Source organism: Nannobrachium achirus (assembly GCF_963921795.1).
Source record: "Nannobrachium achirus genome assembly, chromosome: 17".
Lineage (NCBI taxonomy): Eukaryota > Metazoa > Chordata > Actinopteri > Myctophiformes > Myctophidae > Nannobrachium > Nannobrachium achirus.
Window position 1 is genome coordinate 32,869,881 of NC_137824.1, and position 57,111 is coordinate 32,926,991.

Consider the following 57,111-nt stretch of genomic DNA (forward strand, 5'->3'; position numbering starts at 1 on the left):
GCATTGTCAATGACAATGGACATTTAAAGGAGAGAAAAATCAAACCATCTATGACAATTGCTCAGATGCAAAGCTGCCAATGATGGGAATTGATCCCATGACCTTTTGGTGATGAGTCAAGAGCTTTTCCAACTAAGCCACCCAAACACACATACCACAGGTGCCCAGTGCATTTTCACAGACATTTTAAGTTACTCATGCATTAGCCTCGGAAACCCAGACTTTTATTTTTACTCATGCATCTCTTTACAAAGAACATTCCATCATCAAACTACAGGTAGACTTGGGTTTGAATATGGAACCTCTCTGCTGAAAGTCAGATCATTAGACCACTCAGGGACGGATTAACCCCCGCAGTCTCAGTCGGTATGTGTGCACACACGTATTTGTTCAGTGCACGCACACGCACAAGCATTTGTTGAGTGTGTGTATGTTGTTAGACTGGTGAGTCGTGAAGGAGGCGGTCGCGAGCCATGGCCAAGTCTTTCTGGGGGGGCACCAGCCAAAAAGGTTGAGAACCACTGCCTTAGATCATGACACAACTCTGCATATAGAGGCGAGGCCACAAGATTTTCCGCTATGTAGTGTTTCCTTCAAAACACTGATTTTGTCTAAAACTCACAAGTTATCTCTGGGGTCATTCATTTTGATCAAGATGTATCACGTCCTGGCAGATGCTTTTCTAGTTCACAATATGAAATCAGATACAGTATATTTTAAAGTATAAAAGTTAACACGCACAACATGAGGAAAAACTGTTTATTTTTAAAATAAAAACACAAATTAGAACGTTTCCTTTTCAAGCGTAAAATGACAGGTAGTGCATTATAACCCGAATGTCTTTAAAGCAATGAAAAAATAGATTTCACTAAGAAGTGCTACATTATGTATGGAGATGTTTTTTCTTTTATCAGGAATGTATGCTGAAAATGATATTTTCATGAGGTAATTCTTATTTTTCTTGTAGAAACATTCCAGAAAGACAGACTATGAAAGGAATGAAGGACAGGTCAGGGTTGAGGAGGATGGCACAAGAAACCAACACATTATATTCATCAGATGCATAGAATACTTTTTAAATCATTTACATAAATACCTACATTTAAAGGAAGAAAGATTTGAAACTACCGCGTGTAGACGTCAGAGAGGCAAGTTTCAGGGCTTTTAGATTTTCTCTCAAAACAAACAAGAAGTGTCTCTTCAATGTCCTACAAACAGCATTGTCTGTCCTACAGAGACATACCGTCTGTATCAACTGTCCCACTTAATTTTCAATTTAAGCTGCAATCTGGAGGTTTTCTGTCCTACCCGAGACTCAAAATCCAGGTCTCCCGTGTGGAAGACCAAACATATACCGCACAATCCTCACTTGACTAAAGGAGATATTGCGTTCATGGGTTTCAGGCAGTTCTACTCGTCAACCAGTAGGTGTCCTACCCAACATCAGGGTCTATTGCTCAAGGGAAGAGTAGGGAGACCACCTCCAACTACTGCAGATGGACTAGTTATAATTTACTGTATAACAATGACCATTTATTCATTCAATTAAGTCCCAGAGTTCAGCTTAAACCCTCATTATATCTGTAATTTAAGTGTTTGCTGCTGTTTGTCTCTGTAAGATGACCAATGAATTCCAGCTCAAATCAAACAATGCAGGTTTCATCTCATTTCCACATTCTTATAAAACAAACCGTTTCTGATTTCGATCACAAAACGCAGCAGGCACTCCATGAACGTCCCTTTGCTCCGTTGAGCAAAGGAAAAGGTTGTTAGCTACCCGTGTCTCTAAGAGTTTCCAGTGTATCAACAGTGTGATTTGTAGAACCGTTTCAACAACAGCCTCTGAAAGTCCATCCATCATGTCAAAAAATTTAGTGGAAGTTGGAAAAGCTCTGTTCAGCCACCAGTCAGTCACTTCCACTCACAGACCATCGTTTCCTCCAAACGTGTCTTCAGTCTTTTTGTTTGTCATGATTTCATGTGCTTTTATATTACTGATGTCCTGCTGCTTCTCTACTTTCCCTGATAAACATCTGTTAAACCTGCACGCGTGCGTGCGTGCGTGCGTGCGTGTGTGTGTGTGTGTGTGTTACTGTTAGAGCCCTCACTATTAGATTGTTTGCCTTGGCGAAAATGTTCAATAGTTTTCAAACTAATAAAGAAATTGTCCATCTAAAATCTCACAACATGTTGCAACGCAGTGCGTTGTGAGCTTTTTGAATATAGTGCTTAAATAAATTCTAGTTACATGTTCTCAAATAGAAACTTTAAGCAAGTTTTTAAATCAACAATCAGTCGTGTGTGCCGTGCGTGCGTGCGTGCGTGCGCGTGTGTGTGTGTGTCTAGTCTTCAGACAGAATGTCTATCTGTTCAGGACTGTTGCTCTGTTGTGTAGCGACTCTCCAGCGATTGGTGTGCTGACTGCCCTTTCTCTTGTTGTGTTCGGGGCTCTCCTCTTCCAACTTCTGACGTTTATGTTTAGTCCTGCGGTTCTGGAACCAGACCTTCACCTAAAGGCACAGGATGGAGGGCAAAAGGTTAATAGAATAGAAACAACCACCTTTACTTATACAGCAGTTAGCTCAATGAAGCTTTATAATATTGAGAATAATTATGTCAAGCATTTAAAGTGCATTAAAAGAAGCATTAAAAAAATCTATCTAAATTATCTATCTATCTATCTATCTATCTATCTATCTATCTATCTATATATATATCTATCTATCTATACTAGGGCATTAACCCAAAAATCGACAAATCGATTCAATCGATTCAATCGACTCAAGTCGACTCCCATCAGGGAAAGTCGAAAGTTGAAGAAAGTTATTTGAGACTGCATGCCTAGGTGCCTGTTTCATGTAATCAATTCCCCAAATGTGTTATTTTGGGGACCGCTCAGTCTCAGCGCATGTTTCAGTTCATTCGTACCTCTTACTTGTTGAATGGTGACTGTGGTGAGACGCGTGGTATATAGAGTGTAGCAAGTGTAGTCCTACAGTGGCCATGTTACAATTGTTTGATTGGCATAGAACTAATGTTCTACTCCAATCAGAACAACTGTGTTTGCCCCAAAACGTGCCGCTGTAGGACTACAAATGCTAAACTCTATACGCTCCTAGCGAGACATTTAACTTCACCCAACCGCCGCAACGGACAGGCCGGACGGCATTGCACGCTGAGAACAATGAAGGCTTCAAGCTTCACCCATACAGTACATGTCACTCACATTGCTTCGTGGATGTGCCCGTTATGAGAGCTTAGAGGTCTGCTATTCTCTGCATGCAACACCGTCGCGGGACGGAGAATAAATGAATTAGGCTTGATCATGGGCTGCAGCTGCTGTGATCATAGATGCGTCGCAGCGCGACATGCTGTGAGCTTATGAATCTTCTATTTTCAAATAGCCTGGGTATAGGGCTAAAGGTAGGCCTACTATGTGTTATAATAGGCCTATAACAATTTATATTCGGTTGTCAAGAGACAGATCTTTCATACAAGTTGCTCAAGTTGAACAGTCTACCATCCAATATGATAACGTCGATCGATGGATAGATTCAACTTCAACTTTACTGTAAGTCGATTCGACTTGAAAAAAAACTTGAGTCGTTAATACCCTAATCTATACTAATATCTGTCTACTGTATCTATCTAGGCCTATCTATACACCCATACATGCAGACAGGTTAGGGCAGGTCTCCACAGTAGTTGTACATGGAATGTTTCTTTAAGATTCAAGAGATTCAAGAGATTTATGTAATCACTTTTTGTCCGATAATCATCTTGAAACCGTCTAAGATGACTGTGTTGCCCGAGGTAATGATTTACTGCAGCCTGCCTGACGTCTTCACTACAAATCACATTTCCTTTCCAGGTTGTTAAGCCATTGTACTGTACATCTACAGTGGCTGTCAGGCAGTGGTGGAAGAATTAGTCACATTTAGATGCGTTGTGAGCTTGTAAACCTGCTATTCTACCACTTGTTGTGGTCACATGTTCAGATACTGGATTCTGATTGGCTTAAAACAGTGGTAAATCAGTCAACAACCTTGAGTTGGCTCATGGACCCTGCCCACTGTTGTGTTCTGAAACAATTAATGATTGTGACTAAATAACCTTGCAAGTTACAACTGTGTTTTCTTTCATTTATATGGTAGAAGTGGTAGAAAAGCAATTTACAATTCGAGGGTCATGGGTTGTTGGCTGATTTACCACTGTTGGCTGATTTACCCTGAAACAGTGGTAAATCAACCAACAACCCACTCCCTCTCATGGTAAATGGCTTACTTATATTAATTATAAATCAAGAAATGGATATACTACAGTAAAGTAAAAATATATTTTTTTAAAAGAGAAGAGAAGAGAAGAGAAGAGAAGAGAAGAGAAGAGAAGAGAAGGGAATGTTCACTCGGAACAGAAAAGCATAAAACAGACCATCTGAGTCATATTATCCGAGTGTCTGATTCATAGGTTGCTTGGTTGATTGATTGTGAAATTAGCTAATAAAGATAATCGTCACCGATTGCATCATTGGTTTGCATTGGCATGTAACGTTACCGTGACGACCAGATGATAAACAGCAGGTTTGATTAGAAAGAAGTGTGACTCAGTCATCCCTCTATCCATCCATCAATCCATCTCTCTATAATATCACATGATACAACATGTCACATAAGAATATTGCCCTTTCTTTGTTTGTTTGTTTGCCCCTTTATTATTTCAGTGAGACAGCACTGCCTGTCTTTAATATTTTACGTATTCACTTTCTTTACCATTTCAGGGTTCCCACACATTTTTACCAATTAATTTCCAAAACTTTTCCAGAATATTTAACCCAATTTCCAGGACTAAATAACAATAATTCAGCTCAATAACAGGTCGCTTACTCCTATGCGCAATGCCCAAAGACAGGTAGTGTATGTTGCGAGGCGTTGTGAGCATGTAGATCGGCTATTTTCACAATTTCTGCTTCTAATATTTGACAATTTGGCCCATGTTTAATTTGTAATTTGAGAGGTATTAACAAAATCAATAACCAAATACAATGCATAGCTATTTTTTCCAGGACCTTCCAGGACCCTTGATCAATTCCCAAACTTTTCCAGTACTGGTATTTTTTTACAGGAATTTCATGACTGTGGGAACCCTGCCATTTGTATTGTATGTGTTTTAGCAAGACCAGTCTGTCTGATCCAGTTCAGTGAGACAGGTGTGTGTGTGTGTCTTACTTGTGTTTCAGTGAGACAGAGAGTTGAGGCCAGTTGTTTTCTTTCTGTTCCCACAACATAATGGTTTTTCTCAAAGGCTCGTTCCAGCCGGAGCAGCTGAGAAGGAGAGAACGCTGTTCGGATCCGCTTTGGTTTCCTGCAAAATGGACCATGAAGTAACAGGTTCTCTGGACTACTGTCTTCTCCTGGAGGAGGGAGGAAGGGAGAGAGAGAGAGAGAGAGAGAGAGAGAGAGAGAGAGAGAGAGAGAGAGAGAGAGAGAGAGAGAGAGAGAGAGAGAGTGAGAGAGAGAGAGAGAGAGAGAGAGAGAGAGAGAGAGAGAGAGAGAGAGAGAGATCCCATATGTATTACTGTTTTACCTACATCTTAACTTAAGATGTACTCAGGTCTGTGTCCGATGACATGTTAATCAAATAGGCTACTATAGAAATTGACATGATATCAAAGCATTGATTTTACTTATCCACGCTTTGAGCATTCAAGCATATTTATATGATATTTGCAGATGGTATCAATAGTTTTAGGTCTTCTAACCTCAGCCAAGTGACTTTTATTGCTCAAAAACAACAGTAATAGTAAACAGTTTGTATGACTACAGCGTCAATTATCTCTGCACAGGACCTTGTCATGATGTATTCCTCACATTACACCCCTGATTAACAAACTACAACAATCTTAATGACCACACACTACAAGCAACAACAGTTCAAGCTACAACACTCAACAACAACACTCAATGTGAGGTCTCAAAGCTCAAAATGTGTCCCACTGCGATGCTTGTTGAGCTTGTAGATCTGCTATTTTTGCTATTTTTGAATTGGAATCCTATATAATTTTAGCTTTTTTTAAAAATTGGAATCCTGTATGTATTTCATTTCAAATGCATTTAGTTATACTTATGTTAATTTTATGAACTGAAATACAAATACATTCGACACAAAAAAGACTTGTCATTAAGCTAATTAAGTCATTAACGGTCATGTTTACATGTTTGGAATTGGAAGAACTGAAATCGATATCAGTATTCCTATATTAACCTGCGGGCCACATCAAGTGAAGGTGGGGGCCGCATGATGTGGCCCCCGAGTCGCCAGTTGCCCATGTATGCTGTATTATGATCAAGTAGGGCATTGTTATGAAAAACACAAAATGTTAGAATATAGAGATACTAGTAAGAGGTTTCTGTATGACAGCAACGAATAATGACATGCCCAAGAAATGGGAGCGTGTCGATATTGCGACATAGCATCTGTTCGACGGTCCATTCTTTCGACGCAGGTGAATGTTAAGGGTGAGTATCTAACCTGCCGACGCTGGTTGTCGAAAGAATTACCCATCGAAAGAGTGAGATTTCCCCCCAAGAAATATGGATTCCAGGTTGAATGTGGTTAATTTCATAGTATTTGGCTAGAAGTTAGCCGAGAATGTATGCATAAGAACCTACAGACAGTTATAGAATACTAAATCTAATGCTAATGTCCCCCCCTTTTTTTTCAAGGTCTGTTGCCTAATACATAATATGGGGGTCCTTGATAGGAAAATGTTTGAGAACCTGACTGTTACTGTTACAAAACACCACATACAAAACAGGACTTCCAAAACTTGGAAGTAACCCAAAATACAGAACTCTGTAAGCCCATCGCCAGAATACAAAGAAATGCCCTCAATAACGCAGTAGAGCAAAACTACGCCAAACACCATTTATTCCAGAAGTACAAAAACCAGCAGAGAAAAAGTACTCAATTATTAGTTATATATTATAAGTAAAAGTACAAAACAGTAGAAACACTCTGCTACAAGTAAAAGTCCGGAATTTAAAATGTACTTGAGTAAATGTACGAAAGTATTGGTAACAAAAAGTAACAAAAGTAGAAAGTACACATTGTGCAGAGTGTCCCATTTCACATTTTCAAATGTAAAATGTGTAAAAATCCATTGTGAGCTTGTAGATCGTCTATTTTCAAATGGTCTAAATATATATATGTTTGAAGTGGTCAGTGTGTTTTGTATCTAAAGCTTTCATATAATTGTGGTGGAGTAAAAGTACAATATTTGCCTCTGAGATGTAGTGGAGTAAAAGTACTGACATTTGTAAATACTCCAGTAAAGTAAAAAAATACCTCAAAATTGTACTTGAGTACATGTACTTATGTTATACCACTGACAAAAAAACATCAAATTGGACAATAATCTAAAGACAAGTAACCTGCCATTATAAAGAGTATCGATGACAAGTCTCCTATGCTTCTCTGTTAGCTGGTCTAAGGTCTGCTCACTAACCACTGACCACCTAAAAGCATTATGCCACTACACAATGAATTATGACTAAAACAAATGTAGTCCTATCATTCCCTTCCGTGTGACATTAGGGGCCTGATTTGGATACAAATATAGAAATATACATTTAAATGTAAATACGAGGCCATCAGTTAACGACCATCACAGATAAACGTGTCATGCTTGAGAAGATGCAAAATCCAATTGTTTGTCAGGTGAATTGATGTGCAATTAAACAAATCCGATCTCATAGATGCCTCGGATTTTATTCAAACCCAGACAATAGTGCAACGAAGTTTACTCTCTGCTCTCATTGTGTTCGTGACCGTCCCAAAGCCACACGGTGACAACATCTGGGACCCTGCCGCCGCCTTTCTGACGGTTTATTAAAATTGCACGTAAAGTTACAAAAAACATTTTACATAAGCAAATAGATCTAGGAATTATTTTGAACCGCCTTATGGAAAGTTGCGAGGCGGTTTGAAAAGAGACGGAGAAAACGGCCCACCGCAGACACGCACACGCAAAGAACCTGGTTCAGCCCTGAGCGGTGTGGTCTGTCCTGGTGTGGCTGTATAGGACGCCTGACTGATGAACTGTTGTACAGGATCTGTATTCACATGCAAAAGGTTCAGTCGACACAGAACGGCTCCCATCTCGTTGGACTGGCCTACTGTACTGTATAGGTCAGGCTTTCCTAAAGTGGGTGCTGTGGCACCCGTGATGCCAGTCCAGGGGTGCTGCAGAATAATTTGATATTTGGAATTCATCAATATCACTACATCAATATCACTTCACTATGCTTAGTAAAACAGACCTGGTTTGCACTGTACTTGAGTTATTTTTCCATTTTTTGGTAAACCTTCCCTCCAGAATAGGGATGCTGGGGTTCAAGTGGCTAAACGTGATGTTATTTTCGGCAATTTCTCCTTGACATAGCCTACCGTATCTCAGGTTGAAAGATGTGCATATTTACATTGCATAATATAATGTTAGGTTCTAAAAATGAACAGTGTAATTTAGGGGTGCCGTGGATGAAAATGTTAATCACAGGAGTCAAAAAGGTTTGACAACCCCTGCTGTAGGTCACTGTCATGTCAGCAGGTGAAGGCTCCTCGCCACACGGGTATTGGCCCAAATCCCCCAAACCAGCTCGGAAACACAGCAGAGATTGTGAATTATTAATGCCTTATATGTTGTGGTGCCATTGTGCAAGGCATCAATTGCCAACACTCAACTGCTTCAATAAAACTGCTAAATGACCAACAGTAGAATACTGTGGTTGTACTGGGCAGCGCAGCTCCCAGATGTACTGGGCTGCAGCTCCCACGTCTCAAATGTTCCTTAAATATTAAGACTGAAAAATAAAAATAAGAATAAAAATATAAATACAGAATAATTGGTGAACAACAATGGGGAATACTTTGTACTACCTATTATTATGCCAATTATCCTAGTTTGTGATGTTGTTACCAACTGTCCACAGCAATGAAGAGCATAACACAACACTGCAACTGTTCAAATTAAGTCAACATTGACTTTACATACAGGTGAGAACAGAAAGAGATAGAGTTATTACACATGATTGTGTGTGGTCGTACTTGACGGCACCCAGTCACCGACAGTAGTTAAGACTGGTTGCTGGGTAACTTGCACAGTTCAATTGCTCTCAACTGTTCATTTTAAGTTGTGTATTTTAAGTATTATTTATGTAATCTACCATGTACTGTACGGTATGAAGCTTGAGTGCTTTAGCTGGTTATTAATTTGATTATTGTCTGTGAATTGTCATATCGGTTCATTGTCATGGTCAAATGAAATGTAAAAGTGTCCTTTAAGTCCATATGGGCTGGGCTTCATTACACTTTTAATAGCTTAAAGAAAAATCATCAATCATCATGCACACACGCACCCACCACCAGCCCCCCCCCCCCCCCCCCCCACACACACACGTGTGTACAATACAAGCACATACATACAGTATATCATGCATGTACACGTGCGTGTGCGCGCGCGCGCACACACACACACACACACACACACACACACACACACACACACACACACACACACACACACACACACACACACACAAGGTGTTAGCGTCATCATGGGCCTTAGTGCACACAAGCATGTTAGTTATTTTATTATCTCATCATCACCACAAATTGTTGACTGATTTCCCATTTCTGACTGCCGTTTCCTCACTTTGCTTGTGCAACAGAATGTAAAGCAGCTGACGAATCAGTGTTACTCATAGATAGGAAGCTGCTTGGCTGATGTGTCAGAACAGAACGCTGTGTGAAGTCAAGGAGTTTGTCAGCTTTTTTCCCCCATGAGGAATTCTGTATCCTTCCCTGTTTCAGTCAGTGGTGGAAAAAGTACTCCAATTGTTTACCCAAATAAAAGTATCAATGCTACACTGTAGAAGTACTCTGTTAGGGTGCCCTCACACCAAAATACCTATGAGAGTGGAATCCACGTTCCGCCAATGCATTTCAATGAGAGTGAAGCGGTTTCATGCCAGCAGAGGATTTCTGCAAAAAACGCTCCCTTCTCGGGTGCCCTCACACACCAAAATACCTATGAGAGTGGAATCCGCGTTCCGCCAATGCATTTCAATGAGAAGGGAGCGTTTTTTGCAGAAATCCTCTGCTGGCATGAAACCGCTTCACTCTCATTGAAATGCATTGGCGGAACACGGATCCCACTCTCATAGGTATTTTGGTTTGAGGGCACCCTTACAAGTAAAAGTCAGGAATTCAAAATGTACTTGAGTAAAAGTATGAAAGTATTGGCATCAAAATATACTTAAAGTACCAAAAGTAAAAGTAAAAAATGTTTGAAAATAGCAGATCTACAAGCTTGTAGATCGGCTATTTTCAAATAGCCTTGGTATAATAGGGCTAAAAGTGGGTCTATGTTTTATAATATAATAATCATTTATATCTGCAAAGTAACTAGTAAAGTTTTCAAATAAATGTTGTGGAGTAAAAGTACAATATTTGATCCGAGATGTAGTGGAGTAGAAGTAAAAGTATTGGAAATTGGAAATACTCAATAAAGTACTGTACTCTACTGTACTTGGAGACTTGAGCCTTGAGTTCAATAATATTTTTTTTGTTTGTTTTTGCATTCCTAAGCCAATAATTTGATTATAATAAATGTACCCCCGTTGATTTCGGATAGGGACCCAAATGCATGCAATGTTACAAAGTAAGAGTCTCCCCAAATTATTGGCTTTGGAATGCGACAAAAACTAAAAAATATTATTGAACTCAAGTCTCCATGGGATGAGTATTGATAGAAAAAAAAGAAGAAAAAAAACGAGAATCCCTTTCTACTGATATCAAAACTACAACTGTCTTTCCGTTCAGGACCCTGTGTGAACGTAACCCTGACATGATATCTGTGAACTCACCATAATATCTTTATATCATATGATATGTCCTAATTAGTCTTGTCTCAACAAGGATAGTGTATGTGGAAGGGGAGGGGAGAGAATACATAAAATGTATTCTGTTTGTTTAGTTCTGTGAACACAGATTTTAGTTTTTACACAGCCATAAACATTCGTTATATGTGGCTATATTAAACATGGTTTCATTGTTATATTCATTAACAAACACATGTAATTCTAATTTATGTTGTATCAACATTTTCTCCACCTTAACAACCCTGATAATGATATATCATTTCCTATTATTATCATAAATTAAATGCACAATTATCAACATCATAAACGTTCTGTTTTTGATCATTGGCATGCATTAGCAAAGTGACATGTTTGTCCCTTTTTTTAATCTGGTCGTTCTATATTAAAATAAAATATAGCATCCAAAATCTGATACTGTAGCCTATATTCAACGAAATAAAATATGACGAAAAGGTAACAACATCACCAATAATTATTATTACCAGGCACTGGCATATAGGGCTGTCACAATTATTACATAATCGTCTAATCGCAATTATTTGAGGTAATTGCGAATTATTTTGCATAATCGTTTCCCTGTTGAGAAATAATGTAGTTTCAAACACTTTCAAAAAGTAGTGGAAATAGCAGATCTACAAGCTCACAACGCGTCGGGCTTGTAGATCAGCTATTTTCACTATCAATGTTCTTTTTAAAGTGTAAAGTTGTCAAATATGTCCTTCATTTCTTTGTATATTTACGTTATGTGTCATATCTGCCAGCCATGTGCAACTTCAAAGCCTATACAAGCCAAACAGAAATGTAATTGTCAACAACAAAAAACACAATTAAATCGTTAATCTGAATTATCTGAGTGACAATTAATCGTCATCTAAAATGTCATAATCTTTTCGTGACAGCCCTACACTGGCAGTAACCAATTAATGATAATTAAACAAAATACATAAAACAGCAGTAGGCCTAAAAATAACAACAACAACAAACTGAAATGTGATGTATTAATGTAGGCTAATTAAGAACTATTCCCTTTCGGGTTTTAAGTCCTTTAACGTGTTTTTATTGGTTTAGGTCGGGTTTCTCAACACCATTCTAAACCCCGTAGGCCTACAACGGTGTCACTTGACTACGATCGGGGCCTACGGAATGAATTGTTTCTGTCTCCGTCTCAGTCTCAGGGGGATAAGGATTTATATTGATAGAGTTCATGCGTGGCGTCAGTTCAGAAAATGTTAAAGGCATGATAGGCCTACATTTATTTTAAGAAGTAGGCCTACATTCAATTTTCCCCCCGTTTCTATGTTTTTTGGGCTGGATATGGCAGCCTGGAACGGTTGTTCAAGTGCAGCTAAACTTGGCATGTTAGTAAACGTGCCACAATTAACAATAATTAATTGCACCTGTGCAGCTGACCTGGGAATATACCATTTTGTCAAGTGACCATTTTGTTAAATTTTTTGTAGTTATTTTACTGTAATTTAACAACACAATAACCAGAAAGGATAGACAAAGAGACATTCATGGATTTATTACAAAATAACTTACTAAATGATATAATATTTATTTAGCCTTCTTTCTAATTTTCTATTTCACATGCATGCGTGGTTCAGTTTGTGATAATGCATATTACATAATAACAATGTTATCTATTTGTTTCTTTTGTCTGTCTCTGTTCATCTGTCATTTCTATACAACCTGCTGTTAATTATATTTTCAGATTAGATAGGCAGGCCTATATGTTAATCAAACATGGGCTAAAACGTTATAGTTTTTTGTGCACAAAATTTAAACAAACAAACAAAGCCGTTATTTATTTTCAGTTAACAGTGTTAAGAATAGCATATTATTCTCTGTGAAATCGACGCTGTTTTTTTAATTAATTATAAACAAAGAAATCCGAAATGTTCTTTGTTTTCATTATTTTATTATTAAATTATACAGTTTAAGTATGAATCATTTGCAAATTGCAATTGTTTTTGTGTTCATTTTACGGTGGACATGGATTTGATTAGGCATATTGGTTCATGATTGAATAGATGCTGCAAAGAATATAATGTTTGGACCTAAATCCTTCAAAGTGTTCCTTTACAAGATTGAGAATCTTATAAATTGAATCAGCAAATATCAAATTCAACGTGGTTCAAACTAGATATAGACTAACACAACTAGATAGATTAAGACAACGTAATTTATATATTGTACGAATATGCTCGGACAGTTGCAATACAAATAAAATCAAACAATATGCCTAGATTAATAACACAATTAAGTCTTATGATCTAACCTGTTATCCATGAAAATGTAGCATATTCATTAATGCTGAGACCGACTACAAATGTAAACAAATCATGGACCCCTTGGTTTAAAAATAAATAAACCCCATCTCGTTCAAAATCCGTTAACAGACAAAAACAAAATCATTAGATCAGTGATTCTCAGCCTTTTTTTATTTTATTTCAAGGACCCCCAGTTTCTTTTATGTGAAAAGGACCCCCAATTTCACACCTTTTTTTCCAATGTCTGGGATCCAAATCTACACCCTAAAATCAACTCCGAGATTGTACAAATGGAACCAAAGGGTCCATTATAACACGCTTCCATATCATATGTATACACTCTCAAGAGTTACAGACCCCCACAAGGGTCCATGATGATGTGGACCCCTTGGTGGTCCCCGGACCCTACGTTGAGAAACAACAATCAATCAATCAATCGATCGATATTCGATAACCGAGTCCCTCACCTTGGAAGCGGTGTCCGTGCAGGTACCGGTTGCGCAGCACCCAGGGGTAGAAGCTGAACGCATCTCTTTGGCTGGCGGCGGCGAAGAAGCTGTGAGCCGGGATGTGGTGGTGGACCCCGTGGTGGTGGTGATGGTGGTGCTGCGCGCCGGCCCCGGGCGGCTCTCGGTGGAAGGATGCCGGGGAGAGGATGTGCTCTGCAGGGACGTACAGGGACCTGCTGCCGCCGGTGGTGGAGGCTGCTGGGTTGGCGGCGGCGGTGGTCCCGAAACAGGAGCCCAGCTCCCCGAACCGCAGGGCGGTGGGTCTGATGGGGTCGTCAGCCGGAGGAGGAGACGACCCCACCAGACCCATGGCTGTGGCCGGGTTCGAGGAACCGACGTTCGGATCTTTGCCCACCAGAGACTCGATGGTGAAGCACTTGTTGTTGTTGCCCTGTCGGAACATTCTGATGATGGTGGTGATAATGGTGGCGATGATGAAGTATACGCAAATCCAGCCAAAAAAAGTATCTACGATCTCTGATTCTTTAAAAAAGTCCCAGGTGAAAAATCCATATTAACTCCCAAGTTCCACCTGGTAAGCCTCTAATTGTGCCGTGTTGTTTATTACGACAGTCTGTAGGCCTATATCTCGTAATAAATAAGTAATCTCGTAATAAATCAATTTGTATCTCGTAGCTAAACCTGGTTCTCACAATAGCCTAGTAGCGGCTGATTATTTAGTATTTTTCTAGTCCTTACATTTCCTCAAAGAGAAAAAGAAAAGGGAAAAACCGGCAAAGCATTAAACTCTAATTAGATGGCTCCTCTTCTATTTTTTCATAATTTCAACCTCCAGTTTTCATAAAAAGCTAATTAGTTAATTAGTTTTGAGTCTCTAAACGCTCGTGACCAGTGCAGGCTACTTATTAACGTGAGGAAGGATCAGCAGCCTTCTGACAGCGCACAGCTCCAGCGACTCAACACCTGCCCCGAGCCCCGCCCACCCAGGATAACAAAAGTGCCAGTGAGCATGCGCAGACGCATTTAAAGTGTTTAATAATTATAACTTTTGTAAAATAAAAAATGATTAATTACTCTCTTCCCTCTATATTAGAGTGAAAAGAGCAATATAGAGAAATATAAGCCTATTTATTTTTTACATGCCTGTAGTGTGGGTGGTTTATTTATTTATAATACATGTATTAGTTTTATACTGTTTTTATTGATATTAGTATTGATAGGAATTGAACCATAGTTCTGAGGAAATGTTCATATCACAACGGTTCAGAAAGAGCGTCCTTCAGCTTCACCAACTCTATCACTTGTCCTCTTCTCCCCTCCTGTGGTCATTATCGGGAATTACAAGAGACCTACTGTATGGGAAAACCCATTATTATGTACTATGCCTATGATAAGAAATATTTACATTTTCAAAAATCAGCTCTATGCACTAACTTGAATCGAATGAACCCCAAACGAGCACACGATGAAGAGAAGATGATCATTTACAAAGCTCCTTTCCAAACTTAATTCCATCATCAACTCGTCTTCCCATTTGGGATTAATCATGGAGGTTTTGATCATCCAGTGACACCTGAGTGAGTAGAAAAGTGATAAGAGTCCCCTTTTGAACAAATTGTATTTTCTTCCCCTATTGCCTCAGTAGGTGCACAGTATTCTTAACAAATTCAGACTAATGAACCTTCAGACTAATAAACCTTCGGACCAATGCCATGGCACCGACCTATGCACACGGCACACAGACAAATATGCACACACCTATACAGCATTAAGTGTCCTCTCTTTAGCTGTACTACATTGTATGATGAATCGCTAAAATAGACGATTGAATGTGACGACAAGGTCACAACACACTTTTTAAAAATTGTTTGCATTTTTTGGCTTACGACCTGCCCCAAACAGGGACAGCAGGACAAAAGTGGTTATGTCAGTACCACGGAATTCTGTGTGCCTATATTATAGACTTGCGACTATAGACTGTATATTGTCTCGAGCGTATGGTTTCTAATAGCAACATTATGTCGTATTTTTGAATAACAATATACTGTTGTCTTGTGTTCCATAATTTCTACTTTCCCCTCCCCTGAAAACTACATATGGAGCTTGCCCACTTCTTTACACTGGTAAACCTGTGATGTGACAATAAAGTTGATGGGTGTCAAATTAAACTGTATTACTTCACAAGATTTTATTTCCCAAAAAACATGAAGGAAAAAAACAAAACAAAACATGGAAGTATGAAGACAGGAGAGAGAATCTCAAGAGCAGTTACTGTAAATCTACAGCCAGGTAAACTAAACTACAGGTAAACTACAGTCAAAAGTGCTCGTGCATTGGGAGAGACAAACCTCCAAACACTAAAAAAAAATGTCCAATGTCCTGCAACAAATAAACAAAAAACTATACCGCAACAACCAAAATGGTAACATATAAGGCAAATATATTTTACTACAAACACATTAGCCAACGTGTCACTGGGTTGGGTAAGGTTCTTAAAACAGAGAAACCTCTTATAAAAATAAACCGCCTTTATTTATATAAAAATAGGGATGTTTTAGCCATCAAAGAACACTGGTCTCAGAAGAACCCTGACCTACGTGTATTCCCCTACCTCCCCTTGAGCGAGGGAATCACCAATCACTCACAGTATTAGTCTGTGGTTGTACTGGCCAGCTCTCAGCAATCAACTGTAAAAAACACTGGTTACTGGTCAGTTCTCAGTGACCAGTAGGGCAACACTGTGCGTTGAGTGGTTGTATGAAAGGCAAGGCAGTTTTTGTTAAACATACATTTTCAGCAAATAAAATAAATCTGACTTTCTGTATATAAACAAGCCAGACATAACAGTACTGAATTTCACCCATGGGATTAACAAAGCCCCCCGTTCTGTAGAGTGCAATAATATATACATGTAGGGAGTGGACAGTTCAGCCGTAGAACCAGGCAGCAGTCTTGGTGGACTAGTGGTGCCTGTAACCAAACGGTCACAGGTTTGATTCCTTTGCCCTGTTTGAAGTGTCTTAAGCTCCCATGTTTGCACAACAAACTTAAGGTCATAAAAACCTGAACATTTTTACTGTAAACCCACTTCTCTGAACAGTAGTGGTCTTTGAGTACCATGACCCCTAGTACCGCTGCGTTTCTCAATTAAAAAAACAAAAAGGCATTCCAGGCATTTCTTTTTTTCAAACAAAAAAAGTGATTGTGAGAGGAAAGGCGGGAAAGAGAAGAGAAGACGACATACAACAAAGAGCTTCGGATGGGACTCGAACACGGGACAGCCACGAGAAGGGCCACAGCCCTACCGGTGTGGTATGCACTCCTACCAGATGAGACACTGGGGGGTGCCCCAGAACTGCTGGGTTTCTAACCAGCAGTATCAATGGTCAGCAGTATACCATTAGCTCCAGTATGCCATGTCCAGGTTTGGAGAATATCAAAGCATCACCGAGATGTAACATCAGTGACCACCAGAGGGCACTGTAGGTCCTGGCAGGGGTCCCTGTGTCTCAGTCTGAACAGCAGTTCCTCCTTCTCCTGACACAATGCCTGGTTGGCAGCAGTCTGCCTCTCCAGCGCCACCTGCAGGGCCTGTTGCTCTGTTATATGCTGCCTGAGAAACGGATGAAAAACAACTGAAGATATTACCCACAGACACTCATTACACACAGAGATGTACTCCATTCTGTTGTACAGATATGTAATTCTATTCTATGCAGAAATGTGCTACAGCCTGTCCAGTGACATACTCCGTTGTATTCAACAAACAAAATCAAACGTTAAAAATGTGCAGGACAGTGAACCGTGAACTGGAGATTCTGTCAACTTTATAGTTCTATGGAGGATCATTGATCAACACTAATGGCCTTTATCAATAATTCTTATAATCTGTTGCAGTGCTAGTTGAAATTCCAGTGACAATTGACAAGAATATGAATATAATATAAACCTAGAGATACATAATACATTTGATTTATCTACAATGCAGATTTATTTACATACTTGATGACAGTCTGGTTGTTGTTGATTCGACACGTTAGATCTTCATTCTGTTTAAGAACATTATCGATCTGATCCCCCAGAGCCTGATTCTTCTCCACCTGGAAAAGACAGTTGGTTGGTTGTGTAGCTGGTTGTGCAGGTGTGGTTGTTTAGCAAGTGGTTAGTTACGGTGTAGTTCATTGTAGTTCACGCGTACAGTGTGTTTGGAAAGATCCAATTCACCAATGATACCGGCTAGACCAGACACGCAGAGAACGCAAGCCCCGCATACACAGGTTTTAAAATAGAACTGGATCCATTTTTGCGTGTGCATATAATATATATTATATGCGGGGGCTTGATGTAGTCCGGGCACAAAGGAGCACTTCACCCATTTTCAACCTAACTTTCATATACACTCATGCTCATTCAAAAATGGACCAACGACAACGTGTCTCATTGGTTTTAGTAGTCACAAGTTATCGTGCAGTTAAGGTGTACCGGTAGTTTAGTAGTTTTAGTTAAGGTGTAGTTTATCATTCAATGTGTCACTTGTACTGTCATAGTTTAATAGTTAAAGCGCAGTTTAAATGAGGAAACAGCAAAAATGTCATGTGAAGCTTGACCAATTCTCTGGTGGTTACGGAGTATATAACATTTAATGAAGAAGCAACAAAAACTGCTTTAGATGTTGTGGGCATACGTCACCATATGTCATACGTAACATTTAGCCAATGAGGAAGTAGAAAAAACTGATTTTAGCAAAAAAAGAAGCTGCAAAAGATGACATCACGAATAGTGTGTTGCCCTTCAGGCAACTACACCAACACAAATTAACTGAAGTTATAGTTATCTTTGTAAATGTATTTATATAATAAGCTTTTAGGAATGATGTGAAATCTTAATCCATTTGTTGCACTGTAACAGTAACTGAAATTAAAGTCATCTTTGTCAATTTATTTACAGTATATAATACGCTTTTAGGAATTATGTGAAATCTTAATCAATTTGTTTCACTGTAACAGTTACACCAGCTGTTGCCTCTATACAGCACCTCTCGGTCTGCAACGCCATCAGCACGCTGGCTCACCGGCATAATGGCGTCATGAAAGGTTGACAGAAAGAGGCAGTTATTTCAATATGACTCTGAGTAGGTAGTACGGGGATAATGGACTGATTAGACCAATGACCAAATAACTGCTGGTTAGTTAAATATGCAGGTACACCACAAGCAGACTGGGATGTCTACACGACTGTGTGATTCGACTACAAAAAGTTAGAGCGAAAATTCAAAACAGATGCAGAAGACAGTGTTAATCTGGTCTCATTATGAACTGAAACACCGGAGCTGCAAGAGTGAATAACTTAATTGGAGGTAAGATGTAGATGAAGTAAAAGAAAAAAAAGAAAAAGAGATGTAAAAGACAAAGCCTCTATGTAGATGGTTGGAGCAAGAGAGGATTAATGGCATCTTTCATAAGTGCGCATGCACTCTCTGTCTCTGTCTCTGTCTCGCTTGAAAAGCTATATTTGAGACAGCCAATACCTTCAAAATGCAATTACTTAATTTGTTTACAATGTTGGACAGAAGGATATATAAGTTTAATATAGAAAAGCATTCATTGCGTTTACTTTGTGATGTCAAATACAACATGCAAGGTACTACTGTAATAACCAGCTACACGGATAAGATTTGTCGAGGTTCTCATTCATTTATTTTTGAGTTGGTGATTTTGGTCAAAAATGACTCTGTACTGTGTTTATTGAGGTTTCTTCATGTTTTTCTTCGATTAAGTAGTTTCCCAGGCGGCCTCCTTACCCATTCAGTTATGGCCGCCATAGTTTGTTAGTAAATATGAACTTAATATGTAGTATAGCTGCAGTTTATTAGTGGAGATGTAGTTACGGTGCACATTGCTAGTTACAGAGTTACCCACCAGTGCTGCCATGTGCTGAAGTTTGATTTCTTGCTCTCTCACACGTTCAGACTTCATCTCGATCACAAACAACAGGGATTCAAACTCCTTTTCCCAAAATTCACCGTGGTTGCCATGTGCCTGAGAGAGAGTAAACATTTGCAGCGAGAGGGTTAAATAAAAAGACAATTGTGAATCATGGATGATTGAACACACACACGCATGCACGCACACATCATACCGGGATGTTTCTTTGAAGATCTTTCTTAAAAGTTGATTGCTGAACTTTTTTCTTCAGCTCTTGAAACTCCTTCAACTCACAACTTAATACATCTATCTGCTCCTATACACACACAACAAACACACAATGTTAACACACCGGATCTTAGAAAACTCTCCTGACCTCAGAATAAACACTAGGATGAAAATATTAATAAAACATGTCTTAAACCTACCCAATTTTGAATCGAAATCCCATTGTTCTGTTGTAAGGAGATATAGTGTGACAAAAATACCCTAAGCTTCTGTATATTTGATCCACGAAATGTTGATGTCATGAAACAAAGACATCAAGACGTGTCATCGGTAATGTAAGGAATTTAAGGCAGATGACGTGCAGAAATACACAGAAGACATGTCCTATACAGTTGGGCATTCTTCCCCACACATCTCACATACACTGCTAGAACAATGGAATTTAGGTTCAAATTCAACGAAGTTGACATGTAAACAGAAGGTTTGCTTGTCTGCAAGTTGCGAGTTTACATGCATTGAATGTATGGTTCATACAAAAATGCCATTCAGTGATTTCCATAAGATATAAAAAGACATTAAATGTGTATTTAAAAAGCATACTAGAATGAATAAAACAGAGGAATGAAATGGAACACCACACATAACACACATTAACTCTAACCGAGTTTAGCATATCCATTGTCTGGACATTACATCAGACATACCTGATTAAATCTAATATAATAATCGACATAAATCCATCTTCTTTACGCTTTAATTTAATCCTCATCAATTATTACCGTCATCATAAAAAAATAAATCTTGAAAATAACCTGATCAGACGTACTGTATATTTTACCTCTGGAGTAAATAGCAGAGAGACAGACAGACAGGAAAACAGACAGGTAGGCAGACAGACAGACAGACCTTCAGGACACTGCTCTCCTCATCATGTCGTTTCTGAAGCTCTGCGGGCAACAAAAACTTTAGTTATTATACACACACACACACACACACACAAACAAATAATATAACATTAAGTTAGCTCATATTAACCCGGTCTTCCCTATTTTGGGCATGTTGTTGTAGGTGAAAAGAACTTGCAGTTTGGCTATTGTCGTACGATGGCGTCAGGCTTGACGTGTATTCCTTTTGGGCAACACGTGTTTATGTACGTGATTTATGTGGAGATGCTTGTGTCAAATGTACGTGTGTCTGATTGTGTCATAATGCTGGGACTGGGTTTAAGTGGTTATGGCACGGTAGAACGCCCTTTCTTCTTGCCGGCTATAAGGCCCATATTCCATTGTTTGAGTGTTTTGCTCCCTGTACACCATTACCAACAAAATAATCATGTATCAAATCAGATTAAAAAAATAAAAATAAAAAACATTTGGAAACTGTCATCATGCCATCATAGGACAAACAACTGCACCTAGTGCTACCATGAATCACCAGTGAGTCGTGTTCATACTTGCATGTGAACCTTTTCCCGTCAGCTACTTCCACGTTTTATTTATATATTTATTTACTTTGTGGATGCTTCTGGGCCTTGCCTGTCATCATCACCCCCTGGTTTTAACATCAAGCGGCATAAATTGTGAGTGAGTGCCTAAAGCACCGCAATGTAGGCTTAGAGAATGTGTACATTAACCTACTGTATTAAAACCTGAGGCTGATCCTACAAATGTCTTCTCAATCCTATTTTTTTTTCTCTGAAAAACATGTTACCATATCCGTGTTTCTCAAACCTTTTCATGTCAATTATATGTATTTGGCCACAGAATCCCCCCCCCCCCCTCCAGGGAACCCCAAAAGCAAAGATTTGAGTAAAACATGTTAGCTTAGAAAGCTTAGAAAATTCTTTGGAGCTTGTATATCTGTTATTTTTTTTAATAGCCAAATAAATATAAAATGACTGAGATGCAAAAAAAATATATGTTTGATGTTCTCTGTAAAAAAAAGAAAAAAGAAAACTCAATAAATATATTGTAAAAAAAAAAATGACTGAGATGCTTTCCCGATATCAAAAAGTCTATAACAGAGCCCACATGCAGTTGCCAATTTTACAGAGGGACAGCCCTTGAGAGTCATTAGGAACACGTATCAAAGTCTGTGAGTCCACACCAGATGGGCCCAACTTAAGTGTCATCAAGTCAATGTGATGTTAGCAGTCTGGTTTACTCACAGCTGTGCTCAAAGTACATTCATTTTTGCCTGATGGTGACTAACTTTACACAACACTTCAATTACAATATTTGAGAAGAAGTTTACAAGTGTATATTTTTGTTGGCAGTGACCTCAAAGCACTGACAGTGAGACTTGTCTTGCATGCTCTGCACCGACCTGCAATGGGTCAATTCAGACTGCAACTGTTTGCAAGTTGCAAGGAGTTGCATTGCGAAATCATTGTCGTGGACTGGGCTTAACTCACTAATGCAGTTTAGTATGTGTTTTTGACAAGTGTTATTTCACCTTATCCATCCATCCATCCATGCTTGTTTACCTACATTCTGAAGGCCTTAGGACAAAGAAGCCTCAACTGAACCAAAAGAAAGAAAAAAATGCAGAAACGGCATGATCTCATTTTTACTCTGAAGGCTGTCATAGCAACTTTGTTGTTTTGTTGTTTACCTTCTATGTTCCTGTGGTGCTCCTGTGCCGTTCTCTGGTTCCTCTGCTCTTGCACAAGATTAAGCTCGGCAGCTGTCTCAATCTTAATCTGAGACAAGATCACATTCATTTGATCAACCAGCAGTGGTGGACAAAGTATTCACTTGAGTCAAAGTATAGACACTCCTCCTCAAAGTACATGTCACAAGTTGACTTAAGGTATTCAAAAATACAAATTACAAAGTACATTGTCTTTGTAATATCAATGTGCTCCTGTATTGGAAGGTATGTAGACAGACATTTAAAAAAAATGTAATGACTTTCCATAAATGTTCCAAAAAAAGAAAAATAAACATGTCAGATCACAGCGTGTCAGATCAGAATGTGTCGACTCGTGAGCTTAAGTAGAGTTTGCGTTTTAGCAGATCAGATCACAATACAATATTTGAGGTAGGGTTTAATTGGTTAATTAATAAATGTATCTTTTCCCTTCCTAGAAATGTAGTCGTGTCAAAACTCAAAGTACAATACCTTCCTCTGAAATGTAGTGGAGTGAAAGTCACAAGTATCTAACAATACCAATACTCGAGTTAAGTACACATACTGAAAATAATTGTACTTTGTTTATGTGTCAGGGTGCGTGATCTAGTCTGAACAAACACTCATATATAATCAGTAAACTGTAAAGCACATATGTCAAACTCAAGGCCCGGGCCAAATCAGGCCCGTGGATGAATTATCTTCGGCCCGCGGGATGATATTTAATAACTATTAAAACTGGCCCACGGGTATATTGCACGTGCAACACCTGGGATTCTAACCAAGGTCTCCTGCATGAAAGTCCAACATCTTAACCATCAGACCAAAGGGATATAACTATGGACTGGGGGAAATATTAGACATTTGATGCCATCAGGCTGAGGCAGTGAGTCACTCTGCTACACACGCACCATCATAATACTACAAGTCCCACAATGCACTGCTAGTGTATTGGCGTGTATCGAGGGCCTGTGACCACAAGCCCACGTTTAAATAAACATTGAACCAGTCCGGCCCTCGACATGTACCATTTTTAAAATTTTGGCCCCCTGTGTATTTGAGTTTGACATCCCTGCTGTAAAGTAACCTAGATATTCAGAAATCTGTTCAGGAATATAATGTATAGTAATCTGTTCAGTAATTTGTCAGTAATCCACAATGGGCTTGTGTTCCAAACAAAAACCCACCGGGCAAGATAAAGATAAAGATTAAAAATCTATTTCTCAATTGAAGTGGATGGGAGTGGATGGTAGCGTCCAGTGTGGACACTACCATCCACTTCAATATAGATTCTGGTCCTTCTGTCGGGTGGCTTTGAATTGATTACATTTTGTTGTATTTGATACAATCTGTGTTTGTAGAAAATTGAATAAATTCTGCTCCGGTACAAACCCCCCAAAAAAACCACAACATTACCAGGGATGAAATCAGTGTCCATACTGAAGCATGTCATGCTCCATCAAAAACATTCCAGAGATTCCGCAGATTCCATGGCATGTGTTATCAGTGTGTGTTATTATTTTGCTTATTTGATGAAACAAATAAAAACTGACAACGCTACTCTCCTGCACAAATGGACGTAGTTTTTACATCATGACTACAGTACTTTATACATATTAACATTAAAGCAAAATAAAATGTCACGACTGAAATATTTTGTTTGGCTAAATCATGAAAGGAGCCTGTTTTACCTAAACTATTAGCACCAGTAAGACACCCTAAGGGCGAGAAGCGACCTCGCCCTAAAGTCCATATATGGGCATTCCCACAAATGGGATTAATATTGATGACATCAGGGATCTGCGTATACTGGCATAAAAGGGACAAGGACGGAATTAATTTGCAAGTGTGACTCGTGTCACGACAACACTGACTGGTGATCATGAGACTGACACGATATGACATATTGGCATCAGGGATCTTGGCCATGTATGGAGCGTGACATGAGGCGTGACGGATCGACATGACTGCAGGTTTTCAAACTAAATGTGACCCATGGTCGCTACAATAATACTGTATGTACAATTCTGAAGTTTCAGTAACACTCAAGTAAGATCAAGGTTTCCTACATCCTACCTCCAAACGAATCCTACGTCTTGTAGGAGCTAGGATGTAGGAGATAGGACAGATCAGAATAAGGACCTGAGACGCAGCCCTGAAGACTGCAATGGTACAGGCCTGGGCCGCTCATACAGTGCTGTAGCACAGTGGTTCTCAACCTGCGGGTCGGGACCCCTAGATGATTAACTTAATGTGCAACACTGTTTTCTCACTCAACAGTAAACAAACCAACATAAAGTTTGTAGAAGGTATCTGCACAGTTCTAAAGTGACAATTTAAGGAGTTTTTAATACCTCTAAAATAACAAGTTAAACATTGGCCAAATTGTCAAACATTAGAGGCAGACATTGTGAAAATAGCCGATCTATGTGAGCATGTAGATCTGCTATTTTCACAATAGAACCATGTTATACAAAATGTAATGCCTCAACTCTTAGTGCTCGTCAGGGTGGGGGGGTCACCCGAGTTAAAATGTGATTATTTTGGGTGTCACGGCCTGAAAAGGTTGAGAACCACTGGTGTAGCATACTGGTTGTATTGGCTGTAGCATACGGGTTGTGCTCACCTTGTCAAGAATACTCTGAACCAATGAGCACAACTCTCCGTGAGCGTGACCCTTCAATAGCTCCGCCCTCTCCTGCGTTCCGTTGGCCAACAACACTTCCTTCAGCGCCCTCACCTGCAAATCGTACTGCTTTCCTACAATACCCAACGGACAGAAGGACAGACAGAGAGGCAATAAATCCAGCTTTATAATGCTCCCTCATATCATGCTGCCTTAGTCGAGTGGTTCAAATATGAATTGAACCGTATAGAACCACATTATAAACCATGTAAAAATATAAAAGACACATTTAACTATTTTGCAACATATACATGGCATTAAACCACTTTAACATATTAAACCGTGTGGTAACACAACTGTCAGCCAGACAGTTTGCTTACTTAAACGGCACATGACGATTGTTAGTCATTTCTATTTTCTTCTCCATCTTCAACAGTAAAATAATGTTCAGATCCTAGATCAAACATTACAATCAACTAATTGTAATTGAGTCTGTGTGTGTGTGTGTGTGTGTGTGTGTGTGTGTGTGTGTGTGTGTGTGTGAAAACACTACATACTCTACAGCCTACGGCCTATATGGCTCTGTGGGTAATTGTACATGTAGTTCCCTTTTCCAGAAGGTGGTTTACAAATGTTCTGTATCGAGTAGGTTTCTCATAACTTAATTTGATTGGCCCTGCAGTAGCCTTGATACAAGACAGTCATATATTGCGTTTTAATCCGATCATGTCAGATTTTCTCTGTATGCATTCAACTGCGCGACGCTATTGGTTGGGAGGTGTATGTGTGTATGTGTATGTGATTATATATATATATATATATATATATATATATATATATATATATATATATATATATATATATATGATCAGATTAAAAATGTTTTTATTGATCAAATACGGACTATAGAGGTACTTCTGTGGGGACATACTTGTAACATTCGTGGCCATGGGGTAAGCACTTTATATTTTAAACGTTTATGTAGATGTACTACGAACCCAAAAGACGTTTTTTTAACTAACTCCCTCCAACTCCTGTCTTGATCCCAGGCCAGCTCAGCAGCAGATTTGAACCAGAAAAATCTGACCTGAAGTCTATTTTCAGCTACCCACAGCAGTACTGAGCTATGCAGTGCAAGATCAGCTTGGGAGAGGCACATTATCAAACGGGAATCCCTGGGGTAGTCCATCAATACAAGTCCACATGACTAGCCTGTATAGTGTGGATTCACTACTGACTGAACTAGCACTGGGTGACATGGACAAAATTTATCAAAACATGTTTGTGATAACTTGATCGTATTGCGCTGATAATACATTTTTATGCTGGACACTTGATACTATAAATAAATGGACATCAGGTAGAAATACAATTATTCTATGAAGATTAAGGTTATAAAGTATGTATTGCACTGTTGCAATTTGTTATATTTATTTAGAAATGTACATTGGCGGAAGATATACTGTACCTCCCAACGCACACACACACACACACACACACACACACCTTACCTCCACCATTCTGATGCTTGACACCTCTCTGTGTCTTCTCTCCCTTCTTCCCTTTGCCTTTCTTCTGATAAAGAGAAGAGGAAGGAACATTAAATCATTGGTGTAGGAAAAAAAAACATAAAAGACTCGAGTGTATTTCTTATACTGGTAGGTCAGAAAACCAGCAATACTAAGGGTCCTGGTAGGTCAGAAAACCAGCAATACTAAGGGTCCTGGTAGGATAGATAACCAGCAGTACTAGAGGTATTGGTAGGATAGTAAACCAGCAGTTCTAATTAGACTCGTAAACCTGTATCGAGGCTAGGTTCTAATAGAAAACCAGCTAAATATATATATATATTTGTGGTAGAGAAACTAGCAGTACAGTTGAAAACCAGCAGGGGATCTGGAGGACCAGTTAAACAGTTGAGAACTTGAGATCATGTTTGAGTAAAGAAACATCCCCAATTTGACGCATTCAGTTCCCAAATAACAAAATGAACAACATAAAAACGCCTGTTTGAGGAGGAAAAGTATGTAAAGTTCTCTGTGCCTCCCGGCCCACACAAGTAAAATACACAGACTGCTGCTTTCATTAGCCTTTACTACTCTCTGTTTAAAGAAAGGAGGAATTCAGTTTTTAGTGTTTATACAATGGGGTGTGCGTGTGTGTTCCTGCCCATGCTCTCAGTACAACTTACTCCCATAGCTGTACATTAAAGAGGTCTCAGTGTTAACAAGCTCACTTGTCCACTTGCTATTCCCTCTCTGTCTCTCTCTCTCTGTGTCTGTATCTCTGTCACCCTCTCTCTCTCTTCAATAGGGCTTTATTGTCATGGGAAACACACATTTACCTTGCCAAAAGCCAGTGTGAATCATTCAGTCACACATGCCGCCACACACGCACAGTCGCACACGCACACACACACACACACACACTTCGAAGAAAGAACTGTAAGGTGAACTGACAGCAAACTCTGTCCGTTTTCCTTCAATGTGTCAAATATATCACACAGCTGTTGAATCTAAAATGGAACTGTTTGACCTGTGTAAAGAGGGTGGATGTACTATGTATGGATGGATGACAGGTCCTACAACAGAAAAAGGTTTTAGACAGCAGCTGTCAGTCAATGGGAAGTTTAGTAGTAGTAGTATTAAAGAAGGACTGTCAATGTAGTAGATGAATTGCAGTATTAAATACTGTATAGTACATAAAGGCAGGCTAGTAGAATACAGATTTACTGCAGTCAATCTAATATATCTATCTAGGTCGTCCTCAGACGAGCCCTCCATCGTTGTTTCCAGTCATCTCGGTTCTCCATACATCTGGCCAGCTCATTGGTGTTCTGTGTCCCTACGTCTTCCTTGAGTACGTCCACGTATGTTTTTGTGGGACGTCCTTGCGACCGGTGCCCATGTGTTGGCTCCCACAGTACCAATTTGCTGGCTGGAAGCTCCTGGTGTCTTTGGCAGTGTCCTGCTAGTCTCATTCTTCTGGTGGCAATTTTCTCGCTTACCTTTGGTATTCCCTCATACAGGCTCCTGTTGGTAACATGTGCACTCCTGTTGATGTTGAGTACTGCACGCAACATTCTAGTGTAGCACCCGTCTAGAGACTTCTGCAGGGTTGGCTTCAGGGTCCAGCATTCACTGCCATAGAGGAGAACAGACTCCACCGTTGCAAAGAAGAAGCTAAGTTTGATTTGGCGGGGGAGGTTAGAGTTCCATACACTGTTCATGCCGTTCAGGGCCCTCCACGCGAGTGCCTTCCTTACTTTAAGGTCTTTCTCAGTTGAGTCGACCCATGCGCCCAGGTACTTGAAGTCCTTGACTTCCTTCAACACAGCTCCTTCTGTTGTTGTCAGAGGTGAGTGATCAGGTAGGTTATAGGTGATAACCTCAGTTTTCTTAGCATTTAGCCTGAGACCAACTTTGGCACACTCTATCTCCACCCTGTTCAGGAGTTCTTGTGCTTGTTCCATGCTGTCGGAGAGCAGGCTGATGTCGTCCGCATAGTCCAGGTCTGTCAGAACTACTGCGGGATGCCGCCTTGACCTCCTTGGTGTTAGCGTGAAGCCAAGCTCTTGTTCTCGTCCCCCTATGGCTTTCCTGAGCGCGTAATCTAGAACTATGATGAAGAGGTAGGGGGCTAGGGTGTCTCCTTGCATTACACCAGCTCGGATGTCAAACACCTCACTGCTGCCATCCGGGGTCACCACTTTGGCCCTTGTTTTTGCGTACATGGTCTCGATAGCCCGGAGAATGTTGGGAGGGACATTGTAGGCCTCAAGGATCTTCACCATCTTGCTTCTGTGGATAGAATCAAAAGCTTTTTTGAAGTCAATGAAGCACAGTACAGCTGCTAGGTTGTCCTTTTTCACCTGCTCTATTAATCTCCTTAATGCCAGGATCTGTGCTACAGTTGTTCTCTCCTCTCGAAAACCATTTTGGTTCTCTCTCAGGTGAGGGTCGATGGCATGCCGTATCCTGTTCAGTATCATTCGGTTGAAGACCTTAGCAGTGATACATGTCAGGCTGATGCCTCTGTAGTTGTCTGGCTTTGAGAGGTCTCCAGCTTTAGGCACCGGGATGATGTTAGACAGAGACCATATTTCAGGTTGCTTGTTGTGCTGTAGAGCATTGTTGCAAAAGTCTAGGATGAGGTTGTCTAGGTCGCAGTTCTTCAAGACCTCTGGGGGTATGCCATCAGGCCCAGCACTTTTTCCCTCTCTCAGGGTGGATTTTGCCCTGGCGAGCTCGCTGGTTGTGAAGGGTCCGTCGTCGATGTTCAGGCCCTGGAGGACTGTCGGTATATTTTCCTCCTCTCCCTCTTCCACTGATGTTCCCAGGAGCCTCTGGAAGTGGTCGAACCATGTTGCCACCCTCTCCTCTGGGCTGTGTCCTTCCACCTGGCCCTCCTTGGCCCTCTTCCGCCCTGTCATCTCATTTATTACCTTCCAGGCCTCCCCGTATTGCCTTTCACCTTGCGCTGCCTGCACTCTTCGCACACTTTCCATCACTTCCTCCCCTTTGATGGTGTCGTAGGTGCTGAAGAGAGACTGTTTGGCTTCGTTCAGTGTCTCGCGACCCTCCTCTGTTGGTTCACGCTCAAAGTTGAGTCGTGCTTCCTCCATCCTGCCTCGTGCTGCTACAACCTTCGGGTGTCTGGACCGTGGTGGTGCTCTTACTCTGTTCAGCACTGGCACGCACAGTCTGGTCGCCTCCTCATTCGCTGTGATGAATCTCCCATATTCACGGCTGGGCTCTCCTCCCCTATCCAGCTGCCGAAAGCGCTTCCTGACTTCCTCCGTGTACCTGGTTTGGAGGCCCGGATTGGTCGTGAGTGCCTTCCAGTCATGCCGAATCTTGGGGCTTGGCTTGGGGACCCTGAGGCTCAGTCGCACCCTCATGGAGACCACACGGTGATCAGAGCCTACAGAGCTGAACGTGCTGTATGGCTCAGCATTCAGGATGGAATTCCTCCACTTTTGCCTCACTAGGATATAGTCCAACTGATATAGCCTGGGTAGCTCCCCAGGCCTTGTGGCTCGGTCTCGGAAGGTCCATCTCTTCCCTGTTCTCTTCCTGAACATGGTGTTCGCTGCCAGGAGCTGGTGTTCCATGAGAAGGGCTGTGAGGTATGCGCCGTTGCGGTTGGTAGACTCATGGTATGGGAATGGTGCATCCTCCTGTCCGATCCTGGCGTTGAAGTCGCCAAGGATTGCCAGGAAGTTGTGCGCTGGGACACCTCGGACTGCTGTTGTGAGGTCCTCATAGAACTTCTCAACATCCTCAGGTGTTGCCGTGTTAGTGGGCGAGTACACCACTATGACTGTTGTCACTGGGTTACCTGCGAACTCAGCCATGAGGATCCTTTCGGTGTGCTTGTGAACCCGTCGGAGGGCCCTGCGCGCTAGAGAGCCTAGCATTAGTCCTACGCCTCCTGTTGCAGCCTGGGCCTTGTTTCGCCACGCAGATGCAGTGATGAACGTGCGTTTCTCCACTTGGCAGTAAACTATCTGGTCGTTAGTGTTAGTGTGGACTCTTCTGTGTTCCTGGACTCCCAGGATCTCTACCCCCTGTTCTTCAGCACAATGTGCCAATTCCACCAGTCTAGCTTCTTCTCTCACTGTGCATGCGTTGAAGGTCCCCATTACAAATGGTCTCCGACAACGCATGAGTGCATTGGACGGGATGCTGTGGTCAGACAGAACCCTCCCTCGTTCCCGTGGGTTTGAGGTCCTGTCGTCATGATGCCCCCCGGAAGGGGGACCAGCACCACCATCCGCCGCGGTGCTCCTGCGGACTCCCGCCGCTGGAAGTATAGGATTTGAAATGACTTTGTTCTTCATGGTTGGCTTTTCAATGAAAAATAATAGGTAGACTAAAACCAGGAAAACACACAACTCATAGGCCTAAATACCACAATCAATGCCTGTGTTGGTTAAGAAGTAGATTAAATACTAGCCTTCACATCATCAAGTAGAAATTAAAACAACTAAACAACTTTTAAATCCATCATTTGATAACTAGAGGAGTGACAAACAAATCAATGAACAAACAAACAAACATAAAGTAAGGGTTTCTCGTTACAAAAAAAAATGTTTTAAACCTGAATAAACTTTTCAATAAAAATAAATCACATGTGTATTTATAACTAGCCTAGGTAATTTATAAAAAAAAAATAATGTCAGTGGAAATCTTATAAGCTCACTGGGGGAGGCGTGCATTGTTTTGTTATTTAAATATAATAATAACTATGTTGTGTTCATGATGTCACTCGTCTGTACATGTCCTCTGCTCAAAGCAGTGGTGGAAAAAGTACTCAAATGTTTTACTTAAGTAAAAGTATCAATACTGCAATGTAGAAATACAAGTAGGCCAAGTCAGAAACTCAGAATTTACTTGAGTAAAAGTACAAAAGTATTGGTATCAAAATGTAGTTAAAGTACCAAAAGTAGTAAGTAGGCCAACTCAGAATGTCCCATTTCACAAGCTTCCAATCCAAATAGGCCTATATAAAATGTAGATTATCGTTTGAAAATAGCAGATCTTCAAGCAAGAAATGTATACAGGGCTGAAGTGGTTATTGGTTAATGGATGTTTTGTAATACCAATCAAAAATCTGGAAGTAAATAGTAAAGTTTTCAAATAATTGTAGTGGAGTAAAAGTACAATAGCTTATTTGGATCCAAGGTGTAGTGGTCCTGAGTAGAAGTAAAGGTATTGGAAATACTCAAGTAAAGTACATACCTCAGAATTGAATAAGTACAGTACTTGGCTCAAAGAAGCAATACAAACTAATGTAAAATAAACCAACTAATCTGAAGCAGTGGTCCCCCACAGGTTCCACTGATTACAAGTATCACAAACAAACCAACAACAGTTGCAGATTCATTTATCATTAGATAACAGTTCGTGTAGTGGTTGTAAATAACTAGAAAAGACAGTTGTCAGATTTCACACCCACTTTTGTTTAAAAAACCAGCGTAGAAAAACAAAATGAAGAGGGTGAGATTAGAAACAGATGTTTAACGACTTTCTCTTTTTAATTTGGTTTCTTCTCGTTTCTTTTTAACATGAAAGAAAAGAACCGGTCGCCTCGTCGTGCACAAATCAGAGTGACACACACACACACACACACACACACACACACACAAACACACACTCTAAACCACAACAACTCAAATCTAATGTCTGACAACCACAACGGTTAATTTTGTTACAAACATTCTCTGCACGTTCCTATCCTCCTGGGCCATGCGGTAACAGTCTGTTATTGAGCTTCCTCTACGTGTGGCACTAAAACTAATCACATCTAACAACAATATCTATGAAATACGTCTACTGTCAACTTTTGGGCACATACCGTGCTGTGGATGCAACCCATCGCTGCTCTTCTTAACTCTCTGACCTTCTTCTTTTCTCTCCGTTATGATCAACTTTCCCAAACACACAACTGACCCCCTCTCTCCGCCCTGAAATAAACCGTGTGCGCAGCGGAGAGCAGATCTACAAACCATCCGCCAGTTGAGTTTGGGGAAGTCGAATGCCCCGTAGATCTGCGTCGCCGCGCAGCGGCGTACCCATTGGTAGCTTGTGTGATTTAAAACGGTTACCGTAATACCCCAACAGGATGCGCAGCCTTCTGGCTAAAATGAAGTTATTATGCAATTGACCTGAAAACGATTACTGGTTTTAGTCAAGTAGTCATTTATGCAGTACCACCAGTACTGTGTATCTGTTAGGAGAATTATTCTTCATCTTCTGCACTTAAATCATTCTGGGTGTCAGAAAACTGGAAATCTCATCTCACCCACTACTCAGACATATTTATAGATTGGCATTGACCAATGGTGGCCATAACATTTTGACCTAATACAGTGGGTCTCACAATGGAGGTCCTTGAGGAGGTTTCAGGGGGTCCCTAACAAAATCAGTTTAACGACTTTAAACACTATTTTATACTTTGGCTTAAAGGGGGGAAAAAAGGAAAAAATATAAATATATAGCTGATCTACAAGCTCACAGTCACAATGCGTTATAATAATAATAATAATACATTGAATAATGTTGAAAATGTTTTACAACACACATCTTAAGGGGTTGCAGGGGGACAAAATATTTTCAAATGGGGGTCCGTGGCCAACTATGTATCAATTTGGGGAATTAAATGAAAAAGTTTGAGAACCCCCGACTTAAACTATAAGCCACGCCTATTTGCTCCTTGATATATATATATATATATAAATAGGATTAAAAATGTCTTAAAAGTCCTGAAATTGTCACTTTAGAAATGTGCAGATACCCTGTATACACAATATAGGCTACTGTATGTTGGTTTGTTTACTGTTGAGTGAGGAAAGAATGTTGCACATAATTATCTGAAGACAACCCAAAAATCTTTTGTTTTGTGGACCCGAACCACAGGTTGAGAACCACTGTACTAGATTAGCAACTTTACAAATAAACCAATAATAAGGAATTCAAAGAATCAAATACACCATGGATTCAGGGAACCTCAATATTCTTGTGAACTTGAAAACAGATAAAATTACTAAACACATAAATGTGTGTGTCTTGTACGAGTAGGCCTGTGTATTTACCCTTTCTAACGATTAGGAGCAGCAGTTGCCATTTATACAGTAAATGTGTGTGTCTTGTACGAGTAGGCCTGTGTATTTACCCTTTCTAACGATTAGGAGCAGCAGTTGCCATTTACACAGTAAATGTTTGTGTCTTGTACGAGTAGGCCTGTGTATTTACCCTTTCTAACAATTAGGAGCAGCAGTTGCCATTTATACAGTACCAGTATAACCTGTAGTTACCGTGTCTTGCTCTCAGGGACACTCTCTCCATCCCATTCTGTGTGTTGTGGGTTTCCCTCTCCAGGGGCTTGTTGTAGAGAATAGTACTAGGCCATATAGAGGGTATGCATCCATCCATGCATGCATACATCATCATACCAGGAAGTTATGCAGGAACGTCTACTGAGTACTGAGTGACAAAAAACTACTTTCTGGCCTTGACAGCCCATACATCCAAACAGAAAAGTCCTATCTGATTGCATTAAACAATGTTAAACGTTAAACTCACTTTGCCACTCGATTTGCCATTCACTTCATGCATGTGCATACCCTCTATTGTAATGTTTCTATCAGAATGCAGGCCTTAAACCTTGCCTGGTCATCTCTCTCTCTCTCTCTCCGTCACACTCTTTCTCATCTTGTGTGTCTGCAACATATAGTAGTTATTAATGGAAGGAATGTTCTCGCCAGACATTGAACAGGAGGAATGGGGGTCACATTCAAATACAGCAGCTAGCCTTACTGTTCACATTCACAAGTCAGCAGACCTGCAGGAACACCAATAAAACAATGTCACATGTCTGCAAGCGTGACACACAAAGTATAAACACATACTTAATTACACACGGCAGTGTAATACACACAATGTGTTAATACAAAATGTATCCCCCCGGGTGCATGCACACACAGTTACGGTGGAAGTACTACTCAGGTCTTTCACTTAAAGTATCAAGAAGACCATATATCAGTAAAACTAAAGGCAACTAAAAGGCCTGTATTATTGGCATTAATATATACTTTCAGTAGCAAAGTAAAATAACTAAATGTAAGTATAAAGGGCTTAAGTGGTTAACGCATATTTTATATTAATAACCTAAATCTACAAATAACATAATGGAGTAAAAAGTACACCATTTGCTTCCAAGATGTATATGTAGAAGTATCAAATGTATATGTAGAAGTATCAAATGAAATAGTAACTTGAGTAAATTACTTTCCAAACTGACACACACTCACACATAGCGCCAGAACTTTGCCAACCGAGTCCTCTTTTCATACTGATATTCAACATTCTTGATGTGTTCTAGTGGGGCAAAAGGTTCATTTTAGTTCAAAGGCGCTGAAAGCAGGTCTTAAGTTTGATTCGCAACCACGGCAATGTGTCGAAGTGCCCTTGAGCAAGAGTGCTGTACTAATGGTGTTCACCCTGCTACTAGTAGTTACAGGATGGGTAAATCTAGAGGACAGTCAGTATCATTGCATACTGTATATATAAATATTCCTATTAAAGGAGCTATAGTCAACTTTTTCTTGAAAAACGGATGCCAAAATAAAAATGTTTCGAAAATATTTTATAAAAAAATATAAGCTTCATATATGTGTTTCTATTAAAAAATGACCACAAAAAGCGTAAAATAATGATAAAATAATAATTTTGGCCATTGTCAGACGGACACTTTGTTTACATTCTAGTCTATAGACTAGGATGTAAACAAAGTGTCGGACTGTCGGCCCTACAATGAAAAAGTTGACTATAGCTCCTTTAAGTTCTACATATTTTTCCCGTCTTATTTTAACTTTACATTAACCAATATAAAAACCAAGTGCAGGACAAACTGATCAAGGCTGGTAAAAAGAAAATAAGAGTCCACATAGATGTAAATAACTCCCATGGTCAACCGTTTATTTAGGTTTCAACCAACAAGGAAAGTTATCTGGTGAGCTCATAAACACAAGGTAAATGATTGAAGTTCAAGATACAATCTTTATTAAAGTTACTCTAAAACAAGTACAATTATTCAATTTAACCACTTGAACCCAAGCATCCATATTGGGGAGGGGAGGGGGGCATAAATAGCCGATGTACAAGCTCTAAACCACAGATATAAAAAACGCACATTTACCGTTGCAGTTCAATGGCACAACCTGTATTGCCCGTGGAAGCTGCCCTCCCGCCTCGCAATGCAAATGGCCCAGAGGCCAAGGTGGCCCTAGTACAGAGCTCAGGTCCAGTTTACTTAAAGTGGTTAGATAGAGGGTTTAAGTGGTTAATAAAAGAAAAGACATCCAGTAGACTGGTAGGAGAAATAAAACCAATTAGAAAGAAAAAATGATAAATAGCTGCAGATTCTATAAAAACAAAAAAATAAATTAAATATAAATACCATATCTGTCAGAACATGACAGGGTAATGTATCACATTCTCTAAACAGCAGCCCAAAGTGGCAAGTACAGATGTAATTGACTAACTTGCATTTTCTCCCAATTTGGTCATTATGCTATTATTCCCCCATGTAGTCCCCATCTCCACTGACCCCTACTCTTTGAAGGTGCCCAGACCAACCTGTAGGAGTCGCTAACGCAGCAACAGAGATTGGCCTCCCCACCCACCCATGAACACAGCTAAAAGGCTCTGTGCATAACTGCTGTCCCGGGTTTCCAGAAGGTGACACGACCGGTTACGGATCATTTCCCCATAGCTACGTGTTGAATGTGTGATTGGCTCTACAACAGATTTGAACGGGAAACATGTGCATTTCCGGTTAAGACAATCAAACTAAGCTATGGGAAAATGAACCGGAAGCGGTCATGTCACTTTCTGGAAACCTGGGACTACAGTCATGCACAGGGCATATTGCGTTCATTGGAACGCCAGGCCAAGTCAGATGCATTGTGGGGGATGCAAACCCGTCTACACAGTGGTGGGCAGAAACCTGATCCCTGCTCAAATGTCCTTTAAAATCTAACACACATACATACATATACATGCATGCGTGTGCGCACACTCACACAGTGTAGTGCTCAGATGTATATAGGGTGGTATTGTCGAGGGGTCAGTTTCTTGCGGCAGGAGGGACAGCTGTGAGAGTGATTCAGCGCATCTCTGAGACACTGACTGCAGAAAATATGACCACAGCGAGTAGAAACCACCAGCCTACCGCTGTCCACAATCTGCAAATGAAATAATTCAAATTAGTACAGACTATATAATTCATATTAGTACAGACTATAGGATTAGACACTACTAGCTTACCACTTTATGATCTGGTAAATTATAGATTTATTCATATTAATACCATAGACTAAAAAAATAAATGGACAGAGCCACACCATTGGTATCTACAGACTGTAAATGAAGCCCATTTTTCCAGCAAGTGCAAATCCGCCAGCTTTCGATCCGCTCCAGAAATAGTACCCAGTGAATGCTATTGGCTGGAGGGCGGGTCTTCCTGTCTGTGTAGCCAATACAAAGCCTAGAAACATAGCCTACTTTATAATTAATTTTAAAATTAACGTGACCATGATTCACTAAACGCATATCATGATTTAAATACATACTTTAAACTAGCGACTGAAAACATAAAGTGCCAAATCCTCATAGACTCCCATTGAGTTGAAGGTTTTTTGGTACCGAACAGCGACATCTGCTGGGCCATTAATTGGAACAACACCTTTAAGGAGAACCCAGAAGCAGCTAAATTTCCAGCGAACGGAACTTGCCCCTTGATTAATACACAATATTAGACCACAGTGAGTAGACATAACTAGCCTACCGCTGTCTATGATCAAACAGAAATAATTCATATTAACACAGAACACATTGTGGTCGACAGGACACGTTTCATTAAAATTACATGTATGTTCTTTGTGGTGAAACATGTCTCAATTAAAGTCACTTTTATCAAATGAATTTAAAGTATCTAAATATTGAATTTAAACTGTCTGGGGTGCACACAAAAGCCAGAGTAGATGTAAAAGCGCCCCAGAAGTGTTTTACAGGGCAATCCCCCTTCAATTATAATTGTTTCTACCTCTGCGTAGGCATCCATACACACAGGACAGCTGATGGTTCCAGGCGTCGTCCTGGAAACGGAACACAAAACATAAGAATGTGTAATAATAACTAGCCTGTCATTCAAACAGTATGGATCAATTATATGAAGATGTGTATGGATGCAGGAAGAGTGGGCACCAAAGCATTGTGGGCGTCCCAATATTAAATTGACAATTTCTTCCAAGATATAGGCCTTAAATGTCAAATAATGTATTCCTTACGTTACTTCAGACCATTTTCAATTATCCCGTTCAACCTTTAGGACTTTCTAATACCTGTCTCTACGGTTTTGTTCCTCATTTGTTCGCTCATCTTCATCACTGCTGACAACGTAACTCTCCGGACTCTTGTTGTGAGCACCTGACGGAGGACAGGAGCAGATAGGAAGATACAGAGGTTAAAGTAAGATGAAAAGAAAGAAGGAAAAAAAAACGAATACATTATGTTCTTTTCCTATTCCTCTTCTTCAGATTCTACCTAATCTGAGTTGCTTTTAGGATTAAATTCTTCTCCTATTGCTTTTCTTCAGATTCTACCTCATCTGAGCTGCTTTTAGGAAATGAACTGATCTAGGATCTGGTACTCCTTACAACTGGTTGATTATAATATTGCTGATCTAGGATCTAAATGAGTAGAAATCTTGAATGAATCAATTTGTCACTTTCTCCATATACTTGCATACAGAAAATGAAATATCGTTTCCCCTCAGTCACTTGCAGTGCAACATAAAAACATACATAAAGGTCCAACAGCAGTTGAATAAGATTAACACTTACCTTCATCAACCACCTGGATAGACAGACAAACAGACAGAAAGAAATTAAGTCAGAAAAGCTGTTTTCCAGAACCGTTACTTTTAACGTGTAGAAAGTGTAAAAGCGATAGGCTTATGGGCTCCACTATGCTATGAGGGGTGCTGGGTTCTGCTGGGGAAACTGGACGATAGGGGCATTTCTACCTAATTTAATGGACAGTCATTTGGGATCAATACAAGTAGGAAAATGAGCCTAGGTGTTATTTATTTAGTGCGGAGTTGTCCTTTAAACAACATTAAAATCAACAAAATTGCAACTGTACGGAAAGTTTGGATTATCCGCTTTTTATCGTATTGAAAACAGACCCTTCTAAACTCCAATACAGAAAAAATAATCACCTGCACAGAATCGATTGACAGAAAAGAGCTCATAACATTAATTAATAGTAATATTATACTGTAGATAAAAACCCATTTCCTCCCGCGAGAAAAAAAAAAACAGTATTTTCAGCCCTAAACAGCTGATTCGCTGGCCACAAGGAGCGTGTGAGCAATTAGGGGTTAAGAGTCTTGCTCAGGGACACACATCGATATTGCTACCCTGGCCTGGAATCGAACCTGGGATAACCAGGGGCTCTGGTTCCCCAGGAGGGCTCAAAGCTTTCCTTACAGCTGCAATGTTGGTGAGTTTAAGGTTGTTTGATATCAGATCTGACTTTTCTGTTTGGATGTATGAGCCACCAAGGGTTGGTATTGCAACTCTAATTGCCAAAAATAGCATTTAAGAGTCGCTTGCGGCTATGCACACACCACATCTGAGCACAGTCAATTTACATACAGTAACTACATTTATTTGATTTATTGTGATGCTGCACAGTGCACACCTGTTGCAACTTTAGCCAGATATGGCATTTCCAAAAGGTTCACAAATCTTTCCACAGCATGGAGACCTTTTTCCATACAGAGCCTGGAGTGTTGTGTGTATGTCCATGGTGTGTCAAGAGAGACAGTGTATCTCACCACTATAGAGTCATTGTTAGTCAGGTCAACAACAGCTGGCTCGGATCCTTCGCAGGTCAGATCTACTACATCACCGACACCTACACAGTCAGACACACACACACACACACACACACACACACACACACACACACACACACACACACACACACACACACACACACACACACACACACACACACACACACACACACACACACACACACACACACACACACACACACACACACACACACACACACACACACACACACACACAGTTAGTAGCAATACAGATAGCAGTAGTAGCTAGGAACACCAATAACTGTGGTAGCAGCACCAATAACTGTGGTAGCAGCAGTAGAGTAACAGTAGTAATATTAGCATGATATTCATATTATCTGTCATGTCCAGCTCATCCATTATTGTGCTTAGCGTGCTGTGGACAGTGGACACATTACAGCTCACATTAGCTCACCCTGCATTATCACATACTTATACTGTACGGCCCTAACAAACAATTGTGATAGTAATATCCAGTCAGGGTGAAGTCAAACATTTATTGAAGATTTCAGCAACAGAGTAACAGCATTCACTAAAGACAGAGCTCTGACCTCCATGGCCAGAGCTTGGGCCCCGTGGGGCAGAAGCCTCCTTTGCCCCATTCTCATACACCTCTTATAGTCCATTCTGACAGTGATGCTATTCTAACATGGTCTTATAAGGCTATGTTCTAAACACAGCAACATAGAAACAGTTACAGAAATAAGGATTTGCTGACAGACTAAGAAGTAAGCTTGGGGGAGACAGCTCAGCAGTTAGATTGACAGCTGTAGTTGAGTTGAATTAGCATGTGCACTTTGAAGGCTGGTTGACCATTCATTCAATGAGATTGAATGGAAGGAAAACAAGTATATAATACACACATTTGTTACTCAATAAATATTTCTACTACACACTTACTGTTGCTGCTGCTGTCCAACACGTCAGTGGCATCGTTGGTGTCTGTTGGGTCTGTGAGGGAGTTAGTGGAGCTAGTGTCACTAACCGAGCTAGCATCAGCCATCCTGCTGGTCTTCTTGTTTCCCCTAGATTGAGGCGTTGCTGACTTTCTCTTCCTCAAACCCTGAAAATACAAAATAAATTTAAAAAAACACAACATTTGAAATTGGTATCTCACACACACACACACACACACACACACACACACACACACACACACACACGGCCTAGAGATACTGCTCAACATGTAGGTTTACTCGTTGTATATTTCTTTAATATCCTATGTTCTTAATACTGACTAGGAACATATAAATGAAACAACAGAAGACTACATGTTGATAATATATAAGGGTGATCTAAAGATGAGTCTGGAACTTACTAATCAACTTACACTGCTCATGGTTCAGTCCTGTTGCTCGACAGCTTGGATAAAAGATGAGAGAAAACAAGAATAAACTAAAAGTCTTGTGTTAACAGTAAAACTGAAGGATTACTTCTTAACCCTTCTTCTCAACTTTGTTTGTTAGAAGCAACATGCCAGTGGATTATTAAAATGTATCTTGGTCACTTGTTCTCACATTTTGTTATTTAGATTTATGATTTTTCTGACCACTAATGTTATTCAGATCAAGATTTCTTAAGAGTGGTGGAAAAAGTACTCACATTTTATCAATTCTGCAATGTAGATGTACTTTGTTACAAGTAGAAGTACGGTTTTAAAAATGACTTGAGTAAATGTAAAAGCACATAAGTATCGGTATCAAAATGTACTTAAAGGGGCACTCCACCACTTTTCAACCTATCTTCATATAATAGGTCCTCACTAATGTTCATGATAAAATATCACAATTTTTTTCTACTCAGTTTGGGTCTCATAGGAGAGCTGTGGGTGGGTCAAATCCTTCTACCGGTGACATCATCAATGGAAACGGCAGGCTTTCTATTCCTGAAAAAGTTGCAATGTTAAATCAGCCATTGTTCTCGTGATAATAAAAATCGAAATATTTTTTTTCAAAAATATTGTTTAATTTTTTTTTATCAAACGATGATGTCACCGGTAGAAGGATTTGACAGCTCTCCTATGAGACCCAGACTGAATAGAAAAAAAATTGTGCTATTTTATTATGAACATTAGTGAGGACCTATTATATGAAGACAGGTTGAAAAGTGGTGAACTACTCCTTTTAAAGTACCAAAAGTTTAAGTAGCCTACTCGTTATACAGAATGTCCCATTTCAATTTTTAAAATGTATAAAAATCTTTTGAAATTACAGATCTACAAGCTCACAATCCCTGCTAGAAAAACCAGCACAAGACCAGCAGTAAGACCAGCACCAGCACAAACCAGCGCATGTTGTGTTTTGGTGCTGGTCTGTGCTGGTGCTGGTTTGTGCTGGTCCCACCATCTAAACCAGCATGAACCAGCACAGACCAGCACCAGCACAAACCAGCGCTTACTGCTGGTCTGTGCTGGTCTGTGCTGGTGTGGTCAGGGACCCCCGGGGGACCCCCCTGAGAAGTGGACCAGGTCTTTGCTGGTTTAATTTGCTCTTTGCTCTGGTGCTTGAATCCTGTTCTGTATTTGACCATATTAGATTGTGACATTATTTTTGACATTGTGGGTGTGAGTGGGATTCGAACTTACTACCTCTGGCACTTCAGTCCTGCACTTATCCTCGGCGCCACTGGAACCTGTTAGTTAAAATGGGTGTTTGTCCCTATTTGTATATGACCAGCTTAGACCAGCACAGACCAGCACCAGCACAGACCAGCAGTAAAACACAACATGTGCTGGTTTGTGCTGGTGCTGGTCTGTGCTGGTTTATGCTGGTTCATGCTGGTCTGTGCTGGACCAGCACCAGCACCAGCACAGACCAGCAGTAAAACACAACATTGCTGGTTTGTGCTGGTGCTGGTCTGTGCTGGTCTATGCTGGTCTGTGCTGGACCAGCACCAGCACAGACCAGCAGTAAAACACAACATGTGCTGGTTTGTGCTGGTGCTGGTCTGTGCTGGTTCATGCTGGTCTGTGCTGGACCAGCACCAGCACAGACCAGCAGTAAAACACAACATGTGCTGGTTTGTGCTGGTGCTGGTCTGTGCTGGTCTATGCTGGTTCATGCTGGTCTGTGCTGGTGCTGGTCTATGCTGGACCAGCACCAGCACAGACCAGCAGTAAAACACAACATGTGCTGGTTTGTGCTGGTGCTGGTCTGTACTGGTCTGTGCTGGTCTATGCTGGTTTATGCTGGTTCATGCTGGTCTGTGCTGGTGCTGGTCTGTGCTGGTGGACCAGCATGGGACCAGCACAGACCAGCATAGACCAGCACCAGCACAGACCAGCATGAACCAGCATAAACCAGCACAGACCAGCATGAAAATTGTGCTGGTCTGTGCTGGTTTTTCTAGCAGGGATGTGTCCCATCGCGACGCATTGTGAGCTTGTAGATTGGGGTTTCTTCTTCAAATGGCCAATATGTAGAAAGACTGGTGACGCGAGGTTAGGGTTAAAGTGGTTAATGTATGTTTTGTAATAATCATCAATACACACAAAGCAACTAAAAGTGTTAAAATAAATCTAGTCGAGTAAAGGTACAAATGTGGATCCGAGCTGTAGTGGAGTTCTGGAGTAGAATTAAAAGTATTTGAAATTGGAAATACCTAAAGCTTGTGTAGGTAAATTAGTTACTTTCCACCACTGCTGCAACTAATATCGTTTTAGCGCCTTGTTAGCATGCCAGTCGTTAGCCAAAATGCGTAATGGGCAACACCGACGTTAGTCCAATTAGAGTAGACGATAATACATAAACGATAGCTAAAACATTAGCATACATAAACGGTAACGGTCACGGTGGCTAAATCAGATTAGCAGTTCGTTTCCCAATTCCCACTCAAGCTACTCTTCGTATTTACATTACAATTAACACCGCCAGTTGACGTTTAATTACATGACGAGGAATAAAACATTAGATATATATACAAGGTATAAATACAAACCTTTCCAAATGCATTCAAATCAAAACATGTAACGAAACGACCTACCGCTGTCAGATGTTTGCGTTTTGGTTTGTAGTAGCAGCAGCTTCTTCTTCTTCTATGGCGTCTGTACTTCCGGCTGCTGCTTCCGCCCAGCGATTTGTAGCGACAAGGCCGGTGTGGGTGGACTTCGAAATAACAATTTTGTGGATGAGATTAGATTTTACACAGATTATTTGTACAGTCTATGCTTTACACCAGTTAGTGTGTAGTAAATCTTCAACCTTTTACACTTCAAGGCCCACTATTTAGTCTGCACTTGAGCCACGGACCACCATTTGATGTTTTTGATGGCTCTCAGACAGTCAGACCCCAAGAAATTGAATATTTTGTTGTCGTTGGATTTTGCCAACTCCATACTGTATTGATGAGGTATCATAGAAGAGATAAACGTTGACCAAAATTACACATTTTCTGCATTCTCTAATTGTGTAAACTTCTTGTAAATTATAGCCTAATGCAGATGTTTAACAATAATTTACGGTAACTCTTGAAAGTGTAAAATTAAACCAAATGGACCCGTAAGCCTACATTTGGTTTCATTTTACACTCTTCAAGAGTTAAATATCTATAAGGGTCCATTTGGCTACCAACAACTCTCCATCATTTAGCTGGGGACCTGGAACCCCCTCAAGGACCTTGATGGACAATTTACAATTTAGGCATTTAGCAGACGCTTTTAATCCAAAGCGATTTATAATAAGCAGGTAATACATTAATATAATAAGCAAGATAATATGTCAGTAGCCTACATCAACAGCAATACAACAAATGCATAGGAATATCAATCAAGAAAAACAATAACATACCGGTATAGACCACGCACCTAAACAGTAAAAAACCTTTCTAAAACCTAAAAATGCTATCTAGCTTCATGTGTCGAGGGAAGGGGAGTGTTACAGTAGTGCTATGGGTTTAGGTGTAGTCTGAAGAGGTGAGTCTTCAGTCCACGGCAGAAGCTAGGGAGTGATTATGTAGTTCTAATTGCGACAGGGAGTTTATTCCACAGTTTGGGTGCCAGGAGGGCAAATTGTATAGGACGAGTGGATTTTTGTCCCTGTGTTGGCTGATCTGAGTGAACGGGTGGGGTAGTAGGGGTTGATCAGGGTTTGGAGGTATATGGAGGAGCCGTACCTTTGGCTTCTCAAGTATGAAAGTATATTATTGGGCTTACATTGTGGTTTAACAGTTCAAAGAACTGTCTGTAAAAACAACACAAAAAAGGCAGATCTCAGGTGAGAAAATGAAGAATCCCACCCAGTGCCTTTTATGAGTTAACTTCATTAAGTTTCCCACGAAGCTTGGCCAATGCCAATCTTTGCAGGAATGGACATAGGTAGCCTACAGACATACACACAAAGCCAGATGTAGGAGCGGTTAGCAGCGCATCAACTAGATCAAATTAGAAAGGTGCAATTCTGGGAAATTGCGAGTGTGGTTGCCATTTTAGCATTTTCCCATTCAAGTCAATGGGGATAATGCCGAACTGGAAGCACCATAGAGGTTACGTGAGCATACATCACCAACTTTATAGTAAACTTCAGCCAAAGAGGAAGCAGCAAAACAACAGCTTTTAGCTAATTAAGAGGCTGCATAGAGGTGACGTCACCGAGGTTACTGCTTCCTCATAAATGTTAGTCATAAACTTGGAACAGAACAATAGTGTATTGCCCTACAGGCAACCACACTAATAAATAAAATGGTAAATAATAACTAGAACTTCACTCTGTCGAGGTGCCAACTTGAGCCTGTGCACATGTATGGCCTACTTGTGTGCATGTCGCGCTCACCACTGGCGATGCCATGTGACATCACCACTGGCACTGGCAGGGAATGTTGGTCCCTCATTGGCTGTTAATGATGACGTTGCCAGAAATGCTGGTCCTTGATTGGGTTACAGGCCTAAACAAAGAAGGACACCGACATACATACCCAGCCGATCGCAGTACTTGCGCAATAATAACATATAAGTGGGTCTAATAATGGTGTAGCTTCCCTGTGAAGTATGTGAAAAATATTCAGACTTACTTCCTTGCACTGGCAACCGGCACCGGACACCGGCGGTGGTTAGCCCCTTAGGTGCCATGCTGAGAAAATGCACACAAAAATGAAAACACAATAAAAAAAAAGAAGAAACTTTCCTTTGTTCTCTTTGCTATCTCGATATATATGCTGCAACTCTTTGGATCAAGAAAGAATATCTTAGTTTTATAATGTTTGTAATGTAAAATACAAAAACCCATTTGCTGAATCCTGACAGCCCTTGTACTGTCAGAGTTCAGCATATGGGCACATGGTAATGGCTCTTACAGTACATTAGACTCAGACATGAATAAACAAACACAAACAGAGCATATATTGATGATTCTTTTGTATGCTACACACAGACGTGCCTTCTCCTGATGGGGTGGTTTGAAAGAAAGGAGGGATTGGTCATCATGCATCACGTGTCACTATGTCTATCCGCACCTCCAGCAGGAAGGCGTCAGGCCGCTTCTGGGGGTTGACAGCCAGCATGTCCTGGAGAAGCCTCCGCACTCCCTCTGACATTGAGCTCCTGCTCTTTTGAGGGATGCGGAGAACCATCTTGGGGTTCTCCAGCAATGCCTTGCCAACCGGCACAATCTCTGTGCCCTTCCGTATGTGGGTGCCAAGGAGTTCACGCTTGGAGTATGGGTCAATAAAAGTGATCCGCTCAATCATAGCCCAGATGATGATGCCCAGGGCAAAGATGTCTGCCTTTGCTGTGTAGCGGCCCTCCCACACCTCAGGTGCCATGTAAGAGTCTGAGCCACAGGCCGACGACAGCCAAAAGTTGCTGACGTCAACAGTATTCCTCTTGTTGATGGCTCCACTTCGTCCTCCGCACATGTCACTGTCTTTGTCGCCCAAACTGAGATTACTTTTGCAGACCTTGCTGAGGCCGAAGTCAGCCAGCTTGAGGACAGGTGAGCCAGACCTCTGTGAAACGAGGATGTTGTCTGGTTTAAGGTCACGGTGAACAATGTTGTTCTTGTGTAAGAAAGCCACGGCACTCGCCAGTTGGCGCATGAAGCTTTTGTTGGTGTGGGGACAGGGCTGCCGTGACAAGATATACTGGTTGAGGTCCCCACCCTCGCAGAACTCCATGACGAACCACAGGTAGCATGGCTCCTCCAGGTAACCAAGAATACGCTCACCTTTGAGAGAGGTCTCCACCAGCCGCCGGTACAGTTTGGAACTTTTATTCCCGTGACTCATCTTCTCGGCCATGTCATTCCTTTGTAACACACATTCCTCAAGTTGTACCACATTCTCATGTTTTTGTCCCAGACTCGCCATGGCCCAGAACTCAGCCAGGGCCAGCTCAACCTTTTCAGGAGTGTCACACTGAACCCTTTTAACAGCTACCCGTGCCCCGGTTTGTCGGGTGATAGCTTCATAAACGACCCCATAGTTTCCCCTGCCAAATTCGCGCAGCAAACTGTAACGTGGCGCCATGACAATGGTGTGCTCCGACAGTTTGTTTTTAAGGAAATTAATGGTGACAGTGTCTTCTATCATGGGGACATCCCCACCGCTGTTTTCCACCGCCTGCTTCATTTTGGCGTCCGAGTTCTGCTTCTTCAGCCTATTGACATGAATAATGGATCGGATAGGATAGGATAAGACTTCATTGGCCTTCCATAGCACGCTTCCCATCTTTCGTCTCCTCCGATTGCAAATGTTCATAACATTTTTGTTGAATTTGTGTGTTGGGGAGTTTTTCTTATCTTTAATTACTTTCATTCTAACTGCTTAGTTTGAACTCCTGATGTTTAGTTTGCCTGACCATGAGATCTCTCCACTGTGTTGCAAGGATGTGCTGCCAAGATGCTTCAAAAAGGTGCACGTTCATTGCACAGCATGCAGAATACGATTATGTCGTATCTGTCGCACAATGAGAAATGGAGAGGTTTGTGAGCATATATCATTTGTGGTGTAGGGTGACGCCATCAGTATTGCCCAAATATGATGCCAACCCTGGTGTTGGGGTAATATACAATATCTATTAGGTCAGGAATCTGTGTCTGTGTGTATCTGTCCCGGCATGTGTGTCACTGATGACCTTGGGATGTGTTGTGCCGAGTGGGAAATCAGTTGGACAAACAGTTGTGCAGAACTGACAACCCATAAATGTCAGTATCTGTCGGTATCTAACTCTCTCTCTGTGTGTGTAGGAGCAGGGGGTAGTCATCGGTGTACCCGATTGGCCAATCCAAACCCTCTGCTTCACGGATTGGCCAAGCTCTGCGTCACGTGCCACTGCACCGATATAAGTGGTAGTGTGCACAATAGAACTCAGTTATTTTACAGTGCAGTGCATGAAATGTCTGTATCTTTCTGTCTGTGTCCCATTTATGTGCATGTACATCATCAACACGACAGCAGTGTTTTTTGAGCTGCTACATCTGGCTTTGTCCGTATGTACGTATTTCCCACCGATATAAGTGGTAGTGTGCACACTAGAACTCAGTTATTTTACAGTGCAGTGCATGAAATGTCTGTATTTTTCTGTCTGTGTCCCATTTACGTGCATGTACGTCATCAACATGACAGCAGTGTTTTTTGAGCTGCTACATCTGGCTTTGTCCGTATGTACGTATTTCCCAAATCGGTATGTCCCTTCCCTTCCAACATCTGGAGAGAGCGTTCGCAGCAGCACTGGAAGAAGAACTCACTTGGAGAGGACCCGGAACTCAATTCTTTGACAGCTCCTACATCTGGCTATGTCCCACCCTTCCGACATTGGCCAAGCTTCGTGAGAAACTGCGTAGGCTCGCTGAAAACACACGCAAAGTATATTATGGGCAGTACAAAAAGTACACATACAAATTCTGTGACAACATGCACAGGTGCAGAATATATAGCATTATGCACCATGTCTTACATTTATATTATGGTAATATAAATGGTATAATGATTATACCATTTATATTACCACAATATAAATGTGGAAGAAATAGGGTGCCAAAATGTGTCATGAGACAACTAGTGTGCTCGCTAATTAAAGCAAGCCCACAATTAACTCATAAATAGCACTGCTACACTAGATGTAAATTGTTTTTATTATAGTATTATTTCATCATTAGTGTGGTTGTATAGGGCTGTGAAACGAGAGACTCTTGCACACCTAAAGCGACGGATGTGTTGAGGAGAGACCAAACTATGGTCACGTTTTGGTCGTATTTAGACCTTCATCAGGCAATCTTCAAAAGATTGCCTGATGAAGGTCTAAATATGACCGAAACGTAGTCATTCCCTATTAAATCCCCTTTTTGCATTTGAAGACGGAGTGCGTGGAGTTTTTTTGTATTCTGCCTATAGGGCAACAATTCTGTTCTGTTCCAACTACCACATGTTGTGGTCTTGATCGTCTATTTGAACTATTTTGTTTTTAGTCGTGGTTATTTGGGGTCCCTTAGCACACTGCACGGAACACAACACACCACTAACCTAATTCAATAACATGGTAGTTTGGATGGATCAAATTTTCTACGTCATTTTGGTGTTATGACGTCTACAATTTGATAGTTCCTACTCTGAATGTGTTGATGTTATTACTTGCGCCAGCATAGAGCGCAAGTAGGGTGATGATAGCTGTCTGTGGGTATGTGACGACAAGTGCGGTCGCACTATCTTGAACCGTAGGTAATACAATCACATTAATCCCCCTGGATTCCTTGGCCCATGATGCAACTTCATAGTAGATTTTCTGACATTTAGCATTTTCTTAAAAACACACATAGTCCTACAGATATTGTCCAAAGGTCACACATTTCCTCTGGACTCTCTCAGATCAATTCTACTTTACTTACACATATAGAGGGCACCACAAATTACTGTAGCACACACATGATGCTTCCCAAGCCTTCTTGTGCGTCATGTGACAATGACGGCCAAACAATGAATGACATGGCTGACAGGGCCCTGGGTAGGCAACCCAGCCTGGTGGAGATCTATGCTCAGAGGAGTGCACTTTTCTAGTTGTCTTGTCTATAATCCTGGTTGTAAAAACCACACCTAGTGTGAAGTGAGCGGTGCTATGTTAATTCCATCAAGCGTCCTGCTAGCCAATCACAGCACTTGGCCAATGGGACCCTGGGCGTACAACTAACTTTTAGCCGTTTGTGCCAAGATTTAGGCCATATCTAAGCCAGGTGTAGGCCACGCTTCAGTTTACTTTAGGGCCCGGACATTTTTTAACACGTTTTTTTTTACCACCAGTTTGGGAACTGGACAAAGCCAAATGTTGGAGCTTAGCTCCTGTTCCAGGGGCACTGCTCAGAGTTGTTATGTTTACCTATACAATATCTGTGTGTTGATATAAACCAACACCCAGTGTGAAGTGCACAGTGCTATTTATGATTTAATTTCGTTAAGCGTCCCGCAAAGCTTCTGCTTGACCAATGTAGGATGGGGTGGGACATACGTACAGAGAGACAAAGCCAGATCTAGGAGCGGTTGGCACCGTTTAAAAAATAAAATCACACCCGTGTGAAGTGGAGCTGTGTGTGTGTGTGTGTGTGTGTGTGTGTGTGTGTGTGTGTGTGTGTGTGTGTGTGTGTGTGTGTGTGTGGATCATGTGTACCGATCTTTGTGACATTTGAAGAAAATATGTAGGAAAAGGAGCAAAAAGTGTGTTTTGGAGAAAATTCAAGATGGCGGAAAATCTATCATGGCGCAAATGGGCGTGGCCTATATGGGGAGATGCGTCATGACCCAAGGAATCCAGGGAAAAAATATTTTTAATTTTCCGACCTACGGTTCAAGAGTTACAGGCCAAAACGTAAAGTGGGGTGTTATGGCGCCACCATGCGGCCAAATGACACAATTATTTTTTATTTAATCCTTGAAATCATTATGAACCTCCTCTCCAAGTCTTGAAACTCTAGCCCCTATGGTTTGCGAGAGACAAATAATTGAATGTGAGTTTTTGCGATTCCCATTATAAGTCAATGGGGAAAATTAATTCACTAATAAATTAATATCAATTAAACTATTGAACCTTTCTCTTAGCAAGTTACTAGCCCACGATTCCCGAGTAAGCCGGTCGATTTGACATATGGCGCGAGTGTGTGGTGGCAAAACTGTGGGACTAGTAGCGTGCCGAAGTTTAGGAAGTTCAGGCTACATACACACACACAGACACACAGACAGACACACAGACCCACACAGCCACGTATAGGGAGCCTGTGTTTCACACAGCTCCAAAAAGGAGACTACATTATCGCACTATAAGGCGTAGTCTCTGTAAACATACCAAAATGCTGTGCTGGACTTTGCATTTCCTGTGTCTCATGACATGACTCATGAGCTGGAGTCCAAATAATGACCTTACCCCCTGAGCTAAAATCCTGAAATCTCGTCAATTGTTCATGATGAATAGCCTAAATACAAAGCCCATGCCACACAAAAGTCCCTTCTCTGACAGGATGGCTTGGAAACGCGAAGAGGGGAGAGGTGAAGCTTGGTGGTCCTTATAGTTCACTGGTTACTTTGTACATCCGCTGCTCCAGCTGGAGGGCGTTAGGCCTCTGCTGAGGGTTTACAGCCAGCATGTCCTGGAGAAGATTCCGCAGTCCCTGTGACATGCTCCTGGTCTTCTGAGGGATGTGTATAACTATACTGGGGTTCTCAAACAGTGCCTTCCCGACAGGCACAATTTCAGCGCCTTGCCGTATGTAGGTGCCGAGGAGTTCGCGGTTGGTATCCGGGTCAATGAATGTGGTGCGGTCAATCATAGCCCAGATGATGATGCCCAGGGCAAAGATGTCGGCCTTTGCCGTGTAGTGGCCGTTGCGCACCTCGGGCGCCATGTAGAAGTTTGAGCCACAGACCGACGACAGCCAGAAGTTGTTGACATCAACAGCATTCTTGTTGTTGACAGCTACTCTTTTGCCGCCTGGCACTGTGCACTTGTTGCCGAGACCTGTGCAGATTTTGCTGAGGCCAAAGTCAGCTACCTTGAGGATCGGTGAGCCGGCCTTCTGTGAAATCAAGATGTTGTCTGGCTTGAGGTCACGGTGAACAATGTTGTTCTTGTGTAAGAAAGCCACAGCGCTCGTTAGTTGGCGCATTAGGCTTTTGTTGGTGCGGGTATTGGGCCGATGGGACAGGATGTACTGGTTGAGGTCCCCGCCCTCACAGAACTCCATGACAAACCATAGGTAGCACGGCTCCTCCGGGTAACCCAGGATTCGCTCACTGTTGAGTATGGACATTTTATTCCCATGAATCATGGTCTCAGCCATGTCATTCCTTTGTAACACACATTCCTCAAGATGGACCACATTTTCGTGTTTCTTTCCCAGGCTCGCCATGGCCCAGAACTCGGCCAGGGCCATCTTGACATTCTCCGAGGTGTTGCACTGGACCTTTTTAACTGCTACCCTTGCCTTGGTCTTTCGAGTGATAGCTTCGTAGACAATCCCATAGCTTCCCCTGCCAACTTCACACAGCAAACTGTAACGTGGTGGCACAACCATGCCATGTTCCAAGCGTTGGCTTTTAAGGAAATTGATGGTGACGTCATGGTCTTCTTCCATAGGGATGTCCCCACCACTACTGTTGTTCTCCACTGCCAGTGTTCGGTGGACTGTTCTGTCCACGTCTCGCCTCCTTAGACGAATTATGTCCCTTTCAGATCGAATAGGATAGGGTAACACTTTCCATAGCAAGCTACTCATTTTTCGCCGCCTCCTCCCATTGCAAATATCCATTATTTATCTTTAACCCAAAACAAAATGTTTTATAAGGAATAATTTAATTGAAACAAGTTAATTTGAACTTGCTGATTTAGTTTGGAGTGAACGTGAGGTATCTCGCTGTGATGTCAAAATGCTTCAAAAAATAAAGTGAGGCTAATTGGTCAACCTTGAAAATAAGTTCTGTATGTTAGACGTGCATGCTAGATTGTGCCACAACCCCGAACCTGCCGCACAGTGAGATTCTGAACAGTCATTGAGTTTTATATCATGTAGCGTGACATCAACAACATTGCCCAAATAGGTGTCAACTCTGGCTAATGTGCATGCAGTGTTGCCATGGTAATTAATGTGCTCAAATATCTTTATACATTTATATAAACTTGTGGGTTGTTGTGTGTGTCTGTGTGCCCAGATTATGCCCATTATAGGCATATAGAGCTATATGGGCATAAAAGGGACATGGGCAGACAGAAAGGGATACAGGCAGACAGAGAGATGCAGAGATCTCCATATATAGGCAGAAAGGGGACACAGTTTGAACTAGACTGCACTCTGTCGAGGTGCCAACTTGCGACTTGTGCACTCATAGCCAAATATGGCTGGTAATTCGCGCCACTTTCCGAAGGAAACAACAAGTGCGACCCCAAATATGGGGTCGCTCTTGTTGTCACACATACATACCCACATAGAACTATCACCCTACTTGTGCGCTCTGCTGGCGCAAGTAAAGACGGAGTTAAGCCCTTTGCACACAGGACAGTTGCGTTTTTTTCGTTTGCGACATGAATAAAACGCATTGGATTTGGTGTGCAAGGCTGTGCGGAATCGGATCTGCGGATCCAAAAAGGAGTCATAAAAGGAGTGATGAGTTTTTTACCGCATGCGACAAGACGCACGAATCGAACTGGGTTCGATCGAGAAAAAAACGCACGGCGGCAGCCACTCGTCGCACGGCTAATTCGGAGCCGGTGTGCATGAGGTCATAGAGAATCATTGTTTTCTTTTCAAAAAATTATATTGTCCGTTTTATCCGTGCGGTTAAACGCGCCTGTGTGCAAAGGGCTTTACTCTGACAACTTGTATAACAGGTATTGCATAACCGGGTGCGGCATGCATTCCCTATTTGCGTCGTCCCCCACTATTGGGCTTTTAAACGAATAAAGTATAATTCTAACACTTTCCTTTCAACAACAAAGAGAAGAAAAATGTGTAAATAGTAAAAATAGTAAAAAGATTCACGGAAACTGGGGGCAGAAATGCTCCTCTGCCTACAAAATGATGTCATACTTAACAGCCCCATAAGGTTGAAGTTGTGGGTGTGTCTAGGGGTTTGTGTGTCCATGATGATGATGCCCTGGTATGGACATAGCCTGACTGCAAGCGTCAGACTCAACAGGGGGTGGTGATGTGCGGACTAATTTATCAGGCTAGTATGGACATGCTACTGCTGTCACAGTACATCCATCAGGGCCGGTTCCTGGCATAAGCAACATAAGCAGTCGCTTAGGGCCACAACCATAAGGGGGCCACATCACAGGGAGAAGACTGCAACACGTTTTGAGCTTGTATATCAGCTATTTTTCACTATATGCATTGTGGAGTGAGTGTGAAGTGGCCCTCTCGACATGTGGCCAAGACCCACAGGTTAATATCGGAATACTGATATATTATTGATTTCAGCTGTTACCCACTTTAATTACTTCAGTCTATAGTAGTAGCATAATGACTAGGGATGGAGCTCGTTAATTTTTATTGATAATGAGCACCTTATCGATCATGCTTATCGAGCCGGGCTTTTATCGAGCCCACTATTGAGCTTTTTCTGTTATTTTGTGGAAAGACATGAGACCATCACATTTTTAAATATATTATATATACTATTGTTATATGTATATAGTATAGTTTTACATTACTATTCATAAGTTATTAATACTAGCCTACTGTAAAATTATACTTTGTATGGTATATAATATAAACTATAGGCTAACATTTCCATGTTTTTTTTTTTACAGTAATGCATAGGCCTATCTATTTTTTCCATTATCTTTTTGTTTGTTTTAAGCAACAACAAAAATCCATATTTGCACTACATTTGACTAGGGCCTTCAAATACAGTACTTTAACTTAACAGACAGAAGGCAAGTAACCTTTTTATTTTTGGAAAATATTTGAAGAAACTAAATGTGTACTGTCTCTTTAAAAGTGTAATTTATAACGCATAGTACGACGGTGTCACGCAACAAAATCAACAAGCTAACACAGCGTCTGCTCGCACCGCGTTGTGAGCTTGTACATCTGCTATTTTCGGTAGACTGAGAAGTCACGCTGGCGACGCTATACGGACTTACGGAGTCATTTGCACGGAGCGATATTATAACTCTGCGGCGGGGATTTTGAGTATCCCAAACGGATTATTATCAATGGAATCATTCATATTTTCAAGCACCACATACTTTGGGTGGAAGAGAACGGTTGTCGCGCTGCTGCAACAGCCGATGGCCCGACGCTGCCGTTGTTTCAACTCGTCGCAGACGGGTCTTATGTGATGCACTAGGGACAATTCGTGCCTCCGCATTGTCGAAGTGTTCCCTCCCGAGCTTGTAACCGTGGCCGTGCTGCATAGCCTATTGCATTTATAGCTCTCCCCTTGTCTTTTCTAAAATGTAACCAAACTTTTTAGTGTTTCACGAGTTCAACCATTGTTCCACGGCACGCACTTGCAAAGCACACAACTATCAATGACGCAATGTAGCCTACCTCCCGTCCCAGCCCCCTATAGCGGTCCATGACGTGACGTTATGACGCTTACCCGTTAACAGGCTTGACAATTAAAAGCTTATTGATACTCGGGTCTCGATAAATTCAGAACCGGGTTTGTAATGGACCCGGTTTTCGGGCTCCATCCCTAATAATGACCAGTGCTATAGTCTTTTTTGTCAATGTATTTGCATTTCATAAGGTTAACATACAAACATATAAATGTATTTGAAATTAAATAATAATGTTACTTTTCAGGATTCCAATTTAAAACAATTTGAAAATAATGGATCATCGCAATGCTTGTAGATCTATTTTTTTTTTTACAATATGCATTGTGGCCCTCTGGAGTGAGTGTGAAATATAGTGGCCCTCTCCATCATCTAAGTTGTCCACTCCTACCTTATCCAAATGCTACTTATTATTTTAATGTGCAATAAAATTAAGATCTCACACAAGACAACAGAATTGAAAATATGCCACATACTGTAGAGTTGAATAGGCCTACAAGTTGCAATTTGAGACCAAAAGAACACAGGATGAAGGTGTGTGATGTTTTGTATGAATCTGATTCAAATCAATTGTTGTTTTTTCTTGTTATAACATTACACTCATGTTTTTGGACGAACTAAACAGTGTCTAGAAAGAGATATGTATTATAATAGTTATATCTTGGTTTTGAAATGTTTTTCATTAGAGCATAGGCCTACCTACATGTTTCTGTTTTAATAGCTTTTAACTAACCAGAGAGAATGATCTAATAATGTTTTACCTCCATTGTAAACTTTATTGTGTGTTATAGGTAGAACTGTCTGATCTGTGCCAAAATGCAGATTTCTATGCATTTCTGGGGTTTTGACCGCCCCTCAAAACCCCAATTTTTTTCGGCCGCCCGCCATGCAGGCGGCCAGGATGTATCCCGTATTTGAATATCTGGGAGTTGGCAGCCCTATGTGTGTAGTTATAGTAGATACATGCTTGAGTGCTAACAACAGACACCACGTGTTCTACTAGATAGAAGAAGACATTATTATTTATAACTTTGGCTTTGGCGATTCAAAGACAGTTAATAAGTGGTCCGTCAGTCAGCCCGTCAGTGGGGGGCCACCTAAAATAATCTTGCTTAGGGCCACCTGAACCCTAGAACCGGCCCTGCATCACAGTGTTGACAATGACATCATAGACTGGCCATGAACTACCGCACATATGCCCATAATATATGGACCTGACATTAGGGCTGTCACGATTATGACATTTTACAGGACGATTAATTGTCACTCAAATAATTGCGATTAACAATTTAATTGTGTTTTTGTCGTTGACAATTACATTTCTGTTTGGCTTTTACGCTTTGAAGTTGCACATTGTAGATACTGTATGACACATAATCTAAAAATCAAACCTTGGTTCGAAGTGAAGCGGTGAACTTATATAGCCTATATATTCTGAATGAATTAATGATTTTATCTGGAGGGCCGAATTGTCATGTGAAGCTTGACCAATCCTCAAAGTATCCAATCATCAGACCGGGACGGACACTACACACATACGTACGTACGGAGGGACGTACGTACGTACGGAGGGACGGACGGACGGACGGACGGACGGACGGGACAGGACAGGACAGGACAGGACAGATAAAACCTATTCATTCTGAACTGAAATGGCCATATATGGACATGGGACACACATTTTGCTTTTTGAAAAAGCCTATTCATTCTGGACTGATATTCTGGACGTACAAGACAGAAAAAGCCTGTTCATTCTGGACTGGAGTGACCATATATGGACATGAGGTGACATACATTCTGTTTTTGAAAAAGCCTGTTCATTCTGGACTGAGATGACCATATATGGGCGTGGGACACACAAAGCCACTCATTGGAAGCGGTTTTCACCGCTTCAGAAATACAAAGAAATTACTGACATATTTGACAACTTTATAAAGTCTTAAAAAAGAACATTGACGCGTTGTGAGCTTGTAGATCTGCAATTTCTACTATTTTTTACTTAAAAAAAAAAGTAATGACGTCACAGTGCTGCATCATGGACAAAACCGCTTTTGCATTGACAATGACATCATAGACTGGCCATGAACTACCACACATATGCC

General features: G+C 41.1%; 5 protein-coding genes across 7 annotated transcripts; all 5 read right to left on the bottom strand.

Annotated features, from left to right (window-relative positions):
- Nucleotides 1-2,342: 2,342 nt before the first annotated feature.
- Nucleotides 2,343-14,122, bottom strand: LOC308302428 (homeobox protein EMX1-like; the record flags this gene model as incomplete). Its single annotated transcript, XM_080746682.1, has 3 exons — nt 2,343-2,510; nt 5,226-5,410; nt 13,678-14,122. The coding sequence occupies 3 exons, from the start codon at nt 14,120-14,122 to the stop codon at nt 2,343-2,345; spliced, it is 798 nt and encodes a 265-aa protein (XP_080602808.1).
- A 3,002-nt stretch (nt 14,123-17,124) lies between these two features.
- ccdc69 (coiled-coil domain containing 69) lies at nt 17,125-32,469 on the bottom strand (the record flags this gene model as incomplete). The annotated part of the gene is made up of 7 exons (XM_080746683.1): nt 17,125-17,293; nt 17,683-17,825; nt 19,599-19,718; nt 19,819-19,920; nt 25,090-25,223; nt 26,601-26,664; nt 32,449-32,469. 7 exons carry the CDS (start codon nt 32,467-32,469, stop codon nt 17,125-17,127), a joined length of 753 nt encoding a protein of 250 aa, XP_080602809.1.
- Nucleotides 32,470-35,637: 3,168 nt separating this feature from the next.
- rnf4 (ring finger protein 4) lies at nt 35,638-43,597 on the bottom strand. 3 transcript variants are annotated; one of them, XM_080745528.1, is made up of 8 exons: nt 43,519-43,597; nt 40,868-40,899; nt 40,438-40,600; nt 39,496-39,575; nt 38,498-38,510; nt 37,997-38,081; nt 37,699-37,750; nt 35,638-36,838 (listed from the first exon to the last, which is right to left on the bottom strand). In XM_080745528.1, exons 2-8 carry the CDS (start codon nt 40,874-40,876, stop codon nt 36,689-36,691), a joined length of 552 nt encoding a protein of 183 aa, XP_080601654.1. In that variant the 5' UTR covers nt 40,877-40,899; nt 43,519-43,597; the 3' UTR covers nt 35,638-36,688. The 3 variants fall into 3 exon arrangements, with proteins under 3 accessions (XP_080601654.1, XP_080601656.1, XP_080601655.1); XM_080745530.1 differs by having other exon boundaries at nt 40,856-40,899; nt 43,519-43,564; XM_080745529.1 differs by lacking the exon at nt 43,519-43,597 and having other exon boundaries at nt 40,856-41,044.
- A 2,351-nt stretch (nt 43,598-45,948) lies between these two features.
- On the bottom strand, nt 45,949-46,992 carry LOC308301661 (serine/threonine-protein kinase 35-like; the record flags this gene model as incomplete). Its single annotated transcript, XM_080745727.1, has 1 exon — nt 45,949-46,992. One exon carries the CDS (start codon nt 46,990-46,992, stop codon nt 45,949-45,951), a length of 1,044 nt encoding a protein of 347 aa, XP_080601853.1.
- Nucleotides 46,993-51,011: 4,019 nt separating this feature from the next.
- On the bottom strand, nt 51,012-52,079 carry LOC308302430 (serine/threonine-protein kinase 35-like; the record flags this gene model as incomplete). Its single annotated transcript, XM_080746684.1, has 1 exon — nt 51,012-52,079. The coding sequence occupies one exon, from the start codon at nt 52,077-52,079 to the stop codon at nt 51,012-51,014; it is 1,068 nt and encodes a 355-aa protein (XP_080602810.1).
- Between the last annotated feature and the right edge of the window lie 5,032 nt (nt 52,080-57,111).

Bases quoted from the DNA above. Each gene is read 5' to 3' on its own strand.
- rnf4 (XM_080745528.1), bottom strand. The intron at 37,751-37,996 runs GTATTAGAAAGT...TTCCGTTTCCAG, and splicing joins GAACAAAACCGTAGAGACAG to GACGACGCCTGGAACCATCA. The intron at 36,839-37,698 runs GTAGAAACAATT...TTTCATTTGCAG, and splicing joins GTATGGATGCCTACGCAGAG to ATTGTGGACAGCGGTAGGCT.